Here is a 72,089-nt window from a genome sequence, read left to right as displayed (position 1 = left end):
CAATTAAAATGACCTCACTGCTTAAGGAGGACATTGATGAATACTCTGAGCACCGTGGCCAAAAGATGTTGATCAGAAACCATGACGATACATATTATCTTCAGAAAGCAAAAACTGCCATAGTGTCTTGAACCTTTTAATATAAGAACATTGTTTCAGTTCAGTAAACTGCTTGAAGGTATTAGAAGACTAGTATAATGTTTAAATACACTCTTCCATTGTATTCTTTTTTTTTTTTAAAATAAGTGTTGGTTTGCAAGTCCACCTATTTAACTGTATTTTAGGCCCAGATTGCTAATATTGTAGTGGATTAAAATAAGCATATTTTTTTTAACTTTATAAATTCTTATCTACTGCTGTTAACAGCAACTAGACAAATTTTGTGGGTTTGGCTGGATTGCTTCCAAGGCAAATTCACCAGATCCTTCTGTTGAATATGGCTGTGTAAATCAGGAATAGCTCCAGTGAAGTCCATTAAAAACACATCAATGAAATTTTGGTTTGAAAAGATATTGAAGCACATTGATTTAAAGAAAGAATAAAGAAATTAACCACTTTTTTGCCTTGGATTTTCTGTCAGAAAACTTAATTCCAAAGAAACGTGGCTGAAGTAATTTCCAATGAATAATTAAGCAGGTTATTGGACTGATTCAAAGGAAAATGAAAAGAGCTAGAGAAGTAGTATGGGGGAAAACAGGCAGATTTTGAATTGGGACTTTGCAATAAAAATTTAAGTCTTTGCTGAAAATTTGAGCCAGCATATAAGACCATACTTTTCACTGGTACAAACAGTGCATTACCACAGACTGCAGGTAGTGATGGGCTCTGACAGTTTGGTCCATGCCACCTAACTGATGTAGGGACCTAATGGTCAGAGAGAAGTATTAGAAGAAGACAGAGTAGAGTAGAGTAGAGTGGAGTGGAGTGGAGTGGAGTGGAATGGAATGGAATGGAATGGAATGGAACGGAACGGAACGGAACGGAACGGAATGGAACGGAAAGAAGAAAATAGAATGAAATCAAAAAGATGATGAGGCAGAAGAGGAAGAACTGTTAGACCCTACTCATAATAGCATGGAAAAGTATAATTTGGAGTAACAAACTCAAAAGAAAATGAATGCAGGATGAAGACTTGAAAGCAGACCTGGAACAGTCTTGTGTCAGAGGCAGAGAATCTCCATGACATCTGTCCCAACGTTCATCTCCTTCGTAATGTTCTGCTTCTCCTTGCCTTAGCTGGAAGGGGTGGTGGCTGGCAAATGGGTTGAAAACAATGCCAGTTAGTGAATCAGACCTAGAATGATGAAGGTATTTCTGTGTCTAATTCTTACTGAAATCAGTGGAAGTTAAATTTCAAATGGAAACTTTAAATTTTGGGCCTCAGTCCCTATCCAGCTTTATTTAGGTCAATGTGGATCTGTTAGCTTCCAACTTGTGCCCATTTTGAACAATTGCTATTGTTGTATATTTTTTCCTTACTGTGCCAATATTTATTCTAGCTTATGGCCCTTTGAAACACTGCTCTGAACGATGTGGGCTTCTTTTTAATGTCTTCTCTAGTCTTAACATGCTTTTCTTTCCAGTCTTTGAACCGGAACTGCGAGGGTGGGTTCACCAGGTATTACCTTCCACGGAGAAAAATACAACCTAGTTTGTTTGCCATGTAAAGACTGAACAGAAATGTTGTACATTAGTCCCTTTAATAATATCATTATTTTCTTGGCTATCTGTGCTCTGTGAATTTTTCAGCTGTTCATTTGTTTGGTGTTAAATTACACTCTCCCATTTTTGATTATTATTGTATTCTGTTGTTTCATCTTTGCAAAAAACCCAACATTAACAACCCTCATACATGCAGTAGGTTCTTACTTAGAAGCATTTGTAAGTAACTGCCTGTTTATTGATCACTGAAGAAGAAAAAAATGACGCTGGAAGAAAAATTTATTAAGAGGGTGAATAAATCATTTCTCTCATTGTCATGACATTTTCTTTACCATTTGGCATTCACTGCACTTGGAAATTCCTCCAAGCCTTTGTGTTCCTGAGCTTTGAGATTTCAGAAAACAGTCCCTTGGCCCCCGCTCCCTGCCAAGGTTGCTACTTTCATACTCCTTTTCCTGTGGATTACAAAACAGGATATTATTGTAAAAACAAACAGAAATTGCTGTTCACTGCTGCTAATCTTGAAGAGAACCATAGGGGAATGAAAGCTCTGCAATTCTTCCTTTTTTAAGTGGCTCAGACTGGGAATGGCTCCTGTTCTGCTACTGTCAGGTGAAGATCAAACACTTTTCATTGCTAATCACCAAAGGTCACAGTAGATAACTCTGCAATTTTCTGTGCCTCCTTTGAAATTTTAGTGATTGAGAGGTGAATTTAAGTTTTAAACTTTCTCAGTATGTTTCATGGTAAAGAAGGGATCATTTATAAACCAAAGGCAGTTTATAACAGAAACCTAAGTAAAGATATTTTTCTGTTCTGTACATTGCCGGAGGCTGTTTCAGCACTGGGCAGAAGGGTTGCTGTATGTTGTTTTCTTGCCTTTTTCCTGTGGGTGATGTAGAAGGTGTTAAAAGACATGTATTTGCCCCTTCTGCAACTGTGAACCAGGAATATCCTATATGCCTGCTTTAAAATAAGAAAAATATGATGTCACCATCCAGAAGTCATGTGTTGATCATGTAACTTGGGAATGGGAGTCCAGGGCAACGTCTCTGGAAGAGGCACAGATCTGAGAACAAGTCATCGTTTTTTTTCCAAGTTATTTAGCCTCTTCCCTACAGTATCTGATCCCACTCCATCATGAAAGGATTTTTTTCTGCACAGCTTTCTCGCAGGATTGGGAAGTGTGAGCTATACTTTTGACAGATGGAAACTGTAACAAATGCAGTTACTTTTGCTGTGGCTCTTGCAGAAAGAGTCTGCCTGAGCTGGGAATAGTGGTTGGGATGTTTGCTTTGCAGCTGTAACACGTGGCTCCGAATTTAACATTTCTTTCAACTCTCCTATCTTTGGGCATGAGGATGATGTGCTAAACTCTTAATTGCATGTGAAGCCCCCAGTCATGCTTATTAGGCTTCCACCATGTGCCAAAGCAGGTCCTTTCACTTTGGTGAGGCCACACTTGCAGGTTGCCGTGACGTGGAGTCAGAGCAGGTGCTTCTGGGGACAACATCAGATCAGTTCCCAAACAGCATCATGGACTGTGTTTGAGGCCTGTTGACTATTGGCTGCCCATTTCCAAAGCTGAATTAGCCCCGGGTTCCATTTCTACCCAGTGGTCGCAGACAGCTCACACTGTTTTCACTTGGAAGATGCACTCCAGAGGGTTCCATTCAGCTCCTCTAGGCAGTCCCCTGGAGCCATGTGAGATGCCCTGGGGTGTCTCAGGAGGGCACAGGTCTCCTACCAGTCCTGTTCTAGGCACGTGGCCATCTCAAGTAGCTCAAGGTGTCTCAGATTGTGTTTAGGCTGAATGGAGCTAAACATACATCTGCATTCCTCCATGAGGGCACTCCCTTCATTGAACGACTAGAAAGCAAACTGGGCTTGGAAAAAGCAAACAAACCAAGACCCAAGTGTAGTCATCTCTGGGGTTCCTGGGAGTGTTTCTGGGAGAGGCACTCAGGGTGTGGGTAATAAGCAAGTGGGTGCTTGAGGGCTTTCAGGAACAGGATTGTCTTTCTGATAAGACAGCAGTGGTTCCCAGGCTTAGATGCACTCCAGTGGATGTTTAAATAGCAGATATGCATAAACGTTGGATCATTCAGTGGGTTTGCTAATGGTCAGGACTGTTTTGCTCAGAAACTATGTGATATATGGTGTCTTGTGTGGTGGCTCTCCAGATCAGTTTGCCAGCCTCTGAAGAGGTACATCCTTTATTTATTAAAGTCCGTGCTCCTTTAGACACTGAGCTAAAACAGTAACAGAAAATGAGGAAACTTTCCTGATGTTCTGTTGCCACCTCCAATAGAGTCAATAAAGCCTTAATGAAAATAAAATTCAAAGATAGGTTTCTAAATACTGCAGAATATGTTGGAAAAATCAACATTTCAACTTCTAACATAATTTCTTCTCTGTGGGCAAACAGGGGAGTTTAGGACTATCTGTTCATCATCTTTGACATGTATTGAAATTGCTACACTCTGACAAAAACAGAAAAACTATGGAAATAAGGGCTCTGAAACCAGATGTAAATCAAGTGTTCCTTGGCAGCAAAACTTACCTGGGAAAAGTAGGGAGCTCACAAGAGACAAATAGATGTAAGTCTAAGACCACGTCAAATTAAGACTTACTTTAGATGTGTCATGTCACTAAATCCATGTGTGAGAACTGAAGTTGCTGGGGAAAAAATATGTAAGATTTTACATTATTGACAAACAGCTAGACACTTGGTATGATACTTATATTTTCTTATGCTTTAAGATCACAGTAATATTTTAGCCAAAAATGCTTGAAACTGCTGTTAGAATTTTTCATCGGCTTAACATACCATCGACATTGTTAAAATGTCATTCTAAGCCCATTTTCCGACTTTTCCCTATAAAAGGATTAACTTGTCGTTAGAATGTTAAAAATGCTTAAATTACTTGATATTAGATAAGAAGGTTTAGCTCAGGCTCAAGAAAAGTTGGAGAATTTATTAAGAAAATATGTATACTTTGTCTTTTGCTTGGTTGGCATAAGTCAACCTCTATATGGAAAGGATTATGCTGATGCAGAGTAATTGGAGTGCAGGTCATTTGCAGTCCACTTGCCAGGTACCTGATATTACAAGCAGATGAAGACCGATTCAAATCCCAGAGTGGAGAGCTCTAATACAAGTGCAAGTCCCAGTGCCTGGTTTGGTTGAAGTCCATTTGAGTGTGACCTGTGTGACAATTATGCATGAGAACAATGTGAAATTACCATTTAATCTCTGTGTGTCCAAGACTGATTCTGCCTGGTAGTTGATATATGACCCAAATTGATGTTCAGGGCAATCTACATTACAGTTTTGGGATCTCCAGGACCGATGGTAAACCCCAAGGATCTGTGTGTGATACTCAGAGCACCCTGTACACACAATATCTTGGTTACTTCACGCCAACTCATGTTGTTTTGTGGTTCTCCTTCACCCTCAAATGCCAATGCCTTCCTAAATGTAATTTGGTTTTTTTTCTTTTTTCCTTTGAGTCAGAACTGAAGAAGTCTTTCATCATCCACTACTTGCATCCTGGCAGAAAGTTGCCCCTTGAAGTAGATTGGTGAACAATGACAACCTGATTTTGCCTTTCTTGTCCATCATTTTACAGTTGGGAAATGTATCACACCAGGACAACTACTGGCCACAGGAGATCAGCTGTGGTCATCATGTGCCTTTCATCCCAGAAGAGATGGTCCAACCAATTGTCCAGGTGATATGCACATCCAGTCTGTTCCTTTCTACGCAAAGGAGAGAGGAGGTGACCATTTGGGTTGCATTGTCTGCTCACACAGCTGAAAGACTCCTTCTGGCCCCATGCACTTAGAATCATCATTCACATAAAAGACAAAGTAGTGCTGGAGACACAATTCATCCTGCGTGTGCAAGTGATCCAACCCAAATGGCTCACCTTGAGAAGCATCACATTGAAGGAGCAGAATTGTAAGGTAGGATGGAGGTATAACAAGATAAGCATTATGCACGGAGAGCAGGGATCATCAGATCAAGGAGAGCAAAATAAACAAAGAAAATAGCTTACTGTGTTCTGGAGGGTGATACTCATAAACTGACCCAGCAGCATCCACTTCTAGACTGCATGTCTGTCTTAATGTCTATAGACAATGAGGATGCAGGGAAAAGAAAGAGAGAAGAGTCACAGCTGGGCAGTCTGTATTATGGGTGGTTTGAGACAGAGATTGCTTTTGGTAGAAAGATTTAGTAGAAATCATTGTTCTGTCCAGGAAACTCACAAAATTAATCAGAAAACTTCCCAATGGAAACTGCACTTGAGAATTTTAGACTACCAATTTGCTTAACAAAGCACAGAAAATCCACAGGGAAGGAATAACCAGAGTGCAGCTTTCCTGGCTCCCTTCTGAAGCTCCCTCTCTCAAGCCATGCTGTTATTCCAAGCACATTAATCTCCCAACCATGTTCAGGTTTAGCAGGGATCCAAGAAAGAAAGCAAGCATGCAATTATTGCATCTAATTTCAGACCTCCTTTTGCTCTTGTCCTAACAGGGGGGACATGTCTATGTCTGTCTGCTACAGAAGAGGCTCTGTCCTATTATCTATCTGTAACAGACAGACTGAGTGAAACTCAACCTACATTTGCCCAGAAATGTCCAAGGGAGATGAGCCACAGGCTTCTCACCATAGATACAATGGGCAGATACAGTTTGTCTGGATCTCACTGAACTTTTGACCATTTTTTTCTCTTAGTGGGGGTAGTCTTGAACAAGTTCACAAATGTAGCATTTGACTCACCTCCTATAGGGCTGTTGGGAAGCACGTCCTGCCAGGGTCGGATAGCATGCTCACCACCAATAAATGTAAGGGACATTTTATACCCTTGCTCTAGCCAGCCCTCAGGTTGACACAAATTATATATGGGGCTCACTCCTGCATCCTGACTTTGTGACAAAGCAGAAATGTCACCTCTCCAGATACTTTTCCCTTGCCCTCCCCACCTCTTTTCAAGCAGGTGGGCTCTGTGCTAGGGCAAAGAGACTAAAGCCTACGAGTGGACTAAGCACGGGGTCTTGCACACTTTCCAGGTCCTTCATGAAAAAAGGCACAAACTGTCTCTTAACAAGGAAATCGTTGCTGGCAAAGGCAAGAGCAGTCTCTTTGCTGATGTCTGCAGGCTTTGCCCATGTAGTTTGCACATCACACACAAGCTAGAGGTTAGGTGTGACCAGGTAATTACTCTTTAAACCCAGGGCCCTGTGCCCAGAAGCAATCAGTCCTGTGTGTTATTTACCACTTCCTCCTTGACTGCCCTTTCATTTCAAGCTTGCTTTGCAACAGCCTGATTGATTTACCCAGCTCATGCCGTTCTCTCAACACAGGTACTGGTTTAAAAATAAACCCTGTAAGTTGCCGCTACGTATTTATTGACCATTGTGCTACACGGCACCTCCTGCTTGCTCAGAAAAAAATGCTTCCTCCTTCTCTCAGTGCTGTTTAGCTGGAAAATACAGATAACTTCCTGCATTGTAATACAAATGGTAGGGTTGCCTATTAAGCTGGACCTTGGTTAACAAAACCAACCTGGCAAGAACGAATCCGTAGGTGAATGCAACCCTGCAAAACCCTGAGGATTCTCCCACCCTGAAAGAGTCATTAAAAACATTACAGAGGAAGGAAGGGTATGCCAAGTTTAAGATTAACTGCAGTTATGACTGTGAAAATCATACTGGGAACACTCCTACAAGCAGGCTTCCGTCTGAAAAGACGGCATTATCTCCACTTGGCACCAATGTGCATGTCCAAGCGATAATTCTCTGCAGGGCTCATGCCAACAGAGAGAGCACAGTGCCTTGCTGCAAAAGGGCAAATAAACCTTAAAGAGCAGAAAGAATTTCTCAGAAGTGAGCAGCATGAATCAAAAGAGTCAATGGTATGTACGGAAAGGACGTGACAAAAGATCTTCTTAGGGCCAATGAAGGGAACAAGCTGTAAGGAAGGGAATGAGCTTTAAGAAATGGAAAAGTAAGGGTTAAAGTGGCAGTTCCACCCGGGTTTGTACTGAGAAAACTAGGATCCTGTGTGTGACTCATCTTGCCCATCCTATGGCATTTCTCACACACCCATATAGATAACCAGATCCTCAACCAGGCTTGGAGCCCGTTTTCAAGCGTTAAATGCACAAAGTTCTCAAAAGACCTCAGTCTCTGGCTTTCTTTAGAGGTCAGATACCTGCTGCAAGGCTGGGACAGGGCTGAAACTTTTTGTCTTTGGCAAGATTTAAACTATTGGTTCATGCCAGGAGGAGAGAGAGCAGGGGTGTCAGAAGCCCCAGCTCTAAAGCAAGATAGCAATCAGTTGGAAATACATTTAAAAAGAGAACATGAATCTTTTTCTTAGAAACATCTTTGGCTTATTTTTACTCAGCAGAATACATAGTCAAGGAAACAAAGTCTTCTGGTTTCAGTTGTTTAAATAATCAGGGCCTATGAATGAAATAGCAGAACCAGGATGGCGATAGCAAAATGCACTCTTGCAAGAGCTTGGGGAGGTGAGCTGAGGGCAGCAGCCACCCTCCGTCAGCCTGGTTGGCTTCTCTGGGAAAAGCCCTGCAGCTTTCTTCTCTTGCACCTTTCTTCTCTTCCAGCTTTCTTCTTTTCAGATTTTTCCCCGATAGACAGGTGTGACCCCACTCTGGGGGCGGGCAAAAGGAAGGAGCTCAGCACGCAAAACTTCCCCCTTTTTAACTCAGAAAGAGCCTGCTGAGTCTATTTGGTGCCTAAATCCAAGTCCTTGTTCTGGTGGCTTCACCTTACAGTAACACCCGGCTCAGCCACAAATAGGAGAGATTCAGCTAGCGTCAGGCAATTTTCAGATGGTATAATACGGATCTTCTCTTTTATCAACACTTACCCACATTCCTGGTCTCAAACACAGCCCAGCCTGGGAAAAGGGGTTCTGCACATGTCCCAGGGATTTTTGGCGGCTGTAGAAGCTCCTTAGAGACCAGAAGTACCATTTAGCCCAGAAATAGTTTTGCTGGACTCTCAGTATTGCTGGACGAAATGTCCCTCAGCAAATCTACACCATAACTTTTAAAAGACAACAAAGCATATCCTAAACTTGGAAGAAAGATGTTTTATGCATTCTCAGAACAAGACAGTTTGATAAAGCTCAAGGGAAGTTTTCCACAGATAATGCAAAACATAAGTAAATCTACGCCTGCTAACAAAGGACAAAAAAGCTACACAAAGAGACACATCTATTTATATTCAGTAAAATTCTAGACATGATTTGTATCTGTGTTGATATCTGATTTTTGTTTTTCTGTTTAAAGGGGTCACATATCAAAGCTAAGTCAATGACAAATGGCAACAGAATAACTGCTCTGTTAATGTGAAAGCAAAATGGTTAACTATGTTACTGGATATTTTTAAGCACCCAGATTTCATTAAAGAAACATTCAAAGGCAAAATAAAGCATCAGTCATCAAATGTTTGTGGATAAATGTACCAGCTTACTGCACTGAGCAGTGAAATGGGTTTGGGGCGGGGGGGGAGAAATTTGCAAGTGAGTAATGGCTTCTTTAACACTAATGTGGCTTAATTCTGAATTAAATCCTTGTCCTACAAACAGAGGCTGTCATAGAGATCAGTATTACTTCATCTCCTTTTTTTTTCTTCATTTAATGTCATTACAGAAAGCCCAGTACTCCAGAAACATTTGCTGTTACCCAGCATGTATGTATTAACAATAACTACTTTATGCTCCTTTGAAAGAATGACCAGTATGCCTAGAAAGTACATTAAAATATAAATTAGGGAAATGTTAAAGTATCCCATTGGAACTAACAAAAGCGCAGTACAGTTAAAACAGGTCAGAACTGAAGGTTTGTCTTTGGAAACGGCTAAAATCCTCTCAGAGAGAAAATGTGCTAAATTCTAATGATCCCTTTGAGATATTTAAAAATTGTATTTTATTCTGGAGACTCAAAAAGAAAAAAAAAACCAACTGTTCTAGATTAAAATGTAGGCTACATTAATTGCACAACAATTGTACAATTGTTGGCCATGACAACCAAAGTAATTTAAATACAAACAGGTTAGCTAAAGTTGTGACAGCTCAGTTTCCTTCACGGTATGACTCAATCTTATGACTTTATCTACATTGTGGTAATTCCAGGGAAAAAAAAAAATGGCACTTGCTAAGCTAGGCACTGAACATACCTGCACTGATAGGCAGCCCCCACTTCAGACATCTTGGAGACTAAACAAAGTAGCTGGCTGAGATTTCACCAAAAATCTGTGATACGGTCCAGTGGTTGGGCTGCAAACCCCTGGTTCATTCTTTGGGCTCCTGGTGTCTAGCAAGACTGACACTGACGGCAGCTTTGGGACAGCACAAATGATGATGTTGTGCACCAGTTTCTAAAGTATTCTGGGCACTGGGTGCCAAAAGGCCTGTCCTAGACCAAACTGCCTTCTAAAATTACTTAATGGACTTTTATAAACAGCTGAAAGTGTCTCCTGGCTATTTTGACTGTGAATTTCCTGGCTTTGTTGTTGGAAAATCGTTCGCGGTAGCTAACTTTCTACTCATCAGACAGTGAGTATTTTTGATTTTCCCTCTTTCACCTGATTTAAAGTTTGCTTGTCAACAAGTGACCTTGCTTTCTGGAGAGTATTAGAGAGCATTCTCTGTGCAGTGCTAGAAGGGAAAGAACATGAATTGTGAAACAAGATGAAGAAGGCTGCTGCGCATACCCCTCCCTGGCAGGAATCAGCAGTTGCTTGTGGCTGAGAGATCTGCGGGATCCACTAAAGGAAGGATAAACACCCAGAGAGCTTGGATTTGCAGAAGGAGCTGAAGGGCCACTTTGAAATAGGCTGGAATAACCTGCTCTAGCTGAGTCTACTCTGAACAGGGGGCGGAGGACAAGGCAACCTCCAGAGGTCCTTTCCAACCTCAGCCATGCCTGTCTGTATATATATCAATGCAACCAGCTTTCATTAACCCATAGCTTCTTCCTGAGATTTGCAGGGGTCACACAGGGAAGGAGAAATATTTTTAAAACAAGTCAGCTGGCCCATTGTCATCTTTTTAGCTGAAAATTCTAAATATGAGTTTTTTCAGTCCTATCCCAGGTTTTTCTCCTCTCTTCTCATTTTGCTACTGAAAAAAAAGAATAGCGAAAAAGAAAAAGGAGGAGGGGAAAAGTAAACTATAAGAATATCAGAGTTTCAGGTTTTGTTGAAAAACCCTGGTGGTTTAAATCTCTCCCAATTTTATGAAATAGTGTTTCTCAAATAAAAGTTAGACTTTTTTCTCCCATGAAAATTTGGCTCAGATTATCATAACTGTCTCTATGAAACAGGTGATATTTAGCTATATTATCAGCATCAAGAGCACACACCATGTTCCCACACCCAACGATTTCTTTGAATACTCTGTCTTCTAATCAAGGGTTTCATGCACAGACCCTGTGTGGGCTTCGCCCCTAAGGGAAGTGCTGACAGTCTCCATGCACTCAAAGACCAACTCTTCCTCACTCTCTTTCCCCAGGTCAAATGCTCACAAGCCCACATTATTGACGGTAACCCAGCATACCCTCAACACAACATTTTGGCCTTTCAGTAGAAAACTCAAGCAGATTGTTCCCTGCCTGCTGTTGCGAATGCCAAAAGTGTGGCTGGAATCCACCTTACTTTCTCTGGGAGGAATTAGAAATTACCTTATGAGGGAGGTTACAATCCACTGCCAAGTGAGAGAGTTGGGATTAACCAGAGTAACCTGATTGATCTCCGTGTGAGGTTTTTTTTGAATGAAGCTCTGGTTGTTTTCCACTTCAACAAGCTGCAAAGCAAGGGAACTTGTGGGGTGCTGTCAGGGAAAAGTTTGTCTAAGGGCCGCTCTGCTCATGGCTGCGTCCTCCCAAATCAGAGGAAAGCTGACATGCTGAAGGAAAATTCCCTGGGAGAATGCATGAGTCAAGCAAATAGCAAAGATATACAATTTCCCGGCTTTGATCCCAGCCAAAACACAAGATCAAGAGCAACGTATGCCTGCTTGTGCGAGAGCGCACAAGTCAATCACAGCCTGCCTATTTGATCTACCTGAAAAGGATCGTTTATTGCCCCCCAAAATCCTATTACAACAGACACAGCAGGTGTGGGGACCTGGTGAGCATCTGGACATGTTTTCATGTTCTGGACATATGAAAACTTCCCTTCTTCCCCAGAATGAGAACTCTGCCTTCAGTTCTGGTTGTAAACTATTGTATAGCGTGTCTGTGTTTTGATTATCATGAAAATTATATCCTGGGGGGATCTGCACTGTGGTTCTCTGTATGTTTCACTAAAGAGGTGAATGAAATCATCTCTGGCAGTCCAGTTTGTACGGCGGCTGTTTAGGCAGTACATAAACAGGATCCTTTTTATTTACGTCAGTTGCATAAACCCAAAATTCATTCAAAGGATTTGCATGTTCACAGGCCTAATCATGTTAGCCCAGTGCACATTTGCAAATTTGCTCTCTGTCAATTGCTGGAATCTGGAAATCTGTCTGATTGCTCTTAGAGGCATCACTGAGTGCCAGAGGTAGTGGAGGGAGCAGGTAGGGGTGCAGCAGCTGAGGGTGTGAGCAGACGGATGCACCCATCCGTGCCAGCAATGGAAATGCCAGCCAAATAGAAACCCGCTGCCACTGAGCTATTGTTCCTGGTTAAGTAAATAACACCAGCTTCCTCTCCCTCTGGAAGCCGTACATGTAAACTGATGCTTCATGCACCCCAGCTCTTACTGCTTAATTCTTGAATGTCCATGTTCCGACTTGCACAAAATCTTTAAATCAAGGAACAATAAAGAGGGACATGGTTTCAGAAAGGCTGAGCTCTCACTGAAGTATAGCCTAGGACTCAAGATTCTCCAAGGACTCAGATGTCTACTGTTTTGAAATTACGGGCAGAGTTTCAAACCAAAACTGTATTTACTGAAGTCTACTGAAACTTTAGTCTGCCTTCACTGCACACGAGCTGAGTTTCATACCTGGTGTTATTCTTAATGGCCTCCCAGACACATTCTTCTCACCTGAATCTAGCAGAGCTTTTCTTCTGTGTTAACTGATTTACATGGAGGTTTGGGTTAGAGTCCCAGCTCCACTTCCTTGGCTGCTAACCTTACACAACCTGCACAAGTAATTTAATATTTGAATGCTGATGACCCACCTAAAATTCTTTCCACACCCCAGGGGAAACCATACACATTCCCCCACAATTCATTAAAAAGCAATCACAGAGCTGCTCGCTTTATTGAAGCGCAGCAGTCCGTTGGGCTGGGTACGTGGGCAGGGGAGGAGGGAGGAATGGCACCAAGCGCGCGATCTCACGCTGTGGCTGATCACACCTGAGGCAAGCCAGGGTCTCAAGCCAGGGAGCAATCACAGAGCCGGCTCCGCAGTGAAGATACACTCCCGTACGCGTTTCTGAAGGAAAGGTTTAGCTCGATGGGATTTCATTCCTTAAGTGCCAAATAGAGACTAATATAAAACAATACATTCAAAAAATAATGTTTCAAGAAGCCCCTTTGCTGGAGGCTTTTACATTCACCCTCTTTTCTTTGTTTTTGTATGGTTTTTAGGTTGCACTGCGGGCAGTGTCTTGAATATATTTTTTTCTTCTTTTAAGGAGCGATTGTGTTGGTTAAGAGGGGGATAAACGACCCAGTTTTATGTAGCTGTGGTTATTACACCCTATATCACAGCTAATTCGTTGTTTGACATGAGGCTTTAATTCAGTTGTCTTCATCAACGAGCTACTTTGTGTCCATATGGCTAATAAGTGTTATTCTGCATTCAAACTAATGGGAAAATAGAAAGTATTTTAACAGTGCAGCTGATCTAACAAAAAACACATCTGAGGAGGATTAACATTTCAAAGGAACTATTTGCTCAAGTGAGCTGTCTTTATTATGATCTAAAAGGGGGGAGTTGAAGAAGAAACCTGGAGTAACATTTTCATTATGGTAGCTTAGATACTGGAAATTAAATAGACCCCACTGAATTATAAAAACTCCTTGTACTTGAGCCTGGAGATAATTAAAACTATTTCACCATGTGTCAATGATAACAAATGAAAACTGGTAGAGATGAAGGATAATAAAGTACTGTAAATACTTTCTGGCAAACAAAAATATTGCTCGCTTTAACCGTGGCCTGTAAAAAAATATGAGTTACCAGAAAGCATAAAGAACAGGCTGAACTGTATCAGTATGTTTTTATGGAAGACATATGGCTCATTCTCACTTCTCAAAAATGTGTGGCTCTAGTAGTAGGCAATTGTTTTACTACAGAATACTAGCACAACTTTAGTTTAGATTAAAAACATGACAGGTTTCCAATGCGAGGCAGGCAATTTTGGTGTTTGATTTGTTTGGTTTTTTGTTTTTTGTTTTTTTAAAATCTCTATTTCTACAATTTTTTAAACCTTATTCCATTTACAGCTGTTCTTTCATTCTCCCCATCTGATGGGGAGGGGAAGCAAGCACCTGCTTGCACAGTCAAAGCCAGCATTGCTTCTCCCAAGCCAGCTGGCCAGGGTGCCATGCAGGGTATGTACTCCTTCCTCTCCAGAGATCAAATGCATCAAGCACAGTGTGAGAATGGTCTCTGCCAGCCCAGGATCCAGGGCCCGGCTTTCTGCAATTCTACAGCTGTGGAATCTGGCTGCAAAATAGCCTCTCTGCTGAAGAATTCATCAACTTTTCTCAAAGGAGTGGAAAGAGTAATTCCCAGTGTTGAGAACCAGGGTATCCAGCATGAAGGTGGCTTTACAGACTGAACATTGTATGCTGTAGCCTTAGAATGAAGAAGGATCTCAGGGGTTACAGCATAAACTGATTATTTCAATTGCTGAAGCTGTTATACCTTTCTGTAGTGTACATGACAAGTCTACGTAGCTGTAGGATGCTTCCAATGACCATGTCCCTTCCAGCAAGCTACATTTTAAGGGCAACACTCCATTGTCAGATCCTGCACGTTCACCTTAGGATTTCTCTGGTCTATGGAGCTCCTGTTGCAAGTATGTGGATGGTCTTTGAGGGATACCACACAGTAAAGTCAACAACAGCCCATGGTCATATGGCGAATACAATCCCATAAGTAGCACCAGTTGGTCTTGAGCTACTCAATGGGCCATTTGACAAACATCTGTCAGGAACTGAACACATTGCTGAATTCCCCATGTGTGGCACTATTGATTGGAAAAGCCCATTTGCACTACAGGAGCAGAGGAAAGAAACAGAGACACTGCTGATGTGGGTGGATACGTTCATACCATGGACTCAGATGTCACAGCATAAGAACTGGCTCTCACCTTGGCTGAAGGGCGCACAGTAGTTTTCTAAGTCTTGTGGCTGTTGTACTGATGCAGAAGACCAGACAGGTCCTGAAGTATGAAAGAAGGTAACACTCCTTGCAATTATATTAACTGTGGGTCTCTGCTAATAGCCTCTATGGAAATAGACATCTTGTCTCTGTCCCTGGCACTTTTAGAGGGAGATGTCTGAGATATCTGTGACGGCCACCAACACCAGCATATGGACTAGGGCCTTTCCAACCCCAAATGACAAATATTTCCAAGGCACACTTCCTTGTTTAGGAGTGACAGATATAAGAGGGTAATGTCCATCTTCTAGATCTGTGTGTGGGTCCCCCTGCAAACTACTGTCCCATCGATGACTACCTAGCATGTTTTCAGATGGTAATAATGATGCATGCCCAGACTTGTTATAATATGGAGACTTTGTTTTAAAGGGCAGCCCTCCAGTTTATTGGAGAGGGGCTGAGACATATGTGTACCGGGACATGCAGTTGCAGCCTCAGAAACATGGAAGATCCAGGGTCCAGCACCATGGAAACGTGTCTGACTGTGAGGAGGGAGGATCTCTGCCAACACATCAAGACCACTGTAGTTACTGACAGATATTGCCTTATATTCACAAGAACTTTGGGAATTGAGATGTTTTGGCTGATCAGGTTAACACTTAAGAATGAAGATGAGTTTGTCGAAAGAGCACGATTTCTCTAAGTTCTGAGAAATGTGAAATCTGGTTGCTGGAGTGAACTAAATCTGCAGGTATTGAAACGCACCTCCTCCTGATCCCACGTACAACATGTAACCGTTGAGGTGCAGACCCAATTTTAAGTCCTCTGGTTTTCTGTATATGTGGTTGTGTCTTGAATATGAACAGTCATTCTCAAGCAACATAAATGTACAAATATATTTAAATGTATTTTAAACTTAAAAAATGCATTGAATATTTGACAATTATTCCTGGAACAGCTCTATACTCAGGTCACCTTCTGTCTGTCAGAACACTGTCTCCCTGTAGTCTGCTGGCTTGGCCTCCCTCTTCTATGACTCTCTCCTCAGACTAGAAGCTCTTATGACCAGGCGCTGCTATTGTGTTCCATGGGCAAAGTCTGATCCTTGTCTGTGAGCATGTTCCCATTGCCTGTGACAATAACTGGAGAGATAATGTGAACAGCAACAGCAAATACAAATTGCAGCATTTATTAATTTCCTTTTCTCCGTGGGTTTTAACTGCTTTCAAAATGTTATTTATTTACCACTATTATTTATTATGTGAGCTCCCTCTTGTGTCTTATTTTGCACCTGTGTAATCCTATTGTTTGGCTGCAGGCCTTTTGTGTCAGGTGAAAAATCTCATTTTCTTCCTTTTAATAAGTAAGTAATTAATTCTTTTAATTTGTTTTTCCCTCTTCAAGGCAACTTTGTTGTGTTTCATTCAACTGATGAAAAACCAGAAAGAAAAAAATACCAAAAAACTGAAAAACTCCACAATTAACAAGAACAATATTTTTTTGGCAAGTAGTGCTATTCTCGAGTTTTCATACAGGCCCTGTTGCAACCGAGGGCAATGACAGGTATTGAATTCCGCTCAGAGAAGGCTCAATACAGAAAGGAGTTTCACCTATGATCCAGAAAACCCACACAGGGTATTTACGTAGCTGACTTATTCAGAGCAAAGTTACACCATTAACCTTGCAACTGTCGGCATGTGAGCGCAAGTGCCTATCCACATGGAAACACTGGCAGGGCTGAGACCTTTCAGATCATATTGCTCACCCATACTCCCAAGGGTGAAGTTTTAAATGCTGGGAAAAAGGAGAAACTTTGGCAATGGCTAAAGTTTACATATACCTATTGCTCTTTGGAATGACTAACTTTACCCCAAAAATGACTCATACAGTCAGTGTCTTTGATCTGATTGCGTTCGTGATTATTATTATTAACGATAATAACAGTACTGCAGTCGTGCCTCAAGGCCCCAGCTGAGATCAAGGCTCTGTTTTGATAGGCATTGAGCACACTGAGAAGAGAAGACAAACCTTGCCCTTAGGACTTTACACCTGAGCTGAAGAAGACAGACAAAATGCAGGGAGAAGGAAGTAGTGTTATCTTTATTCTGCCTCAAGACAGAGACGTTTAAGTGACTTGCCTGAGGTCAGGCAGGTATTTGGAGGCAGAGGTGGCACAGGGGCTGTGCTCAAAGCCCCCAGGAGATGGGGGGGGGGGGGGGGCACTTGGGGACACACCTGTCCTCACCTTCGTAAGTGCCTTGGCTGATGCACAGCAAGGGGGACTGCAAGTTGTCAGCAGGGCAGTGCAGGATCCCAACAAGGCTGGAAGGACTACAGGAGGGAAGTGGCCATCACTGGACAAAGGTGGGGGTGAGCACCTGGCCGTGCGCCCACTCGCATGGCAGCTCCACCATACTCAGTGCCACAACACAACAAATCAAACATCCCCCCCGACCAGGGATTTGAGCCGTACCCTGCTTCTCGCCTGGGGAAAGTAGCCTACATTGAGCCCTGCATTTCTTTGGCTGTTTGCCCCCAGATCAGTTTCTGGGGTATCTCTGTGTTAGCTCAAAGCCTGCAGCCCAGAATGGAAGCAGGCAGTAACTGCTAACACCTCGTGCATCACCTTCCCAAACATCTTCCCTTTTGCAAGACCGTAGCAGTCTTGTGACTCAAGCTGGAGACTGGCAGCAGAGGTGAAACTGTTCTCAATTATCATTAGTGTTTTAGTGTTCTTGGCCAGATCTTCTAAAAAAAAAAAAAAAAAAAAGCTTGAAATTAGACCCCTCTTGCTACATTTTGGCACCTAAATACATGACCTGCTTTTGCAAGAGTGCTGACAGCCGTTGGTATGGCAACTGTGATTACTGGAAATTTCCAGGGGCTTGGCTTTTGGAAAGCTGGCCAGTTATTTGGGTGCCAACATTCAGGTTTAGAAGCCTAAATTTAGACACCTTTTTTTTTTTTTTCCCTTCCAATCACAGCTGTTTATTTATGAAACATTGATCATGCTTTTAGACACAAGTAGGACACAAGACATAAGTATGGGACGTTCCAGCATCCAACAGCTATAAGGGGCCAAGGGTAAAATATGATACAAAGAACTATTTGATTTAGAAGTGAGACAAAAAAGGGGCAAATGTAAAAGCTATCTGGAGTACACTAAAAAAGGACTGCATATCTAAAAGTACTTTAACTCTGAATGTCCACTAACACCCCTTTAAGACCGTAATTTTTTGTCAGTGAGAGTTCAGGGCATCTCTACTGGGGACTATCCAGTCCATTGAGTTTAAGACCACTTCTCTATATGACTCTATAATCCTTTTTTGGAGATCATTTAGTTCCCGCTACACCCTGTGGCAATGAGTCCCACAGTTCAACATATACTGTGTGCACAGCAGGTAGTCTGAATATTGAGCATGGACACTAAGTTTCAGAATCTGCAGGAGCATCTGGAATATGGGTATCCATTAGGTGATACACTATGGGACTAGTTTCTAATATACTTACTTATCGATTTCCTTTTAAAGTGAAATGCTGACAAACTTCTATAAATTCTGCTAATTTAAACATATTTTTTTTCCTGATGCTGAAATTAAATTAATTTGATTAGCTCTCCTTCTTCTGTTCAGAAATACAGGGACTAATTTAGCACTCACTTACACTAATATAACTACAGTCTGGATTTACACTCTGGTCAGTATTTGTCTTGTTTGGTTTTATTCTTCAAATTAGTTCACTTGCATCAATTTAATTTTGTTTATATATGGCCCATCTCTTTTAATGGGTCTTGCCATCTTTTTAATGGATAATATTTAAGAAGAAAGCCGTACTGAAGATGTTCACGTGCACTTGGGTACAATGTATATAAACTAATGTAATGTACGTGTATGCATAAACGTCTAAGTACACACGTATGAAATAAATATATATAATTTAATCTATACAAATGGAAATACATGGAAAAAAGCCACTTTGATAAAGCACTGAGAAAAGTGCTTTTACTCACACCAATAAATCCACATCCAAACTTTGGTAGGTATCTTTGGAAAGAGGGGTATGTCAATAGACTGTAATGACTTGAGCCCTTTATCCTTCCCCAAGGACATCTCTCTGCTGCTGGAAATGCTGCAGTCTCTCTCTCCTGAGGAACCTTGAGGTAAAAGGTATTGGTATTTTTTAATGACTTTATGACTGTTGCTCACTGGCAGCAAATTTGAGGCTGACACTGAAGGTGTATTTGTCAGTTCCTCTTCCCTGCTCTGATTTGTCATTCTTGGTCTGTCACAGACAAGTCTGGGGCCATGGGCAGTGGGGATTTGCTTTCATGTCCTAGACATTTCAGTAGCATAAACAAAACCTGAACCATCTTCAGTAGAATGTTAAGTATCCCAACTGGTACCACATAAGCTCACCTAGTTGCTTGGCTGTCCTGTTGGACATCAAATCAAAGGCCTGGTTTTCTCCGACTCCAAAATTCCAGCACTTCCTAAAATTAAAGAGAAAGTTAAATGGCAATTCCAGCCTGGAACTGGCTGACAGAAGTCTACCAGGCTCCAGGAATTAATCCAGAGGAAATAGATACTTCTAAGATTGCCTTTATTTTCTTCCAAGATACCCAGGAACTAATATATACTCGGCTCAGCTCCATTCCAAAAAGCTGGAGAATACTGCCCAAAAATGAAGAAACTGAGAGCAGGGATTAGCCCACATCTGCTTATTGTTGTGCACAAAGTGTCCTTTCATCTTGGTTGAGAATTTTTTTTCCAAATGATTTCTCTTATGCCAGTCATGTGGCTCTTGTGGCTCTATTAGTTAAACTGCTATTATAAAGGGGTAATTAAGTTACTGTGTGGTGGAATGTGCATTCCCTTATCCTTATCATGGGTAGAGGTTTATGCTCTGCGAGCTAGCAAACACTACAGTCAATGCATATTCTCAAAAATTTATACCACCGATTACCTCAGTAAAAAGTACTCCTGAAGTTCAGCATCTTAGGTAACACTAAACAAACAAAGGCAAGTCACTATAGTTCAGTGAAGAAGATTCATGACATGGGCAGAGAGGTGAATGCCCCAGCCCTGGCTCTGCTGCCAGAGCCTTTGGAGACCTTTTGCCTCTCTGTAATTGAGTTCTTATTTGGAAAATGCTTCAAAATCACAATGTGAATATTTCTTTGTTCTTGCACTTGTAATGACTAAAACCATTACAATCAGCACATGAAACTATGCATTGAAAAATCTGTTCTCCTTTTGTGTTTCTTTTTAGAAAGATGGTTTAAATTCTGTCTTCACTAAAATAGTGTTTTTCATGTCTGTCCACATGCCACCTGACCAAATACACTACATGGCCTTCTATCAAAGTAAATTAAATCAAAGTAAAATATATTAAAAATAATTTAGAAGGTAGTAAAGCTAAAGAGAGGGTACCTATGAGTGTAGTAAACATCAAGCCAGTGTTCATTTCCTTGCAAAAATTCAGTACGAAACAAATCCTGAAATGTTTATATATATGGAAATGAACAATGGAGAAATACAGAATGTTGCCTTTACTCTGTAACTTTTCTCTGTTTACTGTCTCTTCCATTGCCTTCTACTGCTTTTTCACACCTGCTTTTATTCTAAAAGATGAAAAACATCAGACCCGATTTCTTATTTAAACAGTCTATTTGCAGCCAAAGGTCTCTGGAGCCATTGAAGAATGACCATGTGAAGGGGCCAGCTTGTATTCATACTGCTCAGGAACTGCTCTGGCTCTTGGACCTCAGAGAATTCCAGTATCGTATTTGCTTCACACACTCTCCAAAGAGAGAGAAAGTCACGCCAGTCCTTCACTTGATATGGCTCTTGTCCTGCTCCTAGCTTGCTGTGGGAATGGAGCTGGGGAGCTGCGGCTGTTTTCTGGCGTCTCGGTGGCTCATAAACTGAACAGCCCATGTGAGGGCACGTGTTTGAGGGCATGCAGAGGGCTGTCTGTTCACTAGGGACGTGCTGTGAGCTGCCTTCTTGTGAGATGCCACCTTGCTAAACATCCTTGCATAAAAGTTCATCAATGCAGGTAAAGGTTGAGCAATCAGCATGCCTATTTTCTCACACGGATACTGTACCTTGAAAACAACATCTGCCCCCATATGTAAGACACTTTTAATCTTTACTATCTTCTACTAAAGTTCTTAGAATTCTTTCTTCAGGTCTACAAATGCCTGTTGCAGTTGTATGTTTTAAGTGATCCTCTGAACTGCAATGTTTAACATTAACAAAGTTAAAGGCTCTAGATACGTAAAGTAAAAATATCTCTTGGTTGACAGCTGTTTTATTTCAGTAGTGGATAGGTATCGTAGATTGAAAGTTGAGGTTAGAACAACTCAAACCAGAAGTGAATTTCATGTCTTTTTTTTTTTTTTTAATAAGATCATAGTTGAGAGTGTGAAGGTTTGCTCATGTCAAATGAGAACTAACTTTTGTAAAAGGCATGGGATACAACATCAGCCGAAAGTTGTTTGGCTTCCATCATATAGTCAGGGTTTTGACTTTCCGTGCGCAAGGCCAGACCAGCCAGCCTGGGTCATAGTCCAGACTATGAAAAGCATCTGATACACAACGGAGGTGTGTGCTGTTAACTGCTCTCATTATGAAAAAAACAGCTGTATGCTTTATAGCTGTATCCAATGTCCACCTATCGTAAATACAATCCAACTGCTACATACCTGGGGAAAAGACCTACAGTTGTCTGTTCTTCCTGTTCCTTGGGCAGCAAGGTAAGACAGCTAAAGGTAAACCAGTAAATTATTGCTTTGCTCTACTCACCTTTTGTATTAACAAGAAACATAATTGTGTGACTAAATGTTTTGATGTTTTGCCACTTAAAAGCTAGCATTTAATTTTGTTCTTCTTCGACTTAGAAATTTCTTCCTTTTTTTGTCCCCTTGTCTCCCCTCTGGCTGCCAACAATGCATATTTATAACACTATGCCATGCTACAAGTGCCATGAAACACAAATACAATGGAAGAACATGAGCACAGTGCAACTTCTCATTTCAAACATCCCCACTAATTCTTTGTGGCTTAAAACCAGCAATGAAAGCAGACTCACATGCAAAGGAAGGTCTGCCTATTACTTATAGGACAGAGATCCAAAAAGCTAAATCCCTCCAGGCATGTAAAAACACTCTTATCAAAGGAGCTGTTCATAGGCACTCACACAGTGCAAGGACAACTTGGGTTTTTCCATGATTAATGATAAGTTTGGAGGAATGCAAGCCACACTACACTCAGGGATTAGCTGTTTATCAAGCAAAATATATTGGGAACTGGGCCAGCTGGGGCTGCTGAGCTATACACATTCATTTATTAGGTGCTCCTTTCCTCTCCCATTTCATAAGCGAATGCAAAGGGTGCGTGTATGTGAACCCTAGCAAAGTCCCTTAAAGAATAACTGTGCACAGAAAGTCTGTTTTGCCTTGAATGTAGTCTCTTCTGTCTTCCGAAGCACTTGAGGTCAAGCTTTTATGAAGACATAACGTCTCCCCTTATTTTTTCCACCAGCATAAACTGGGCTTCATAGACTGAACTGGTACATTGTAACTGATATGCTTTCACTTAAGGCCATTTACACTGCTATTATTGCTTATTTCCTCTGCTATCCAGCTTCCTAGAGGTTATGCAAATCAGAGATGTGGGATTATTTGTGTCAACAGTGGCTGTTTTATTAGAAAGCCTGTCTTTGAAAAGGTGGTTTATATATAAATTGCGCATGAAGTCCCAGGCAGCTCAAACAGCGGTGCCAGAGTCCTACCAGGTATTAAAACTCTGGGGTCACACTTACGGCTGCACTAGGGCCGCTGACTTCAGTGGGACTGCGCTGACTTGGACAGCCATTGAATCTGGACCACGTATAAGAAGAGAAATATGTGATGATAAACAGCTTTCCATTAACCAAAGTTTTGAGATGGGACATGAGTAAATGTCAGTGATTCCCAATACCCAGACAAAGATACAGATCTTGCCATGGAACCAAAGATTCAGTGAATATCTTTTATCAAATGACGATGCAACTAGACAGGTTTAATGCCAGGAAAAACATGTAAATTGCCAGACTTGGCTATAGCAAATCATAGGTAAAACTGCCCAAGAAGAGTTCTTGGTAGAAGAGCTCAGCCCCATCAACTTTTGGTTGCTATCCAATCAGTTAGTGGTCCCTCTGCTGAACTTACTGACAACAGTAACACCTGTGACAGTGGTTTTTGTGGTCGGGGCACCTGTCTGCTAGAAACTGGGTCAAGGCCTGATGACTCAGTTCTCAAAAGCTTCCAAGCAGCTGTCAGATGGTGGGAGTTTTAACTGTCTCTCAGCTTTGTTGTGTGTGCTATTTGCTGACTTGGAGATACGCAGTTGTGAGTATCTACCATCTTCTCCAGCCTTTCCCTGTCCCCTGAGTCCTCCTTTATTTTGACCACTAGAAAGGCAAATGTGGTTGCTATTTATATAGTCAGTGTCCATTTTTAAGATGGTTTCTGTGTGTGTGTGTGAGAGGGCATGTGAATGATTCAATTGACTTGAATTTCATGGTGAAAGAAACTTGCTCCTGTGCAGAAACCTAAGTACACTCTCTGCATTGCCACAAATCTGTGGGAGCCCTCAATGATCTTTTGGGAGGAGAAGTTAATGTTATCTTATCACAACAAAGAAGACAGGGACCCCTGATCATAGGCTAGCATCTTTAACAAAGTAGCATATTCTGCTCAGTACTTGAAAACTTCAAGAAAACTCCCAAATAGATTCTCAGAATGGGAACTTATCTTTGGCCATCTAAAAACCAAGTGTTTGTTCTACCTCCCCTATAACCAACGGAAAGATACAGACGTCTTCAGAAGGCAGTTCACCGAGAGGTGTTTAAAACAGGCAGTGCTTCTGCTGTAGTCTCTCTCTTTCCTTTGACTAAAGAGAGCCTGGGAGACCTGTGTAAGACGGAGCATTCATTTTTAGTTGGCTAAAGTTAAGTGAAGTGAATCCAGCCTCAGTGTGACCAGCTTATGATCTTATATGGAAAATAAATAACACTGAGAAGAAGGGGTGACAGAAGAGCTTCCCACACAAGAAAGGCAATTGACACTAGAAGAGTAATCTTTCTCACTATTTCCCAGACCATTATTTCCCTTTTTCCAAGACACTGCAACCTGTTGTCTTCTAGCAGGCAAGAAAATGCGGGTCCATCATTGCAATACTGAATATGCAGTATTCATAATACAGAGGAGGAAAATAAGGTGTAGAAGGTAAATCTTTTGTCTGCAGCTACAAAATACATCAGTATTAGAACCAAGATTATTATTTAGGGGTTGCTGGTTCTCATGGCTCTTCCAGATCAAGCTAATACCTTATTAATGCTTATCCCTGCTGTATTTAATACGATAAATCTTCATTTAAGAAGCTGCAACTCCTATAACATTTAATTACTTCACTGTGCAGCTTTAAGATGTGAGTGGGCTTGAAGGAAAAAAGAGGGGGTGACTTAATTTAGATTTAATTAATTTTCTCTGTGGTTTGCTTGGTAAAAGGCTTCTCTTCTAAGGCAGAGCAGCTGTGACATAAGAGAAACCATGAGATGGAGACCAAGACTTTGAAACCAGGTTGCCACCTATGCCGGGGCCAAACTTCCACTTGCGTTGACTGCCCACAAACCCTGTTGAAATCAGAAGGATCTGAACATGTTCCGGTCATGAACATGACTGGAAATACACAACCTGGGGAGAGGGGACACTAGGTATACATGTTTTATTTATTTAAAAAATTCAGCATTCTTATTTAGGTCAACATTTTACTGGCAGAGGTTTCTGGGAGACCCTGCTGTGTGAGCCACACAAACTGCTCGGGCCCCGTGAGCCCCCAGGGCCATGGTCCCCTCGGTGTGAGCGCTGACCTAGCTCCCATGTGCCACTGCCATGACCAGCTTCACCAGCCCTCCCTCACCTCAAATTCCTCCTTTAGAGAAAAAAAAAATGACCAGCAACAACATGAGCACTGTGAGCCAGATTGCTCCTTTGGCTAGAGTGGTTTCCCTCTTTCGTCTTTGAGGGACAAAGTATGTAGACCTGTTTACAAAAATACCGATATTTAAAAACAGGGAGAAGAATGTATAAATGCACAGGCAAGTGTCCAGACGTGGAGCTGCACAAAGGTTTAGGGATGTGGTGCACAGCAACTGCACATGCACACTAACACACATGCACACTAAAACACACACGCACACTAACACACACACACACACACACACACTAAAACACGTGCATTTTACACAAGCAGGGCTGGAGAGCTGCATTTGTCATCCATACAACCAAGTAAAGGGGAATAAAGTGCCCATCTACACACTGTCCCCAGTTTTGATATACAGGTAGACAGAGGAGGATAAATACACGGGTGTCCTTCCCTGAGCAGAAACAATGGAAAAACAAAGTCTTTTTAGTCCGGTGAAGTGTCTTAATTGCTCCCCTCAGCTATGGCTGTGCTCAGAAAGATTTAAACTCTGGTTTCCTTTCAGTTTCACGTTTCAACAATAACCATTTCATGGCCAAAAGCTGCTCAGCACATCAGGGTGCGTATTCCCCTGTTTCAGCTAGCTGTTACTTTTGGAGAGGAAGAGACAGTTGCTTACATGACTGAGAGGGTCAGGATCTACTTCTCCTCTGACCTGCGCATTGAGTACCTATTGTAAGCAGATCTGAATGAGTGACAAGGCTTGGTGTCTCATAGGTTTTGAAACCCTCAGGTCCTTGAGTCACCTGATTGTAAGATATTCAGCTATTACTTTAAACAAAGAATGTTTCTAGATGTCTTCATCGAAGAGAAGAATTTGAAAGTGTGGTCACAAATGGCCCAGAAACAGAAAGTAATCAAAGAAACCCAAAATTTATTTATTTACTTATTTAGCACAACACAACTTAAGGATAATTTCAAGGTTTTGGAGGCTGATTTGACACTTCTGAATGCTTGGTATTTAACACTAAGTTATATGAACACTGGATGGGGCAGTCCTGTTTCAAGATGACTTTATATATCTGTGGGTTCTGTTTCAAGTCAGAATCGTAGGTTTCCAGGCTTACATTTATTTTTGCAGGGGAAGCCAACAGAGTTTAGTGCTTGTAGGTTTTATAAACTCTACAGGCTCACATGGAGCCAATTCTCCAGCCTCCCAATATACAAAGAAAACTTTGTGTAACAAAATCCGTGAGCTGATAGAAAAGCCTCTATGTCCCAAAGAGCTGTAAAACCACTGATTAAAATCTGCCTCTGCATCGAAAGATGAACATGAAAGTAAAGAAGCTACATTTATAGTGAAAATGTCCAATTTGATTATTTTCACAAATGTTAAGACTCCTAGGAACTTGCTTTTGATTAAGGATTGATCAGGAATACTTCTGGGTTGCAGTCACCTTGTGCCATGGAAATCTATAGGATTTACTCATATCTACTCGTACCTATATCATCAGCCCTAAATAAATGCTGCAGATTTCATCTTCTCTTTCATGGTTGTAAACCCCAACGTACGCTTTTTCTCTTTTTCTCAAAGAAAAAGCCTTTTCATTCACGCCGCTACACAATGATGTTGTTCTTCAGATGGGCTATAACTCATTCATATGAGCCACGGCTTGGTTGCTGGCTTTATAAATGTTGGCTGTCCCATGATGTAAATTTGTTCTTCTTCTCCCTAAGCTGCACACAGACAAACACATTGGCTTCTCATTCCTAGTCCATGTCACTACCTCTGTGGCCAACCTTGAACTCCTATTTTCTATGAAACTTTGGGACCCAGCCACAAAAATCTTCAAATATACCAGCGTGGTTCTCACTCTACAGCTCCTGCTTTTGGGTAGTACTGATTGTGGTTGATGCTAACAGTGCGTCTTCCCAGTTGAGATGGGACGTTTGAATCCAAAAAGAGCTGAGCACTCTCTGTGTGATCTCAACGCAGTTGGATGTCCTCAGTCGAGTTCATTGCTTCTCATTTCTACCAGTGTAACACTCAGGATCTGCCAGCGAGAACTGAGAGCAATTCAAAAGCAGAAACAAGGGCCAAGCACATCACAGAACTCAGTTAATAAATGCAAAAGCCTGGTAAATACATTCAGCAGAGCACATATAGCAAGCAAATAGTAACTGAAACCCAGTGCAAACATTTTCCCTCAGCGATGTAGTCAATCACTTTAGTCCATTAATAGTAACTACTGCTACAGGTATGGAAGCAAGTTTTGGATTATATGAGCATCACAGTAGGCAGCAAGGAATAAAAGTTGGTCCCTGTCTTGATGACATCCAAACAAGCAAGTGACCTTTGAAAGGAATATTCACTAGAAAGAGGTAAAAAGGAGTTGGCAATAAAGTTATTTTTTGTGTCTCGACACCTAATAGGTGCAGAAGCTGACAGGCTGAAATGACGTTCTCGATAAAGATCATCTCCCACTTGTGGCTGGTTCGAGGATTGCATGAAAGAATATTCATAAAATAAATGCACCCAGTGTAGCCTTGTAGACACAAGAACCTCAGATTAATCCAAAGTAAGTTTAGAGAATTTTCCCATCTACTGGCCTCTCAAACACCAAAAATTCATCCCCTCTCTACCTGCCAGCTGAGCTCATCCTTACCCGCCTCTTGGCTTTTATAAACACTGCTTGCATGGAGGCATTCATTTGATATTTAAACTGACAGCTCAATTATCTTTTCAAATTTAGTGATATGACAAGCCAGGGGTTTTATCCCCTTACAATATTTCTGAGTGACAAAAATATTTTACCTCCCCTTGACAGTATTATTGATCTGTAATCAGCAGACGAATGGGAGAAACAGAGGTCATCTCAAAAAGAAAAAGCCAGTTAGAAAACTGTTTGGCCAATTATGTCAGTCATCTTGACTTAATCTTGCAGCAGAACAAGGAAAGATTTGTTGCTATGAACCTTGGCCCAACAAGCCCTACATGGAAAGCCTTCCACTCATTTGAAGGGGGGTGTCTCATACGTGTGACTTCTTGCGGTGAGGTCAGTGGGCCCCAGGGGTTGATGGAGGATGAAAAATAGTGAGAGGTCAAGGTTTGTAAAGCAAATCAATTTTCTTAAAGAGAAGATTCTTCTTGGAATCAAGAACCCTGTGGCTATGTTATAGGTCAATTTTCACAAGGTTACAGCTGCTACCGAGCATCTGGGCTAGGCAGCTTTTTTGGCTGTTAAATCTCTTAATCAAGTTGGTCAATGTTTTTCTTTGAAAGCATGTTTGCTTAAAAAAATACTCTGAATTTTTTTTAATGAAACATAAATGGTTATCACACATGCTTCGTTTATAAAGCTGTCTCTGACACAGGAACATATAAGCCATCTGTGTGCTGCTTAATCGTTTTAGCAACATTTGTTTTTCAGTTGGGCTTTTAAGCTTCATGAGGAATAAAATATGCTGCAAATCGGAAAACAAAAATATGTTTAATATCAATAATGCAAAGTTTTCTGCCAACAATTTGAAGTGGCTTTAAATTAAGATCTTCCAGATATTAGGTCTTTGAATGTGGTATCAAAACCTTAGCAGAATAGACTGTTACCTATTATTTGGCATTAAATATAAGCTTTCACTGAACTAGACAGGCCCATGCTACAGATAAGATAAGCAATTGCTTTGATTTCCCTTAGCTTGGCCAAGGCTTTTGGGTCAAGTCTGCACACAAAGCTGGACAATTCCTCTATTTGGTAGCTGGATGAGGTCAGTCATGGACTGCTCTTCTTTAGGGCATTGAACATCACTCATACAACAGCCACCACAAAGTCAGTGTGACAGGTATATCTCCTTTGATATCCATGCAAGGCCACCAGTGGGGGTAAACCTACCTGAGTCCTTAAGGCTGCTGCTGCTGCTGCTGCAGTGTCCAAACAAAGGAGCTGCAGGTCCTCACCAGATGGGGTGAGCCAGGCACAGGCATATTAGCAGTTCAGAGGAGCCTGAAGGCAGAAAGACACATAAGGTGGCAAAGCTAAAACTCTGGCTTCTGCCAATATTATTCCTTTGTTTATTGATTTTGATTGGTGTATGGTGGCTACAAGAGGAGACTTGGGCCCCCTTGTAGGAGGAAATGAAAAAGAGTGGGCACCTTTTTTCAATTGCAAACAGGGAAACAGGCAGTTGTATGTAGCAGTCACATCAGTCCTCGAGATTTGCCTGACCCAGAAATACGCAGGCTTATAAGGAACAGCAAAAAGAAATTATCTGTTTAGAAGAAATGCTGGAAGATGAAGATCCATGCTGTTACCTAAGCTAAACTATTTGCTTCTAAATGTAAGTCTGGGTCAGGTTTTTTCTGTGGGAACTGGTGGTGCATTGTGAAAAAGGATCACTTAACACTAATTATTGTCATTTTGCATACTACCAAGTATTTGTATAAAAAGACACTGAAAAAACAATGTGTCCCAAAAAGACAGTCATATAAAATAACGGGAATGGAAATAGGAGCAGGAGCAAAACCACTAGAATTTTGGGACATCTAGACTCTTATTTTATAATTTTGCAATTAGCTTTGACCCAGAAAATATTCATTTCTTAGGAAAAAAAGCATGATTCTTAACAGGGTTTTGGAAGCATGTCTACATTTTTGAAGGCGATGTTTTTCTTTATCTTGATTATGATGACAAGGGCTTCATATTACCAGATAGCCTGTCAAAACCAGGAAAGAAATCCACACAGCTTCTATGGAAGTGCCTGAGAGTTAAATGTTTGTTGAACAAGCACAGAAAACTGTAATGGACAATATAAACCTGATGTCATAACAAGAAACATATTTTCAAAGTAATTCATCCAGAAAGAAGAACAGTATCAGGCATGTATTTGGTAATTTTTTACCCTATTTTCTCTTTATAGAAATGTTTTGGGAACAGCAATACCGGACACACAGAAATATAAACACTTCATTTAGTCATACTGCTAACATGTGTTTAAACACGTCTGCTTGCTATAGCTTATTAAACTTTATTATGTAGCTTATTAAAAATTCTTTGGACAGCAACACTTGTTCAAACAAAATGCACCAAAGTTATGGATATTCACTGGGGCTGAGAGACATTGCAATAAACTGAGCTGAAATCCTTTGGTTATCTCTGTCCTGAGTAAAGCTTCAACTTGATGGACAGCCAAAGCCTGGGCCGTATCCAAAAGGCATCTGGGTCACTCGTATCATGACATTTTGCCACGTATGTGTCTGAGTGACTCCTGTTTGGTAGCATTAAATAATGAATTGTTTGAATGCGGGGTAAGAGATTGCAGTTAAATTTAAGGTGGATTTGACCCTCAAGTTCCACCTCAGATGAAACCGCTCAGTGTCATCTAGGATGACACAAAACCTCAGATTTCCCGTTTCACTGACCCTAGGTTACTCAAAACTGGTTAGCCTCAACAAAAAAAGTTGTTTTCTCTGCCAATACTTCAGAAAGAGTAATCTGAGTTTCATTTTCATAGCGTTACCTGCAACAAAGCAAGTTTGGCCATTCAGTGTATTCCCCCACTCTAACTGCGAGACAGGCAACGCTTAGCTTCGAACAAGGCTTCTTGTCAATCAGTCTGGCCAGGCTGAAGAAATTAGTCTTGCAAAAGTCATAAAGCAAATGTACAGGATTTCCCTCACCAGAAGGGACTTCAAAGGAATTATTCAGAAGAAATTAAGTCTTTACCAAAAAAAAAAGCTTTTTAGCTTTTTAGCTAAAGCTTAAAAAAAGCTTTTTAGACAGAAGGTTGTTTGCTTTCTCTCAAGGTTACTCTGTTATTGCCAAGAAGCCATGGATATAGAATTATGCCTTATATATAGCTAAATTAGGAAAAGAATAACTAGGGGAACAGGTGACCAGCTCCACTCTAATTCATGCCCTCTAGAAACTTGAGTTCAGATCAAAGCTAGCAAGGAGAAATGTTTTGCTTTTCTATTACGTAATGCTCAACCACCACATGATCTGTCATAATTAGCAGATTAGGATCAACTAAGAACTGATCCTCAGCTAGACATAAAGACAGAGAGTGTAAGAAAATTACATAGTCTGGGAAAACATGAAAATTTCAGTTGCTACTGGATATTAAGATAATGGGGCTATCAAACATTAGATAGGGAGCTACAGTTTACTAATTTGTGATGACACAGAGCAATTCTTCCGTGGCCTCAGAGAGCTTTGTTTGTGTTTTTTTAAAATTATTTTTACCACATTGACAAACTCTGATTTTTTCCTCACAAAAATGTAGGTCACTCCTCCAGTAAAAAAATTAGCAACAGCTGAAAATGGAATAGCCAAGCTCAAATACATATTAAAAAACAGCAGCCAATGAATAAATTGCCGTGAGGTATTTCCTGCTATGTGACATTAGGTAATAGGGATCAAGACTTCTAGAATTAGAAGGGGGGGAAAAAAAGTTAACTTGTGCAGAAAGAAACACGACATTGTCTTTTTATCACACAGTGGAAAAACTGGGAAAACTGAGCGGCACGAACAAGTTTACGAACAGCTGTCAGAGGTGTTCCCATCTCATTGCGCTCTTCTGTGAGAAAAGAATTGCTACGCTCAGTACAATGCCAACAAGTATGATGCATTTAGCTCTGGATTTGGTTCTGCACATTTTTTTTTAGGAAGGGTTCCAACTCTACCATTCTGTGATTCTGTGATGCAGTTGCCTGCAAGCTGTGGGCTTCTCACTGTGAAAGTCCCTGCAGACCTGCCCTGGCACCAGGGCTGCGATAACATGCGTGGGCGCCTGTAGCTCCCTGGGGGAATGCAGGTGAGAACTCGAAGAACGCAAGGGCTTTCTCCATCGTTCTTGTACCTTGGCCACCAGCCATGCAGAAGACACCAAGTTGGATGGATACCTGCCATGGGGACAACATGGGTACCAGGTGGCGTGGTGGAAGGCACCACCACCTCAAGCAGGCAGAGAGCTGCCTCTAACCCTCTTAGTTGACCAATTATGCACAGATTTTACCCCTTATACTGCCAGTGAGGCTGGGGAATGGAAGCATCTGGGCTATGTGTTTTCCCTCTCCTTTTGTGGTAACACTCCAGGACACATATTATTTCCTCCAGTGAGTAGGAAACAGTTCATGTCCTCATCAAGTTATAACATCAAACAGCTAATCACAAATGCCGTTCTAATCTGAACAAGGCACTCTCTTCTGAAAATGGACCAAGAACAACAGAAACACTCATGAAATGTAGCAGCTCTTTCGTAAGAGCCATAATCACCTCCTGGATCCTGGATCAAAATCTGTTTATCAAGGATGGGTCTGTAGAATGCCTTTTATAAGAGCAATTCCCATGTTTGCTCCACCAGAACCCAGCAAGCTCCCTCCTGCTAAGTTAAAGGCCCTAAAAACGAACTATGGACAGCAAACTTACCGCAGCTGAGGTGAGATGATGTGGGAATGGCAGTAGCATGAGTTTGCTTGGTGCGCACTCAGCCCTGGGCAAGAGAAAAGATGGGGGTGGAGGAGATACACCATCTCCTCCCACAACAACTTCTGTCACTCATTTATAGGCATTTATGGGATGAGCACTTGGATATGTTTCATCTTGGAGCCTCAGCCCTCAGTGAGATGAGTCCTGCACCGTAGTGGTCTACTTTACATTGATCAGGATTTCAGGCAGACCTAAACATCTATGAGCCCAAATCTGACATTGCTCTCATACAATTATTTTCCCATGCAGGTGCTGCAGCATTTTGACGATGTACATTGATTCTGATGGCAAATCATGCAACATGTTGTGTTGGATTGCACTGGACACCTAGCTAATCTCTGGTTTTGTGTGTGTGTAGGGGAGGGGAGCCTCTGTAATTGTTGTGCTCAGAAAGTAAGGTTAGCAGTAGGCCAAAAAAATACAAAGTCGTATCTGAAAGATTTGATCCTTGAAATGTAGAACAACCAACTTTAAAGTGCCACAGAGAGTGATCAGGCATCGAGAATTTTGCACTGATTTACTGGAGTTTGGCTTGCTTTTATAGGCTGTTTCAGAGGGAGCTGAAGAGCCAAAGGTCACTGTTTTTAAGACAGTCTATGTTTCCATGACTGCAAGAATATGACAATCACACCGTGTATCCTTTGGCTTTAGAAAATATCCCCAGACACTGAACAGGCAATCAGCTTGCCTTTTCATACTTTGGAGAAGGCTTGTTTTTCCTTCTTGAAGAGAGTCGTGACCTGTCATTAGTTCCTTCCCCTGAAACACATCACATTGCTGACAGTAAAATGATGTTTTCATTCTCAGAATTCTACAGGGAAAAAAGGGAGCAGCCGTTTTCTCAAGGAAATAACCTAACAAGACCATAGTGATTACAACAATTGGCTGGAACATATCAGAAAAATAACTGCTATGGTTACTCCAAAGCAAAAAATTCCAAGAAAGGAAATTTCAATTGCCTGTTTTATAAACAGTTTATGTGGAGAGATATTTTGAAGTATTTTTCTTCAGTCACCAAATGAAATCTCTGTGTATGGTTAATGAAGAAAATTATTTTTACGTTTGTGGTATATTTTTACATTTGTGGTACATATGTGGTATATTCATGTCAAAGACCCATATGTCGTTTGTAAAGGTGATAAAAATCAACAATCCAGAGAGTTTCATTGCAAAAATAATATCACATCACATAGAACGTACATAACATAACATAACATTACATTACACCCCAACCACTCAAAGCCCCAAACTTAGCTCCTGAAGCATGAAAATCCAATTGATATCAGTTAATTCCCATTGATACTAGCATATAGAAAGAGGAAAATGCTTCCTTTGAGTACAGTTAGGAAAACCTGAAAGAGGAACTTTGTTTTATTTGGAGAAGTTGCAAATTAGCTATGCAATGCTGGTTCTGAATACATAAACCAAACCTTTATAGCCCACTTCTGAAATATTTAAGGGACATATTCAGAAAGTTACTTGGACCAAGAACTAAGAATGAGCCAGAAAGTTTCCAAAGGGGGAAAACTGAAGTAGCTCAATGAATATCCTCTGTGCTACAGTGATTTGTGTTAGATGAAGTTCTCTAGTGTGTTATAAGACAGGTTATGTGTCAGCAAAGTATTTAGGAAAAAGTATTCTAATTGTTCAAGTAAATTATCTGTGCAAGCTTTGAATTTTTCACTTCATGTATAAATAGAGGTTTGTGGGGTGGGTTTTTTTTCAAAAATGGGAAAAATCTGTTCACCTTCTATATTCATCTCTTATTTGTCTCAAGCCATGAGAACAAAAATTCAAAGGGCCTAGAAAAGATCTCTGATTTTGCCATGAAGAGCCTGAAAATATTGAGGGTTTTGAAGGCTAGACAGCAATAACAAAGGTGAGTGAATAGGCAATTTCTTACTGAACTTAAACGTTGGGAAAATGACAGCTAAGGAAAAAGATAATATGAAATTAAGCATTTCATCTTGTTTGGAAAACATTTTTAACCTTAAAAAAATAAATACAGGTAGATTTCAATATGAAAGGTTATTTTAAAAGGACATTTAAGTTTCACTTGCAACATGTCAGAAGCAAATGTTTGAGAAGTTTTTGATTGCTTTCAGGTTTTCCTTGTATGTTGCAAGTCGGGAAAGTTCAACATAAATTTCTAGATTGTTTCAGTTGCCTCAGCTGTTTTGCTTGAAGATTTTCACATGGTCTCTGTGCTGTCAGATTACACGGTTCACAGGTTTTGCTCAGAAAACCGTGTATATGTATAAACTGCAAGTAGTGTCCAAATAGTCCATAAGATTAAATGCTAGCCTTTGTGGGTAAAAAAGCAAGCAAAAGCTACAGAATTTTCTTTTGTATGAAGTCAGTGTTTCTGTGACAACTGAAAAACAAAATTAAGCAAACAACACTCCCACCTTCATTCTGTAAGATCCACCTGCAATGCCCTAATGACTTTCAAGAAGCGGTGGGTACTTACACATCAAAACAACATCACGTCTAGAGATTTAGCTTTGCAAATGTGGGTCTCAACAGTAAATGTGGCCACTCAGCAGCATCATTCTTTACAACCCATTTTCCAAGTTGAAATAATTCAGCATTTTTCCCAAACAATCCAGGGAAATAGTAGCCCAGGAAGCCAGTGCTCAAACTGTGTAGCACCAAAGTGAGACCTCAGGCTTTGATAGTACACTAGTCTCTTGTGCTTCTTTTTTTAACTTTTTCCTAACTTCTGGGTTTTAAGCCCAAATATTAGAGTTAGTAAATGGTCACATAAACATAAGGAACTTCGAGCCATTTAAGAAGTCCTAAGGATCCCATTTGATCTCCAGGTGCCCCTCTACATGCATGCTTCTACCAGAGGTCCCGGGTGAACATTAAATGGTGGTCTTGGATGTACTTGGCGATTTCAGATGACACAAGACGTATATGTTTAGGCAACTGGATAGAGCCCGCAGTGCCTGTGTCATGGATAAAATCAAAGTAGATTTTTACATGGCTTCCCTGCCCTGAAGTACCAAGAGGATTATGACACTGGAGTTACGTTTTGTATGTCTAGTTTTGACCAGGCATATACGAGGCTCTCGCACACTGTAGGACAGTTACTTGCTTAAGTATTTCTCATGATGTCATGTTTTGATAAGGGCTCAAAAATTAGGAAAAGGGTTATGTTCATCTTCCAGTCTCAAGTCTAAGAGAAAGAATGAAGGTGGCAAAGGCTCAACACTAAATCCCTCACTGGGATGGCAAAGGTGTTTCTCCAGAAACCCTCTGGAGGGAACAGAGCAAGAGCTGGGGCTTTGTCCCTGCAAGACGCACACAGAAGTACTCAGCCACAAAAGCATGTGAGGTTTTAGTGGCAGCCCCTACAATAAATAGAGTTGTTCTGATAAACATAGGTGGAACACAAATCCCTGAAAGAGTATGGCCTTCGGAGGAATCAATCTACTCCTTCAGCGAAGATTACCCCTATAATGCGGTCAGTGTTATGCCCACAGTAACAACATCAGAGCTTCTAATTTCCTATAGAGCAGTTTTATTACCCTCTTTCCAACCCAAAGCCAGTCATTATTTTTATATAATTACAAACAAGGACTTGTCCATGAAGCCAGCTCCTGATAGACACACCTGTTGCAACTGCTGAAGGGTCCTCTTTGCTCACGCACAGCATTGCTCTCTTTTCGTCTTATTTTGATGGAAAGGACATTTCAGCTCTTCCTCTGTGCAAGAGCAGAATGTAGGTCAGCAGAGCCCTCATTCAGTGTTGCTGTTCTTCCAACTGCTCTTCCTCCACTGCAGGTCAGTGTTTGCACAGAACCTGACCTGTCACGGCCAAGGACCAGGCTGCTATCTTTTTATTCCACTTATTTACATCTCCCGGGCTGTAACTCCCAGGCAAGCTGAACCAGTACATCAGAATTACACAGGTGAGATACTATTATAATGTTAAGTATTAAAAACTATCTCTGCACTGATTAGGAAGGAAAAAGCTGCTGCCTTATAATGGCAACTGTTGATTCAATAGCTGTAGAAGTGCAGGCTTTAGAGGGCAAAAGCTTCTTTATTCAAAGGGAAATTATGCTTTAAAACTGGCTTTATTCCAGCACTGTCGATAGATCAGTTCTCTCTCCTTCCCCCTCTTTCTATACAATCTCAGTTACTTACAACATTAAAGGTCTTTAGAAGCTTCTTTCTGTTACAGAGCTCCATTTCTGCCCCTCATCACCCCAGTGAATGACAATTTGAAAGAAAACCAGAAGCCTGGCTATGGATTTAGAAGTTTCTCAAAGCAAATCACTGGATGCCAAAGAAGCTGCCAGGCTACTGCAACTCACAAGCAGTTACAATCAGCGAACAAAGGCGTCGAAGGCAGCATCGAGGGGGAACCTTTTGTGAAAAATATTGACCAGCAAATTACACTGTAGACAGTGCTTTGGCGCTTGGCTGTCTAAAGGTGACTCAGACGATCCGTTTAGCTCAGCAAGCTGGTTTCTAATTACGCCAAATGCCTGACTGTTGTCAGTGGGCCCAGTATTTTCTAAGCGGGTGCTCTTCACATGTGTCATTCATTACCTCACCCTGCACTGAGAGCCATCTCTATAGGGAGAATGGTTGGCAGCATCTTTGGCTTGGATAATTTCCTCAGATATTGGTTTAAAACAGAAGCTCTCAAACAATCCCCTTCTCCTCTTAAAAAAAAAGAAAAGGGGGAGGGGTGGGGGGGAGAAAGGAAAAAAGAAAAGAAGCCAACACAAAAACCAGCAAAGCTCCCCCACCACCACATGGTAATTTCAATAAATGCCCTGGAATGAAATGATGGCAAGCCGCTGCCTGGGGTTTACAAGCTGAACATAGTATACCCTTCCTGGGTTTTAACTGGACCCTTACTTTGCTGCCAGAGTAACAGCTGTAGCAGCTGCAGTTGCATTTTACCACCCAGTACAGGCACCTGCTGTGGCCAAGGAAGTCAAAACCCACAGAGATGCAATTTTCTTTTAATTACATTAGCTTGGTTTTGGCAGCCAGCCATGCAACACAGTGTTGGTGGGGATGTGGACTCTATTCACAATTAGAGCCTGTCTGTGGGTTACTTTTGACACGTGGCAGGTTACTCCAAAGAGACCTGTGAAGGATCCGTGTTAGTGCTGATTCCTGTTCAAGAGAAATAATTGATTGGCATGTTTTTCATTACACCGCGTACTGTGTTAGACTCTGAAATCGGCTTTGTGTACTTTTCAGACTAGCTGGGCCACAGCAGCTATACACGTACCACTGAACTATACAGGATCAAGTCATGGGCCTGAGGATTGCCTTAAAATCACCCATGCTGCTAATTGCTGTTTGACCCAAACGATGCTGTCTCAGACATGGCTCAGTGCAGTGTGGGGGACAGCATGGGTGAGGCTTCTCCCAAAGAGCCTGTTCCCAATGAGGTCTACAGATGAGGACATCGTATTTTGGAGTCTCGGCATGCAGATGTGGGCTGTGTGGTGCCAGTTCTCCTCAGGGCCAGAGCAGGCTCTAGCCTGTTTTATTTATTCCTACAGAGACAGGCAGCTCCACCTGACTGTTCCTGGGTGCCACAGAGAAGGAGGTGAGCTCTGAGTATTTTCCTCAAGAGGAAGAAGTTGTTCTTTGCTCCCAGTATGCTCTGTGGTTAAAATTACCTTTTTCTGTAGCAGGTGCTTTCAAGTAAGTCCAGGTCTCTGTGCTACGATGGTCACAGTGAGGAATAACATCCTGCTTCTTACAGCTTACATTAGCTTCCGTTTGCCAACTTGCAGAATATATTGATGAAACTATCATGATCCTACAACACTACTCAAGCAATGCTTGTTCACTCTCCATTTAGGCTCAGATGCTGTCATTACCTGAATTGAGGTCTGTTTTCATGTTAGGCAAGGAACTTACTGCTTTTATCCTTCTGGGAGCCATTTCAGGAGATGAACTATGATGCAAAGTAGGGCTTTGTATCTCTGTCTCATATTTGGCCCATCTACGTCAGGAAAGCTGCCTGAGAAACTGGCAAATAGCTCACGCTTCTAAGACTCTCACTCTGCTCACCCTGGCACAGGGGGTGTAAGTGAGGAAGACCCTTGGCACCTTCTTCTGCCCTAGAAAAGACCCTGCAAGAGCCAAACAACGTGTCCCTTGTTGCATCACCCAGGCCTGGTCCCTGGGACACCAACAAGTGTAACAAGTAACGCTTCTTGTATGCAGGAGCTGTCACAAAGAACCTTCACAGGCACCTGTCTGATTTGATTTCCAGGGTGACAGGGCATAAGACAGATGAGTCTCAGCACACTCTCACTGTTCAGAAACCTGACAAGTCCCTGCATCCTGTAGGAGACAAGACAAGGAGCACACTGTGGACTCACGATTGCCAAAACAAGAGCCATCAGTCTCTCTGCCCCTGCGCTATCAGAAAGGAGCTGGCCCTGAAAACAGAGTAAATGACATACTGTGAGTCGTTCCCTCCGTAGCAAGGCTGTATTGCAGACTGGAGGCCATACAGTGTGTTGACATGCACATTTGCAGGACACCAAAATGCTGTCATCAGAGGAGGTTGAAATCCGGGCTACAGTGTGAACAGCAACTGCGCTTCGTCATGGGGAACAAAGACGGTAACAGAAGACACAGAAACGGCTTCTCTGTCCTGTCTGATCAACTGGGTGAATTATTTGCTGAAAAACAGGCCTTATGGCTTCTTTAGTAAGGCGGTAATAATGATTCAGTTTCTGAGAGCTTTATTCCCAAGTAGTGACAGGACTGCACAGTGCGGCAAAGAGCACTCGGGATTGTCTGGAACATGAAGAGTGGGGCTTCAAGGGGGAGTTTGTTTTGAATAAAATTTTCCATTTAAAAATGTGCTGCAGATTGTTTATCGCTAATGTTTATATAAAGGACACCACAGTGGTATTTAGGAGTCAGACATTAAAAGGACAGACTTCAAGTCTCTCAAAACCAATGGAGCAAAACTGGGGTAAAGGAAAGAAAACAGCTGGTAGATGACATCAAAGTAATTGTTCCTGTTTTGAACCACTGCTGGTGAGAGGAGAACAAGGCCTGAAGTGAAATGATCAGATCGAATAAAAGAAAAGAGTAAAAACTGTGAACAGTAAAGGAATTAATAGTATTTTTTTGAGCGTCCCTCCATCTTCGTCAAGCCCTGCTGAGATGTGGGAGAGAAGACCTAAAATCACACAAACCAGCTGAAACAGAAAGTCAAATTTAGATGTTATGCAGCTTTCCACGCATTTCAGATGTTGACCAGATCAGTGGTGGCATTGGAATAAAGAGAACGGTTATCACTGGGAAGATCATCACTCCAAGATGAAGATCTTGGACACCTTCAGCACCACAGGGAGGCAAGTATAAAACCCAGGCTAGGAAGGCAGGTATGCATAGGCTTATAACCTTAATTTCAAAGCATTATCCACTCTACCGATAGTTCACAGCAACAGCAGCCAGTCTCTGAGTTACTCCTTTACAGTGTTGTGTGTTGAGTCAGACACAGGTGAAGGTGGAGTTTGCTCAGTATTTTCCAGTCATTCTCTAAGAACTAAATCTTAATTACGACTCATTCCTGAGACTATCAGGACATGCATCTATGGATGTATGGGAAAACAGAAAGGAGGTACTCTTACCTACTCCCACCTTTGCAAAACTGTAACTTTCAAGAAGCGTTAGCCCGGTGGTCTTTTAAATTACGTATTGCAGGAAGCAAGATCAGCTGATGGGAAGAAATCATCATTAGACATATACAAAGCCTGAGGTAACATGCTGAGAAGCCTTCGGTTTTTTCCTGCAATTGTGGCATAGCTTTGATTTCATCTCCCATGCTAATCTTGCTCTCTTCTGTTCATCCTCTTACAGTGCCTATGGATTCATTGCACCAAAACTGAAACATTGCTATATTCCTATAGACATCAGTCCACCACTCTCGCTCCCTATCCTTCCCACCACACCCTCACCCGAGCCCCCCAGTGAGGCAGACAAGTTAGTCAAATTGTGCGAATATTGAAAACCCACCTCCACCCTGCAGAACATCCTCCTTCCCCCATGAGCCAGATTCTCTGCACTTCACAAAGGGGAAGGAGAGTTGGAAATGTCTTACTTGATAAAGAGACTCATTGCTAACACTTTATCTTCATGTAATCAGAGTTAGAGAATCTGAAAATAAGAATATTCTTTAGGAGAAGCTTAGTTGCGGGCTAGGTTACATATCTGGGGGCTAGTGTAGTTCTCAGGGAAAAAAATCTTCCAAAAATCCTCATAAGAAAAAAATAGCGCAATATACAGTTACATATACAATTCATTTGCATCTGAATGTCCAGTATTATCCTGACATTGTCTTATCTACATACAGCTGCACATGAAAGACCATTACAGTTATGTCAAAACAAAGCAACCCATTACAGTTCCCTACGAACCCAGACCACGTGCCGCTCGGTTCTCATTGCCACCCCTTGCTTGTCTAAAAGTAACAAGCCGCTTTCCCAGACAGCTCCTATTGATCAGCTCCTGTTGGCAATGCAAATTCCTTCCATGTGCAGTCAGGCATAGCCATGAGCCTGGAGCACAAAGAGGTGGAGCTGCTTTGTGGTGCCTTGCACAACTGGAGAATTTCCTGCTGTTTTCCCAGTCATCCACAGACCAGGTCTATCTGCTCCACATCAATCCGGGACATCCCATTCATTTCAGGACTAGTTGCCACAGGACTCTCTGCAGGCAGCTTCCCGGGCAGGGCTTGGCTAACTTCTAGCTTTGTTTTTCTTCATGTCAGGAGACATTTTGAGATAAAAGCAGCTCTCAATGTATATAGAAGATAATAGGACGACTCTCAAATTGTGGGCAATATCCCTGACCATGGCCGTTTTTTATTGTTCTTGTTATTGGTTTTGTTGCTGTAGTCTCTCCTAAGCATGAACCAGTGTCAAAACTCACCGCACTTGCTACGACATAAACATACAAAGGGACAGAAAAGACGCTGAGGACTGACCACAGAAAAAGACAAAATAAATAAGCAGTGGAGGAAGGAAAGACCCTCCAGAAATGAACAAAGGATGGACAATTTCACACTGTTTTCAAAGATCTCACTTTTTTTTCTAAATTCTGCTCTCTTTGATGCAAATGGAAAAAATTCCTGCGGGCTTCAAAGGGAATAGTGTTAGGTCACTACTAAGCACTTCAGAAATACTATTACAAATATTTGATCACGGATAGTAAGCAACCTATTGCAAGGGGCAGGATTTGGACTCAGATCTACTTAGTTTCAAACAAGATCTTCATTATAGGGCAATGAACACCTTTAAAATCCTTATCAGTTTGATAGTGAAAGTCATTTCTCATCCTAGAAGTCTGATACGCACCTGGATTAGGTTTCTTTCCTTTTGTTTCTTTTCCTTTTTAGATACCTAGATAGGAAAAAAACCCAGGGTATGAGACACTATAGCACTATAACGCTATAGCATATGCTGTTTTCTGAAGGTATTTCTAAAGGCAAGAGACATTGTCCAGGCAGCTTTGGGCTGAGGGAAAATTTTTTTCTTCTTTATACAAATTGAATAATTTCTGAGGATGGCCTGGTTTTGCAGTCCTGTTAAACACCAGTGTTTTCCTGAGCGAGGTTAAAAGTACTGCTCCAGAGGATTCGTGGTACAGAGACAGTGCTGGAGTGGTTGAAACACTTATCAACGCTGGGTAAACATAAAGTTCAGATTTATGTTTAACAGACGTGTGGCCATTAAGCTCACTCCACATTTTGTTGGCAGCTGCCAGAAGAGCTCTTTGCGTCCAAGTGCAGCGTGAGGAGCTGAAAATCCCCCTGCTTCAGTGGTAGAGAGCACTCTTCTTTCTCTCAGCTACAGCCACGGCCCAGAGTTGCATTGGCTGCAGCTCCTTCTTTCTGGGATTTGCACCCAGAATCCCACACACTGGTAATAACTCGGGATTTGCACGGAAGTTCCCCTACAAGGATAATACGCCAATTTTGGCTTCTTACTCACTAGCCGTGACGGCAAAAATCTGCCTTTTGCTCCTCCTTGACTGTAGCAAGAGCAGTGGACCTTCCCTGACGTTTTGGTACAAAACATGCCAGCCAGCATGTGTGTTTTCTGTAGCAAGTCCAAATTACAGAACAAAGTTGCTGCTCGTAAGGCATAAAAAAGGCAATGCAGAAAACACAAGACTTTCACAGTGCCGAAAAGCAGAGGCAAAGCCGATCCTTTCGAGGTCTCTCTAACTGTGAACTCCACAAGGAACTGTCACCTAGGCAGAAATATAACAGACTTAGGTGGCGTTTTTATGTTTGCTTTAGAAGGGAAATGAGTGCAGCCAACTCTTCAGAACGATGTTAAACTGTTCCTGCAGAGAGTCAGGTCTCCAACGAACTGGACAGATGCTATATGGGTAGTAAAAAGACACTATCTTTTGTCATGTTGAAAGACTCCAGCTGAAGGGCCTTTTGTACCTCATGAAAGAAAGGCATGCTGATGCAGAGGATACGCTGCAAATGGGAAAAATAGGCAAGAAATAAAATAAAATAAAATAAAATAAAATAAAATAAAATAAAATAAAATAAAATAAAATAAAATAAAATAAAATAAAATAAAATAAAATAAAATAAAATAAAATACTGCATTGCATTTTGCAGCTCAGTAATGGAGACCCAGATCTACAGAAGACACTGAGATCTAATGTATCATTAAGGATACAAGGCAGAGACATGCAAGTTAAGAAAAATTTGGACCATAGTTGACTTGCAGTCCAGAGCCAGAACCAGACTGTTGCCCACTTCTGTCTTTGTTATGCCTGTGTTTCTCTCTTGTGAGCCCTCCAACAAGCAAGCAGAGGGGGAATTTTAGCTGCATTCAATCTTGGGACCCACAATTTAATTTCTAATGAATACAAAAAAATATTGTTGTTTTGGGCCTGCCTGGGGAAGAGCCACACTAGCTGTATGGAGAGGACAAATTATGGAAAGCCCATAAATCCTCTGAAAAGCATTAAGGGAATTTTAATATTCTTCATCATTAGACAAGGCTTACATGGTTCCTCTCGAATAATCCACAGAGATGCAATGATTTTGAGAGAGAACCAAGCATCTGCTCTGACCTCTTGTGCACTTTCACACTGCTGCCCCTTGCCTTGAGCCCAATAATGACTTTGACACTGACATATCTCCCCAGAGGGCCCCCAGCCAGAGGGGGACAGCCAGAGACAAGCAATCCTTTACTTCCCCTGCAGACTTTGGCCAATGATCATTGCTGAAAGCCTGTGGCAGTGTGAAAAGAGCAGAAAATAATAAGGATGGCAGGTCCATGACACAGACACCTGCTAAGGAAGCTTAGCTTCATCGAGGCAGATCTTCCCATGCAACCTGGAGGGCGACCCCTGCATTGTGACAACAGCTGTGCAACCTTCTTCCTCCTTTCGTCTTGGAGCTGCTGTTACTTTTGCAATAGTGTTTCCGTGATTTTTGGTTGTTGCGGGACTCCAGTCTGGCTTTGTGTTTGTCATTGTCATTGCCGTTACTCATTGATGTGTTTGCAATTCTGAGTGCATATATAAAAGATGCTCTTAATGGTCTACACACACAGAAGATTGGAACTCTATTTTTTTTTTTCTTTTTACACACACATCTATATATAAGCTTAGAGATAAGTCTAACCCACTGCGGATGCAGTCATCCGACCTAACCTGAGGCATCTATCTAAAGGACCCAATTTAGATGTCTCTTTGCCATTGGTGCATACTATATACAGAAATAAATACACACTTCTAGAAGAGCCTGAAGGTCTCCAGCAGGCTGAATTGCCCGTTAACTAGCCCACATGCCTTCATTGGCAGACAGAGATTGGGGTACTGCGTTCCCTGAATTAGGGATCTTTATCTCTCAAAGTTCAAAGACCCCAACTATCTTGTCCTAGAAATGTAGTTCAAGATTCTTTGTTCTTCCATAAATAACTTTCAGGTGATTATTTAACAGTGTCCTTCACAGTAAGGATCCTGGAGAGAAGGGGAAGCAGGTGGGGGAAGAGTCACCGTGTTCAGCCGTGCGTGCTGGCTCCCCTGCTTTGGTTTGTCCTCTCGGTGCGGCGAGACGAGACTCACCGCGCGAAGAGCCAGGGGCGGGTGGAGGCACCTCGCAGGGAGGTGCAGTTCCCCCTCACGCCACCAAGTGTCAGCGATGCTCTTAGGAATGGTCTCGGCTGCCGGCACTTGAACACGCCGCTCGGGTAAACGCGCCTTTAAGTTTTCGCGTTTCTGCTTTTCACGGTGCGTTTGGGAAGGAGCTGTGATGCGTGATGGAGAGATTCAGAGAGCCATCGGCCTGGCTGTTGCCCGCCTGCTGGCCCCAAAGCCACCTCTGGGAAAGCTGCAGCCTTCCTTGTGTTTCTGGTGATTCTCCAAATTACAGCAACGCAAACGTTCGACTTGTAGGGAGGGGAGGGAAATGCTGAGGGACGTCTTAAACAGATTCGCCTTGGAGGAGAAAATCACGAAGGTCTAAACAGTTGATAAGTGGAGTAGTCAGCTTGCCAGCTCAATTTCACAAAAGCTGTCTTCTGAGAAAAATTCCCTGCTAACTTTTAACAACTTTAGTGGTAGAATATTATGGACAAAATAATCTTTTAACAAGCAAAAATATGGAGAGGCAGGATTTGAAAGTCAGCATGCTAGCACACAAGCCAGAAAGCCTAGAGGCAACAGGGGAGAGTATGACAGCAGCACTTTTAGCCCTGGAAAGTCATTGAATATACCTTCCTCTGCATCACCAAGGTATGACTGTAACACGCAAGAGCATAATAAAGCAGCACTGACAGTGAAAGCAAGGAGCAGGCATTAGCACACATGGAGAGCCAAAACAGTGAGCCTCCAGGACCTCAGTTAGTCTCTTTTTTACAGCTTGGGCTCTACTGTACACGGAATCACAGAATTTTCAGAGTTGGAAGGGACCTCGAGAGATCATCTAGTGGTGCTTCTAGACAGGTGAAGGCAGGACGGGATGCCATCATTTCAGGGAGGTGGCAACCCTACAGAGCTACAGCCTGATGGCAAAAGTGTAATGCAATACCAGCACATGGGGGTGTTTGTTCATACACACAATCCTTGACAGACATGCCTTGAACTCAGGGAGAAAATATCCAAAAGCTGCAAAATATCTGGCCGTATACATCCCATGAAATCATTGTTAACATAACCCCACTCAGGACAGGGATCTTGCCTTTCACTTACAGTCAAAATCTAGTTATTTGCACTCTGGTTACAACAATTTGGCTGTCTTTCTTCAGCTCTGGTAAACATAAACTGCTAAGACATGCTTGGAAAGAGTGGACAACCAATGGTAGGGCAAAATTATACCTACCAATACTACCTGTGACTCTGGGAGGAGGATGCTGTAGCCAGAATGGGAGCAGGGACTGAAGCTGAGAGCTGCCCCAGGAGAAAGGCTGGGCATCAGCTTGGGATGCAGATGTGCAGCAATCACTACTGTGCTGCAGAAGGTGTCTAGAATAAGTGAGACTACTTTCCCTGGAATGCCAGGGGGTTAATTTTATGTGTTATTTAGCTCACAAATCTGTCCAAGTTAGAGCTGATTCTCCACTGCCACGTGGCCAATAGAAAAAAAAAAATCACAGAAACGCAAAAAAAGGTGTCTAACGTATCCGTATCTACGTGAGCTTGGGAGACTTACGGGTACACAGAGGAACTTGCTGTGTGAGGCCAGAATGCGTCAACTGTTCCTCCTGCAGCTTCTGCTGCTTAACCCCAAATAAATCCAGGCCAAAACATTCAATATAATATGTATTGTAGACTCCCTTATCTGGAGACCCTTGCATCTGCAAGAGCAGGATAATAACCTTGTTTCATTCCCTTTATTTTGTGCAGTAGCGATTTACACAAGCTGAAGGTTTTGCTGTTAGCTTTGAAATCATGGGAGTGCAGGGTAATGCTAACATGCTGGAGGTTTTTACGAGAACTTGGCCTAAGTGTTGTTAGAATTTTTATTTTTTTTTTTTCATTGCTAGGTTAAAATCAGGAGGTTTCAAAAGCAGCTGAGATGTCGTCTACCTCAGTCTCAATGACAAGTGCTGAGGATTCAAATTATGTGTGCTTTTTAACAGCCCTACTACATTCTGTACTAAAAAAAAAATAAATCCAAAATAGGAGTTGTATTTCTTTAAAAAAAGCCATGCATACCAACCATTAGTGTTATTCCAGGCTGTTTTCCTAACTAGCTACTTTCATTGGGAGAGAGGAAGAAAAGATCATTGCATTTCCATCTTTTTATAGATGCAAAAAGAGAATCCGTGAGATTGATGTAAGTTCTTATTTTTAGTCTCCCTCAGCTACAACAGAAAGCAAACAGATATTATGGTGAGTAGGAGAAGAGATAACAGCAGGGAGCAAAAGAACCAGAGGTCTGTGGAGAAAGTTGTAACAAGATTCATTGTTTGGGGTATTAGATAGGCAAGCAAATTAGGAAGACGTCCCCCATCTCTAACAGTTCAAAAGACTGACCGTGGAAACAATCCAATGAAGAAAAGCTCCTCATTTCCTTAAAATTTCAGCTGGATGCATGCTGGGAGACGTGTTTCAGCTAAGGCCACGCTAATCTTGAGTCAAGCAGGCTCTTGGTCTCACTACAGAGAATTTGATGTGGTTGACGTGGACAACATGAACTCTGGGAATCCCTTTTGCTGTTAATTCTGTGGAGCTATGTTGAAGTACATAAAAAATAAGATTTAAAATTCATCAAACACTAAGCCATACATATTTCAGATTAGGCTAAAATTTTTAGGACCAGCTTCATTTCTAGTAGAATCAGTCTGGCTCCACTGACCTTGTCTCTCAGTAGTTTACCCAAGCTGAAGACCCAGCTATTGTATTTGGCTCGAGTCCGAGAATACTTGAAAGTCTGGAGAATATTGATGCGATTTTTCAGCCACACTCTTGATGCCAGCTGCATAAATCATTTCTCAAAACCAAGTTTATTCGTCTTTTTAAAAAAGGTGACTTTTCTACGTGGTTCAAACATCAGTAAAAGTTTCTCTTTGGCCACTGCACTTGCACTGCCTCACACTCTCAGACTTTGGGAAAAACTTTAATCTTGCTTGCGGGCTCCTCACGTGTGCCCAGGGACCGCCCAAGAACCAAGGACTTTTCAGGGTGTCTCTCCTTTCAGCATTGCTGCCACTTGATGGCACCAAAGCCCACGGAAAGTTCTTGGGCTGTAAGGTGGGGCTGGGACTGGGGAGGAAGAGCATCACTTCAGGGTGCTGGGATCCTGCCCGCATGGCCAGGCACCTCCAGCATCATTCCAGCACCTGAGGACACCAGGGAGCCATCTGAGTATCTCAGCATCAGGTTCATGGCAGAGCAATCCAAGTGGCATCTGTCAGCTCTTCTCCAGGACTCAACTTGTGCTGAATCAGTGTTGAATTCACAAAGCATCTGCCTCTGAAGTAGGCAACACTGACCTGTCAAAAAGCTTCCAGTTTTCCTTGTAGTCCTCTGTGTGAAGGACTAGGTTTGTGCTTTGCAGGTATCACTTACCTATGCAGGAGTGGAACACAGGCACAGTTTAGTCCTGAAACACGATTACGGATTAGACTTGCAGGATCTACCACTCTCACCTCTTAACTGTCAGTGTGGACCAGGTAGCTGGAGATGCTATCAGCTGTTTTGTGCCTATGATGTGTCTTTTTGGGCAGGGAGAAATGGAGCAGCTCTGCTTTTGAGCAGCGTGTGATACAGATCTAGCCATCCAGGGTCTAAAGCCAGACAACAGTTTAGTTATTTGGGGAGCATGGGTACTCAAATGACCTGGAAATAAGAAAAGCAGCTCAGTTTTCTTCCTTGAAAGGACCTAGGTCATTGTGTTACCCCAGTGATAGCACCAGACTTCTGAAAAGCCAGATTAATCAGCATTTCTGTCCCTTGACATTGTACTTCAGCTCCTTATGCCAGCAAGCACCCTCCCATGGGGCATGGGTGGTTCCATGCATCTCCTGGAGTTGCGGTGTCCTGTTTGCCTGTGGTGACATGGTGACACACCTACAGCTCTTCCCATAAGCAAGAGGGAAGGGACCACAAAGTCTGCAGTGTAGAGGTGTTTCCTTCTTGCCTTCTCCCTGGGCAGTGCAGATACCCACTGTCCCTTACAAAGGTCTTGTGATAGGAGCCACACATCATAGCCTTGGACAAATAAATTTTAAAGAATAACTAACCCAAGGAATTTGTTCTTCTTCTACAGCTTGAGTGATTGGGATAGGCTCTCAGTTATCCCACTGTATCTGATGGGATTCCCTTGCCTTGCCTTGCCTTGCCTTGCCTTGCCTTGCCTTGCCTTGCCTTGCCTTCCCTTCCCTTCCCTTCCCTTCCCTTCCCTTCCCTGTTTTATGCAATATATTGAGCAGGGGAAATTCATTGCAAATACCAGTTCTTATAGTCCCAGACAAAAAAGGCAGATTTCTTGGCACTGCCAGACAAAACAAGTTGGCACCAGTGCTAATGTAGATCCAGGGCCAAGAAAAAAGGCATACAGGTGGGGGTTAATGCTATTTCCAGGAGCTCTCTGTCTTCTGCTGTTATGTCTTTATCACCCCAACAGGATGTTGTGTATTTTTGTTTCCTATAACAAAGGCACATGCATTTAATAATGCTCTTTCTACGCAGTTCTGTGTGCAAAGTGAAGTCTCTGCTTCCTTACGAAGGCATTGCCAAGTATTGCAGAAACACCCACACTGAGCGATTCATGTGCGCATGCTTATGCACACCTGTACATGGCTACTCATTCATGAGCATGCACACGTGCCTATACACACAGACATGCATATGCATGTACAGAAATGTACATTCCAATATATATATAATACACACCTGTACATGAATACATATACATACATATATGTAAAATACAGCACTGGCTTTGTCTCTGACAACAGAAGTGCCCTGCCCATCCAGCCAGGCAGCTTGCCGAGGAGGTGTGAAGTTTTTTTACATTTCCTGGGAAGGGAACTTGAGCGGCAGCTGCAGCCACCGAGTCTAAGCTCCGACGTGCTCATGACTGCCACAGGTTTGGGTCTCAGCCACTGCATCTCTCGCTGCTGCTGCTGCTGTCATTTCCATTATTTGAAGACTTTACCAGAGTTCCTGAGCAAAGATAAGGGAGTGCTATTTCTGAAGTACAAAGTTTAAAGAAGGTATCAACTTGTCTCAGTTTTCACTCAGGAAAGAGAATGAATTAACAAAAATAACATACAAATAATTTTTAAAATAGTATCTAGTTAAGCGTACGGAACTAAAGCTGATTTCAGTTGTACCACAGTGACTTCGGGTTAAAGGCACTTCAGATTTAGAGGTCTGAGGTCAACACAGCTCACAGTGTCACCTTTAGGAAAGGAGTCTCAGAGATGCAGCCATGCAAAGAGGGCAGGGAAGCACCTACAGCATATAACGTATGGTTTTGTCTTGTCTTTGCCAGCCCCCATCTCCTACCTCTCCCAAGGAAAGTTTTCTGGCATTTGTTTTCAGGAAAGCAGGACATGCTGACTCTAATTCGGGGAGTAGCAAGTTCACCACCCCATTGACACTGCATCAGTGATGAAAGCTGGCTGCCTTCCAGACACCAGATTTCACAGGATCAGGGTTTTATTCTCTACCACTTGCAAGTGCATCTAACGCAGACACCAGCCAGCTAAGCTGCTGCTCCCAGAGCTTAGCTCAGGCTTTTACGAAACTGGTAGTGCTCAAGCTATGAGACTTGGTGGCCTCAGCTTAAACCTTCAAATCCCAGGACTTGTCCTTCCCCATGGTCAGAGCCTCCCAGGTGGGCAAGGGGGAGGGGGGATCTGATTGAAACTGCAGCCCTTGAAATCACCCGGCTTATCAATTCCAGTCTCCTGTAAAATCAAAGGATCAAAAATTCCTTCAAACCAGAGTGCTAGAGCTTTTGGCCAGTAACTAATAATAGCAAACCAATCCTCCTTAGACCTCCATGTGGATGAGGGTATTTTAACAGGGAATTCATGCCACAGCTAGATGTCCCAGAAGTGATAACTGTGACTGTGATTCTGTGGACCTAGGCTCTAAGCACAGAAGCAGAGCCTCCCTGCCTCTTTTTAAGGTCCCAACATGAACTCGCTCAGTTCCTGCTTGCTGTGGCACAAAGGCATGGAAAATCAGGGTTTCTGAAACTACTCAACAGCCCTGATCCTTGGGATTTTTCTCTTGCATTCCTGCAGTCTTTCCTCCCTGCCTTAGGGAGTAAGTTGTATAGTGTAGCAATTGGTCCACAAAGCTTTTGTCCCCTGAGCATCCCTTGGTGCCGATGTTGTGAGCCATTTGTTGGAAAGGCCCCTGCTGGGCTTTGCGCTGTGCAGCCCATGAAAATTGTTTGTGTCTAATGGTCTCTGCTCCTTCAGAATCAATCATGCACTTCCAAGTAATCACAACTGGTAACTCTTCATGGGGTAAAAACCCAGCCTCACTTCCTACCTGTAGGAAACTGTAGGCCACCAGGTAGTCAATACAGTCTTGTTCTCTCTGAGAAGTGGACATGTGATAGACACAGAGAATCTGCCTGGGTCGGGACCTTAGAAAATAAAACATCCACTATTTAAACCCAGGCAAACAATGGCCTCTCCCATCCACACCAAGGAGTGCAACCTTGACAGCCACTCCTTGAATGTTTGTAATGCCTGTATTAGGAGGCAAACATAATACGGTGACGGATGGCAGGATATTTGGGGCTTGGGGGACACTGTGGTATTAATGTCAGTCACTAGAAACAGAGGTCCAGTATCCAATACCAAGGTTATTTCCTTGGCTTCCCAGATGAGTTGTGGTGCCAATTCTGGTTGTTTCAGGGGCATCTGAGCACAGGATGTGCCCCGCTGGAGACCTGGCATTGCCATCCTGCACAAGATCTAGGAGTGCTTCAATCCAAGAGCAAGCAACAGGAGCCCTACAGGACTTGAGACAAGAAAGGTTTTCTGATTCAGTTTGGATTTTTAGCTGAGTATAAGTGAGCAATGCTATGCCTTGTGATAATGTAATGACATCAGCCAGGGAAAGCTATAAGAGAAATAGGCTTCTTCTCGTTCAGTTATCAGTAGATAACTGTAACCACTGTAGAGATGATAGTCTTAGTGCTGAAAAAGTACCTTGTCTTGGGAGGCGTGTGTGATCAGTGGTAACTTCGCTGACAGTGCCTCAAGACACTCTCTGCACAGTATTTCTAATTTTTTATACTGTCATTTGTGATTAAAAATACCTAAGCAATCATCTTAAACAAGCCAGGTTCAGTCTTTACCTGAGAGCTGTCAGAGGTTGATCTATAAGATCGTCTTGTAGGAACAATACTAGTGAAATGTAATACAGAACTAACACAAATTAAACATCTTAGACACAGATGGAAACTGTGAAATCTTTAAATCTCAAAGAAGTCCTTCAACTTGATTTTTTTTTCAAATCGATTATATGATTATTGGATAAATAAACTATGTGATTGTTCAGCACATAAACACCCTTTGTTAAATGTGTCCGTCAATAGACAATTCATATAAATGATACTAACTATCATCAAAGGAGTAATAACGCCTTTATTGATGAATAAATCTCTAAAAGACAGATCAAATGGAGGTTAACTAGCCATGCATGACATTAGCAGGAATTAGTCTGAAAAGAGCCTTGCAGGCATGCTAGCTACTGTACGTGGGGTGGGAAACGATGTGGGCCGCACTCATGGAAGGACCTGCAAGGTCAAAACCCTAACCCCTGAAAAGGCCATGCTGGTTACTTTACATTATATATTCTGACAGTATTAATTCTGGTTTTTTATCTCTCCACTCCTTTCTGTGGAGGTTCAAAGAGGTTTTTTACATGGAGTCTCTTTTAGCATTTCTGAAGAGCGGTAAGATGTTGATGCTGACACACTGAGGTTGTACACACACATGGACTGACCTCTCCACCCAACAAGTGCACCTGTGAAGGTTCCCTGGTCTTTACACACCCTGGCTGAGCAACGGGGTGGTGGATGGAGCTGACCTGCCCACCGTCGCACCTACTGTCTTTGAATGTGGCTGAAAAGTTCACAGGACCCGCAGTCCTTACTTTTTTCCACACCCCCACTGAAATTCAGTGAGCTCCTGAAGTCCACATAAGCTGTCAGATAGGAATTTCAATTACCTCTTAAAAACTTGGGTGTCTGTTTAGACAGGGTTGAGCTCCACGGAGAAGGGCATAGAAAAAATGCATAGAAAAATCAGCAACAGCTGATATGAAGTAAAAATTGCTATGAAGTAAAGAAAAAGATTTTCACAAGAAAGCCAATGATGGGACTGTAACTGGGTGGAAAGGACAATAATCATGAGCCACAAAATGGTGTTGTACTGTTGTCTTTGCATCCATGACTCTCTTGGTCCGTATCCCAGAGGCGTTTTGCAGCTGCAGTACGATTTTGTTTCGCAGCTGTGGCAAAGTAGTGGGAGGGTTTCTGCCACTGGTGACACCCCAACAAAGCCTTCCCAGCACTGGCAGCCATCACTGGACAGTGAAAAAGTATTGGCAGCAGGTTGAGGGAGGTGATACTTCCCCTCTATTCAGCACTGGTGAAGCTACACCTGGACTACTATGTCAGTTCCGGGCTCCTCAGTACAAAAGAGACATGGACATACTGGAGAGAGCCCAACAAAGGTCTGTGAAGGTGATTAAGGGACTGGAGCATCTTTCCCCACAGCAGAGGAGTTTTTGGCATCCTGGTGCTCTGCTGGAAGGTGTTCAGTTGCAGTGCTCTGTTCCCAGTAAGCACTGCTAACTCCTCTAAGAGTCGTTTGTGTGAGGCCAGTCAGCTAGGTTTTACCTTTTCCATGGAGATATATTACAACCAATAATAAGCAATGAGCTCTTTTTCCCACATAAGATGAAATCAATGCACATTAGAATAGTTAGGTCGGAATTACATAGCATATTAATGATGTGCGTGGTAACTGCCAGTGATGAAAACTAGCTGGGTAACTATGTCTCTATTCACAGAGCATTCCCAAATAGGACACTGAGGTGCCTTTTGGGAGGGAATCAGCTACACCATCTGAGGTGTCTGCAGCTGAGACTCTCTGCCTTCGATGGTCCGCCAGGGTGCTCCAAGGTTCCCAAGTTTCTAGTCAGTGGAGAGAAAAGTCCATTTTAGGTTGTGAAAATGCCAGCTGTCATCATATCTCTTTTTCCACTGACTACGAAGGGACTCTAGAGCGACTAGTTCAGATCTAGCTATCCATACTGTAAATCAGGTCAGCTGAGTCTCACCCCAGATGGCAAGGAAGGTTTGCCATGTTTTTGCCTTTGGAGTTTAGGTGCTGTCCAGTATCTTGCAGGGACTTTTGGGTTAGATTTCTGCTGCCTAGAGCTTGCATTCATTGCTCTTCCCTTATGCACAGCACCAGATATGTATTAACTGAATCCAGTGGTTTCACAGCAAGCAATACAGTATGGGTACAGCAGCACCCTGACCACTCTTCCAGTAGATACTGCAGAGCAATAGATAATCAGAGAAATGATGACACAGGACATAACATTGAAGACAGGCAAGGCGGAGCAAGCCGTATTGGGAAGAAATGTAGGTAATGACTGACTCAGGGAAAAAAGAAGAAAGGTCAGCTCTTCCTCTTCTGACAGTGATAACTTATACAAAAAAAAGCTAATTTGGAAAAATTTTACTAGAGAATTGCTATCTGCTTCAGTGGTCTTTGAGCATATAATGCCACAGTGTGCTACACACCGGCTTTGCCTGCTCTGTTCCAGAATATGCAAAGTGACCCACAAATGGCCGGTCGTCTACAATACCAATGTATAATATGAAAAGCTAAAACACAACATTTTGCTTGTACTTTGGCTTGTCTCTGCAGTTTTAGTGTGAATACAGGCAGGCAGTTTCAAAGGAGTGTCACAAAATGACATTCCCAAATCACAGTGAAATTCAAGTATTCAGGTCCTTTAAAATACCTTCCCTGAAGGGCCTGAATGATCAGGAGAGGTGGCAGTTTAGTAGCCCTGGAGACTCGTATCCTGAAATTATCTACAAACTAAGCACAGCAGGCAAAGTTATCCATACCTTTCCTTAGTCTTGTCAGCTCAGGAGCAGGATCATGCAGTTGTGTGTGGTGTTATTATAATTTATAATAATCTAATTAATATTACTGATAATAGTAGTAGATACTCCTGGCCTCTATAGAGAAGAGAAGAATAGAATAGAATAGAATAGAATAGAATAGAAGTCTCTGAAAAACGTATATCAGTGTAATATCTCACATGAACAACTACATTGGGGTTTAGTCTGGAAAGCAGATCCCTCACACTTCAGGATCTCACCCAGAGCAAACTCCAAAGTTTGATTTCTGAGATCTGAATATCAAACTGCATTTCTCCAGAAATTCAACAGTAGTTACATATTGCGATTTTGGACTCAGTTCAGATACCAGCTTTTATGATGGTACTTACCCTAAAGCAAGTGATAATGATTTTATGTAAATTATCCTCCTGCCAGCTGGTAAACAATACAATACTAAAGCACATGATACCATGCTTTTGCTGATCCTGACTGATCCCTGTTTGAGGCACTATTAACATAGACAACATTTTGTTTTCCCATAGGAGCTGCTTGGAGGACAATTAGTTAAATCCACTACCCTAATCATGTGGATTTGTTTTGGAGCAAGGCAGTCTCATAATACAAAATGCCTATTTCAGTTTGAACAAGCAGATTTATTAAAGCTTTTACGTGCACACTGTGTAGCTACCATACGCAAAATTAAAATCCATCTGGAGTCAAGAGAAAATACAAGCAAACTAAATACTACAAGAGCAATAATATTACTAGCACTCACATCAAGCTTGCAGTCAGTGTAATATTTTATTGTTATTCATAAGAAAATAAAACAGTAATAATAATTTCTGCTCATGGCCAGGTCCTGATACACATACATAGCAAAGGCCATCTTCTTTTAATAACTTTTGCATCTACTTTGCTTTCTGTGCAGGGTAATGTTAAGATTGTGTAAGGCTCTGCAAAACTGGGGCTGAAGATTTTATTGAGCCTGAGGAGAGGTTCCCAACACAGTGAACTCAGGCACGGGCTAGAACTGGCCTGGCTGTGGCTGATCTTAGAGTTACACGGCTGAGTCCCTGCCAGGCTGAGACCCTCAGCATCTCCAGTAGTGCCAAAGAGCATTTCTTGACTCACTCCAACCACGGCACCATTTTGCCCTTCACAAGTGCTCCTCACAGAATCTGTTACCCTGAGTCAGAATAATAATAAAAAGGTCCATGTAATTATACTCCAGGATGACTTCATTCAGCCTGATTAATTACACAGGCGTAGTATCTAATCCCCAAATTTAGAACGGTGGCTGTGTTCTAGTTATATCCTCTGATAGCTTAATTCTGCCTTTATAGTCCAACTAAAAATAGTTCATACCCATTTTTGCATTACCCTCACACCAAAGGGGAAATCAGCACCTGTTACTAGATCCCACAGATAATCCTAATTTCTCCAACCTTAAGGCTCCTGTGACCTGTTGGGGAATCCATTCCTCCAAGCAAGACACTACTTGGGCAACTCAGGGGCAGATTTGTCTGGTCCTCGTACTGCACATAGGAAAGCCCGTGCTGGGCAGAGGTCTGGACATCCATGAACAATGGGTGTATTGGACGTTGCTATTTCCCTTCTGAAGACAGTGAAATGATGTGATCAGTCTAAGTAGCTTGTCCAAAACCACAGAAAGAACCAGTGTTGGGATTAGAAGTGAAAGCTTTCTGGTGTCTGGTTATTATCTTTACCTCCTAAATGAGAAAACTGAGGCAGAGCTGGGATGAAGGCACCAGTAGCCATATTTTTGCACATATTTTCTGCCCTGCTCTTCATTAATGTTCTTCAGCATGGGTTTCATCCCTACATAAATGTGCTTCTCCAAACCTACCTGTATAACAGAATACTAAATGCAGGGATAGACGTAGCTACTACCATATAAAGGCCTCTGATATACCTCTAGATAAAGATCTTCTATATCTGTTACATAACTCCATAGGGATATAACCACAGTTGTATGGAGGGGTTGTATAGATTGAATGTTAGGGTGGAAGAACTATGCCCTGAGGGCTTCAACTGCTGTCACGGTGGTGAGTAGTCAAAGGCACGCTGAATGGCTTTGGTGGGAGATTAGACCTGAAAGCAAAGCTAGGGCGTTTGCAAACAGCAAACACCATTTATTGAAATTACATTTTAGCTGTACAGCCATTATGTTAACACAGTCCAGCAAGAAAGAAGACTATTCAACCAGGCACATCTTTAAACTGCAGAATCATCAGGTCTGGGCTGTGCTGAGTTGCTCCGCTGAAAAAGCCGTGGCACCGTGGGCTTTGCTTGGTGCACTGCCTGCCCTTCCAGTGTCAGAGCGGTTTTCACCTACCATTTACTCTTGGGACCTGGGGGAAATACTCTCAGAGATAGCTTTGAAATGGCGAGTGCTAGCTACCGTATAGAACTAAAAATGTGCCGCAGTGTTTCTGAAGAAGAACAAGATTTACATGGGGGCAGAGGGGAGATTTTGGGGGAAGTAGTTTGTTTGGGCTTTTTGAGCTGTAGTAAATTTTCTTTGCAGGATATTCAGTAGCAGTGCAGCCCTAGTCCATTGTGTATCCATCATGCGAAGCGTTTTCTTGAAGACAGGTATGAAATCTGGTTGGAGAGCTGCCCCTGAAGTCTGCTGAGGACCAAGATACATTCAGCTGAGAAAGCATTTATTTGAGTCCCTAATTATCATTTTAATACTGCTTTGGGGAAAGGATACGTGGAGAAGTAGAAGAAGGAAGAGAAAGTCAGTCCAGTGTTTTTATTTCCTTTATAATGTGTCATGTACTACTCCACTTGTTGTCATTTACTTAAATATATAATTATCATGTTGTGTTTAGTGGCTAATTGTTTTATTTTGCTTCCTTTCTGTCTCATTAGGCCAATTTACTGTTCCCATCCTTTTTGTAACAATAAAAAGAATTATAATAATAAAAACATCAGAACCATCCCCAGTGCTGCCTGTCAGACTCTTTCCACAGTAAAGCTGCTGCATCTGCAGGTCATTTTGTACATCTCACATTTATTTCCTGCTGCATTATACTTGGGGTTGATGTCTATATTCTGCCCTGATACAAATGACAATATGTGAAACAGCAGAATTAGGAAACAAATTAAAACCAAAACAAAATAGATGGCTGAAGACAAGACAGAGTCTTTGGCTAAAAATGCTTTGGAGTAACAGTTTTGGATTTCCCAGGATCTCCAAAAATATTTTGGATCCTGAGATCTTAGATTGCACCCACGCCACAACCGAGTGCAGGTAGTAGGAAGTTTGGATTGTGCTTTAGACAGCTAAAATTGCATGAACTTGCCAAATCTTGCTGTATTTCCTCAGCACTGAGCTCAAAACCAATGCTGAGCTTTGTTTACAAATCACAGGACTCTGATACAAGCTCTTGTTATGTTATCAAGCCTTAGCATGTTCCCACACCAAATTGCTATAACCTTTGCTTATGGAATAAACAAAATGTATTTTAAAATAGCTTGGGCTTTTTTTTCTTGTAAAATTTTACTGATGTTTAATTACATATACAGGTATAAATATAGACATAGGTATAGGAAGTATCTTCTTTTAAAGTATTTATTTTCAAAATAGACAGTAAAAATATAGTTTTAATACTTTATTCATCCCAAAGACATTACATCAGTTTCACAAAACATCACACCCTTTTTCTTCCACATTAATAAGAAAAATTCTTATAAATGCTTTCAGGCATTAAACATTTTCTTGAAACACAGGTTTACTTGTGAGGAGCCCCGTTGCAGATGCAGGCTGAAATTCTGGCTCCCCTAAATCAATACGAGTCCTCCACTGACCGCCAGACAGTCAGCCTTTTAGGTACAACTAACAAACATGTTCTGAGCTAGAAATCACAAGCTATGAGCATTAAAAAAAACAATCCATGAATTAAAGGATTCCTATATGTCACAGCAAAGTGAGGGTCGAATCCTTAGCTGGTGCATACTGACCCATTTCTACCTCTCCTGTAGCTTTTCTTCCCAAGGCTGATATTATACCATTACATTCAGCACCCCATTCCCAAACCCAGTGAACCATGATTCAGAGTATCAAAGTGTTCAAATTACAGCATCCTACTGCTTTTCCCCGTCTTTTCAGAATCAAGATTTTACACGCGGCATCAGCTGACGTAGGAAACATTGTCTTATTTGGGCAACCTCGTTCTCCTAGCCTGCCAACTGCTTTGAGCTAAACAATCAATGCTGTCCTTCTCAACTTTTTCCTTTCCAATTAATTAATTTAAATTGACCATTAAGTCAGCAGAGTTTTTGATTGATATTTTCATTAACAACCCTCTCATGCAGACCTGTCCAACACCTAAGAAATGTATGATAATGTCCAATCTGCATGAAGGGGTCTGAACATCTCCCTTCACCTCTCAGTGCTAGTGAGTTATTACTCGAATTGTGCTTGCTGTTTCATTGAGTGTAATTTGAATACAGATTAGCTGCCCCAGTGTTCCAGAGCTTTGGCATTATCATTACTGGGGACAGTAATTTGACTGATGAACACACGGGTTATCACAAGGTCATCACCTTCACAGTATTGGAATGGTCCATCGTCCCAATTTTGGAGGGAAGGAGGCTAAACCTTTCAATAGCAAAATTAAGTCCTGTAAATTAACTTGTCCGATAACTTATTGAATAAATCCTTTACTAATTAAAGAACCAATAGGCCCCTTTGTTCTCAGATCTTCAAAGGCTTTATTAAAATCAATGAAGTAATATCAATTTAACAGTATTTTTTTTGTAACAAGAATTAAGATCCTTCATCCAATTAGACACAAATGTTCTGTATATGTAAAATTATTTGAAATGTTAAATGGTAAAAGGAAATATACCAGGTTTATCCTGTGAAAGCAATTATCTCTCAGCCACACCTTCTCAAAGGACGTGTTCTTTCCTCATTAGCACTCAGAAAGTGAAAACGTAACCAAAAATTTTCTTCATAGTTACAAAAAAACATGTGTGTTTTATTTGACTGGGGACAGTGTCATACTGAGAGAATGCTCTGGCATTTTTTTCAGTGTAAAAGAACAGTGAAAAATGCAAGCGAAAAGAAAAAGAAAATGCGTAGAAAGAAAAAAAAAAGCAAAAAGAAAATGCGTAGTCTGAACTAAAACACGCAAGCTGATGTACAAGCAACTATTTTACAAACATCAGTGGGACAAGTATGTTGATTTGCTAAGCTTTCTCCTAAGAAACCTGCAGCCGAAGTAGCTTTTTGGTTACAAATGAAACGAGTGTGGTGGCCTCAAGCCAATCTCAACTGATCTCCATCCAAACCATCTGCTGGTACACTTCGCTAAGACATTATGTATGTAATAAGTTATAGTTTAGGGGAAAAGGTATAGCTACATGAAGAAGACATCATAATGTCCAATTACATTAAGTTTGGCTCCAGATAAAAGCATCATTTTTATTTTTCCAAACATAACAATTCTCATTATAATGCTTTTTTAAAGGGTGCAGTTGCATTTAAGGTTTTATAAATTTTTAATAAAAATTTGAAAACAAACTTTCATGCTACACAAATCAAACCAGCACCAAGCAGCTGAGCCCAGCTGAGATGACAAGGATGGCATACCGGTCTAAGATAACAGCGCCTGCTAGGAAAGGTATGCTGACTGTCAACATTTATGTTTGAGGTACCTGGCTCTGGTATCCTGTCTGAGAACAGCTAGGCTCCTCATAACCCAGGATGAATCTCTGCAAATATCCTGGCTGAGTTGTCTTTCCCTTGCCAAAAAGGAAAGATTGAAGAGAAGGTGAACCTGAAATCTGCCTTTCCCAAAGACTGAACCATGGACTGTAGTGACATGTCTTTATTGCTCCAAGGCATTTAAGTCTCTTTTTCCATCATCCCACAGAAACATTTCTGGTACCATGTATAGAGAGGGCCACTCCAAATCCTTCTCTCTGAACCTGTGCCGCTGGCCAGAAGACAGGTTGCAGTGATCAACCTGGATGAACCTGTTGTCTAGCAGATTGGGAACTCTCTTGGGAAGTGGGGCCCTGGATCCAAATTTACCCCTGCTAGTGCCAATGATGCTCTCAACACAGTCTTTCTGGAGAAGTGTATCATCAATCAGTCCTCAGGAATTAAAAGACAAGGATGATAGAAATGGAGAGAGAAGAAATGTCTCTGACCCTGATGAGGCCCCTGAAAAGTGGCCTGGTGTTACCAGCAGAGGGATTTGAAAATGAATTCCTGTTAAAAAGACTTTGCTGAAACTGCTTTGAAAATGCTCTCACTACAACCAGAACAACTTGTTGAGGTGGTTTGCAAAATAGCTTCACTACAGCAGGATTCACTCATGTTTTTGTCACATCTCACTTTTAAAGCTATTCTGAATGTATCCCAGTTAATCTTCCACACCACTTCATCCTGCATTCTCACTGCATGTTATTTTTGACCTTCACAGCATTTTTCTAGCATTAACTAATTAATTCTCATAATATCCCTCTGAGGAAAGCAAATAAACAGCATTATCCCACTTTAAACTGAGCCAAAGAGGTCTTGCTTTGCCTGAGGCCACCATGTTTTCTTCCTTTTCTTGGTCTCTCAGTACCAAGGCAGAGCAATTAGATCCTGACCTTTTCTGGCTCCTAGTCTTGGGCTTGGATCCCTACATCACACCTCTACTGACATTAGTGACCTACTATGATCTATGTCCAGAAGATAAAGAGATAAAATCAGTAATATCTTCCATGCTGATCCTAGTCTATCAAATTGGTTTTTTTAAGAAAATGAACAGCAATTCCTATTTGCTGCCACAGAAGAAGACAGGGAGAAAGATCTAAAAAATATTTGCTCTGTGAATGAATTTGGTCTATGTAAATCAATTAGTCATCAAAACAATTTGACACTTGGAAAATTGAATCTTCAATTAGATGTTATCTTCCCAATATCCTTTATATCCTCCCTGGATAGAGATAACACCTTTGTTATCTTGCTGAGAATCCACCTCCCCTACTTTAGCAGAAATGATCAACTGATAGTTATAAAACCCTTGATGTTTGTCCTTGGATGAGAGAGTCCCACAGAGACATGAAAACATTGGAAGCCACAGGATGAAACATTAGTTACTACAGCCTCAATAGTGAGACTTTACAACCTGGTTAAAGTGAGCGATTCCAGCCCTTCTGCAACGACTGTGATTTAAAGATATCTTTACTTTGGAAGCCGCTTCTGAACCCTGTTACTGGCAAGAATGGGACAAAAATAGGTAAGTTTTTCTTTTTCAAAGAATAGTCACAGTATCTTGTACCCACCCCTTGTCCATGCTTGGCTAGGGAAAGTGCCATGCTCATAGGAAACGAGTCAAATCCAAACTGAGGAGAAGTGGCTGAAGCATAACTTGAAGTTTGACTTTGGCTTGTCATCAGGGACATGGTGTCTGTGTGATCCCACAGGGCACATCTAGTGTGTGCTCAGCTGTGGACAGAGGAAGGAGAGGACAAACATTGGAGGAGGGTTAGTCTGGAGGCCCCACTCTGTCTGTTCATCAGAGCCCGAAACTGCCTTGTAGGTGTGCTTGAGGCAAGACCAATGAAGAAATACACTGTCCTGAAGTGATGGATGGTGAAAGTATGCATTTCTCATTTGACTTCCAGATTTTATTGAATTTTCTATATTCGCTATGGTCCCTCCTCTGGGGCTAGCATTTTTTTTCGTATTTTATGCTGGAAGCACTTCTAAATGCCACATTATCTAGGACAGGAAAAGAGCAATTTCAAATTAACCTCCAGACCTGTCTATCTGCTAATCCACAATGTAGCTGCTACTCCTTGCTTGTAGCTCATTGAAGCTCCCCATGTTATTTCTTGGCAATTTTTGTCTATTCAAAAGTTGCCAAATACATAGAGCAGACATTGGCGCCATTCCTAGCTATCAAATAAAATGCATTGATTTACTCCAGCTGCTGATTTGACCCTCATAGTCTCAGTTTAAGTTCCCTTCAATCTGCTCCCTGAGGAAGAGGACAGTGATTTGGACCCTACTGCTCCTCTGAGTTCCACCTGAAGCACAGGTGGACATCCCATGAGATAAGGAGATCAAGTCTGACTCCAGCAGTGACCTTCTCATGGAGACTGAGTAGGAAACAACCATCTCTCATGCTGAACATGGTCTACGTAAAAGCTGTTATTTGTAGAAAAAGGGGAGAACCTCTTCCCTGACACCAGTTACTCCAGCAAACTGTCAGTGGAAGTCCTGTATCTGGGATAACTTCAAAACTGGACCAGTGCATGGACTAATTTTGATACCAGCTTGAGTCATTTACCTGAGCTAGTAAATACAGAGGTCACCTAAGGTGCAGAGAGTCCTAGTGGAAAGCAAAGAAATTCAACTATTCACTCCAATATTAAAAACTAGATAGCAGAAAAAATGTTCCTCTCTGTCACACTAAAAGTCAGATTTGCCCTAATCATAATCTTACTCAAGATGGTTTGCTTTTTTATAGTGCAAGGGACAATTATTTATTTTAGATTAAATTTAGATCTCAGCTGTGAACAGTGATGTAGAGTTTAATCCCTGAAAACTCAGTTGCATTTAAAAACAAAGATTATGGCTTCTTTAACCTTCAGAAACTATATTCTATTATAAACCCATGTTAGTTACCTGGTGTAAATATACTAAAATCAACATCAGATAAATACAAGATGCATCAAAAGATTTAAGGCACCTGTTGTGTATTTAAAAGAATTATATCTTGTTTATGGTACAGTATAAAATGCACAACTGATTTATATAACAGCTAGTCTATTGCAGGGGAAATCTCATTTCAATCATAAATGGCAGAAGTTGATTTAAGAATTCATTCTTTAATGGGTCTGCAATGTTCAAATTTAAACTCATTCAATTCATCAGCAAAATATTCAATATGGGGCACAGGGAACTCATTTAGGCAAACAGCGACTTTTAATATAAATTTTCCAGGAGATTTCTTCATCGATTCAGCAGTTTAGTGCAAAATGATTTGTGCGATACATTCTCAAGGATCAATGCAGGCCAAGTCAATGGCTAATATAAAACAATCATCCCACCGACTACAGAGAACGTGTCAATGAACTTTGACTTCACATTGAACTGCTCTGCAGAAAGTGGAAGGAAGTCTGATAAAAATTAATCATAACTTCCCCCTCCTCCCCTTAGCCTTACCCATTCTCCATTATTATTGTTTGTTTGTATTACAACATAACTTGGAAATCTCATTCGCGACTAGAGCCCTGTAGTGCTAGATTCTGCGTAAACACATGCGAAGATACCACCTTTGCCCTTAAAAATTAATGTCCTCAATCCCCTCACTTCTCTTGGTGTGAGCCATCATCTCACATAAGTGTGGGGATTACAACGGGGAGCTGTCTGAAATGCTATGGCTTGAACCAGAGAACTTCTGAGAGACTTGTGAGCTACAAATCTCCTCTCGACAAGGCAAAAAAAAAAACCCAAGACCCTAACATAACATAGCAGTGACCTTAGCAAGGCTGATGTTTGTGCTTTGTGCAGTTAGAGTTACCATCTTGGAGGGTGTCAGAGGTCATTTTTCAGGGTCAGAGCTGAAGAAAAAGAAGGGGGACACATATACTTTCATTTGCTATTCTCCCTAAATTTTACGGCCATACCTAGAACTCTTTGGATATTACAATTGGTAGTAACAAAGTTCATTTACTCATCAACCTACACTTGACTGAGTGATTTCATACATGGCCAGAGACTTGAAGAGTGCACCAGGTTCCTGTAGAGATGAGTAAAGGGCATTGTGGAGATAACCCTGTAGTTTTTAATGTAGATAGTGTCAGGCATGTGGCACTGATGTCACTGGTAAAGCAAAAGAGGCAATGGGATAAAAGAAAAAGGCAGCTCGCAATGGATGGGCAACCTGGCCAAGAGGGAGATATTTGAACATAGGCAGATACTTGGGACTAATTTTAGGGACCTAGTGGAGTATTCTGGAACAAAGTTATTAAACAAGACCTTGCCTAAGCTACATCTCAGTATGTTGTGATGGAGCAACATCCGAAATGCTGCTCATTCTGTATGGAGCTCCGGCCACTGAAGTGCCTAAAAATAGACTACTATCCATTTAAGCAGATTGTGATTTCACAAAAGCAAGTACAATTGTACATCTTATGTTGCTGAATTACCTCAGTCCAAACCTGATTTAAATTAAAGCCTTAGTTTAAATTCGATCTCATAAAAGGCTTTGTCAGTTGACTGCAGAATTTGAGTGAGAGATACTGATTCATATGATGATGTTGTTGCTCATGGCTGGGTTCAGAGGCCCTCTGGAGATGAATTTACTTGATTGTTTTGGAATCTCTCAGGTTTTTTAAAGCATCATCTGAACTACAGGGTCAATTTACATACTTTTACATAAAATGACATTACATAAACAGCAGGGACAGAGGCCGGGTCTTGCAACTCAATGAGTTCTGGAGGGATCACAGTGTGGCCTCATTTCATCCCCTAGGTTTTGTTCCAGCATGTATCTGGAGTACAGCTGGCACATGTTCTTGGGCCAAAAGGTGGGAAAGCTGACAGATCCCAGTGCTTAAAGGCAGTTTTGCAGGAGTGGGTGGGACATGGAAAGTCATAGCATCGTGGTGTAAGAGGCAGCTCCAGTTTTTTTCTCTCCAAATAGACCTTCATTTGCTGTGCTGGAAGTTTCATTCCCGAACTTCATGACCTACTTCAGAAAACCGATGAGAGATAAAGTGGGACATTCATTTGTGTTCAGATTAAAAGATGAAGAGACTGTCTACTGTTTTTAATAGATTTCTAGTAACCCGCTACATTTAAAGCCTGAATATAGCCTTAAATTACACTGAATGCCATATAAGCAGAAGATCAGAGTTGGTTGTAAGTATTGTCAATCCTTTCAGAGAGTGGCTGTACATCTTGCATCCTAATCCTGCCTCCTTCAGGGACTATGAGATTTAAAGACTGCAGTAAACTGCAGTAAGGTACATTGCAAAGCTTGCCTAATGTTTTTGCGATGTACACAGATGCAACACATTTCTGAAAACACAAAATGGCAACAGGGAAAAATATCCAACTCTTGCAGCAGCAGAAATGTTCAGTTTTGACTGTCCCAGCTTTGACTGGTGTTGGGGAACTATTGTCAGATTCAAAGTCTGAAGGATCCCTCTAAGAGCACACAATATGTTTATAAGGTTGTAAAGCCTTTCTCATTGCAGAAAGTTTACTGTGTAAATCACACCAGCAATAATTTCAAGGCAAAGCTTTCAGTCATATTTAACTAGAATTACGTACATAGGACTTTACCACAAGTTTCGTGAAATTTTCAGTCCTCCCACTTATTTCAGTGTGCTTTGGTTCTGACTTCTTAAGACACTTTCTTACCCAGGTAAAGTTATTTTGGACATATTTTTCATATGACTATCTAATGGATCCAAACCGTCTGATAAAAAAGGATCAGTAATTTTGTAATATGTAAATTACTTCATACTTGGCATCGCAAACTGGAAGCATTCAAAACCTTTTCTGCCTTGAAAATCAAGAATAATCAAAGAAGTTAAACAGAAATATTATCATCAAACTGCTAATCCTTAGAGTTTCATTTCACTTCTGCTATGTCACAGGAAAGATGACACCAAAACCATGAGGTTAGTTTTCCCATGTTTCCCTATTCAGGCTGGGAATGCCAGTACAAAAGGTTTACATGCAAACCCCAAGGTAATGAAAATCAAAGAATACATTGATTTAATTTCCAAATTATTAATCAACTTCACAGCTCAACAAAAATATTGTATTGCTCAGCTCAAGCAAATCCTAACATCTTTGCCTCCAGCTATGAGTCCAAGAACTGATGAAGGACAAAATGGTAATGTATGTACTGTACACGTCTGGGGAAGCTCAGCGTTCTTAAAGAATAAACATACTAGCTGTAGTTTTCTCATACTCAAGCAAATGAAAAATCATAGAGGAATAACCTATGTAAAGGTTCATCTGGTTTCAAGACAATAATTTCCCATGCAAACTCACTGTTCTAAGAGGGTGAAACAGAAAGAGCAAATGATACAGCAATACAACAAATAATGGCCCCATTAGAGATAGCACCTCAAGAAATTTGACTTTTTCGAGTATTTTTCCAGTGTATCAGTCTCCTCACAGAAGCAGACATTGATAACCAAGAGGAATGGATGGCCGGAGTCCAGAGGAAGATATCAGTTAGGGGATTGTGCAAATGACACCGAAGGCTGGGTCATATAGCAGAACTAGAAATGTGAGATAGCGAGCAGGCTGCCAGAATAGCTCGCTGGTTATTGCAAGACTCAAAAATGTTGTACTGATATAAACTGCAATGTGCACAACCCAAGGGAGAATACATCAGCTGCGACTGCCCAGATCCTACAGAATCGCTAAGAGTTACCTGATACTCAGGGAACAAGAAAATCTGGATAAAGTGAAAAATACATGGCATGAAAGAAAATACACACATAAGTGATACAAACCGTGTCTAAAGCACATCTCATACCTCTTAGATTACTTTTTATTCCAATTAAAGGTCAATTTCAAAAGCCTCACAAACTTATTCAAAGTTACAAAGTTTGGCTTCTACCAGATGAATTTTGACATGTCTTCTGAAATTTTTTTTTAGCCTGGCACTCAGATCCAAATTTTGGTGCTGGATCTTCATAGGAGATATGGGAACAATGCCGAGCATAATTTGGGTACCATGGTAATTATTCTCTAGAACAACAAAGCCATTGAACTCCTTCAACCTGAAATGGAGTAAATATTAACATGTTTCAATAAGGTGCAGACAGACACTTAAGAGTATTTGCCACAAGCTGAAGCATGCCCCTATGAGGCAGATGAGATATCACACTGGCCTCAAGTGTTTTGCAATGTCACATCCCTAGTTCGTTCGTAGTTACCCACGTTTGCTGTCTATCAAAGATCAGTTGTGTAATCGTAGCTCCTGCTTTCTTAATAAATCCGCTGTTGTACAAAGCCAGGGATGAGACAGCTGGTGGGAAAGAATTACAAACTGATGGACGTATTTGCAAACTGATTAACCCTTCTGGTGGTGAAGGGGCAACAGCGCACGTCTGCACTCTTGGGCAGCTCTGTGAGTCCATCAGGACTTGTCACTCTGCCCTGCCTGGGGAACTTTGTGCTTTTTATTTCCCCAGGAGAGAAGATGACCTTTTCTGTGCTCCCTTCAGGCATAGAGACAACTCAGGCCTCCATCACTACTCCAACATATCAATGGACTGAAAGGGCTATATTTTTATTGTCTAAGCAGTTAAAAATTAACCAGACTAATAGCTTTTGAAATCAATATGGTAGCCAAAAATCTCCTGGCAAGTGCTTTGATTGGCCTCCATGTGGTTCAACAGAGAAAAATGAAAAATACAACTAAACAAGTCGGTGCAGTAGGCAGGCTCTGAAAGAGCATCTCAATTCTATTTTAATTTCCATTCCTTGAAAACTTATCCCCAAACTGTGTCTGACCCATCTTCTGTATTGTGCCCTTTGACAAAAATAAACAGTGAATTTCTAATGAAAACAAACTTAAATATTTAAGTTTCTTCCACATTTATATTTCTATTTTTGTCTCATTCTGAAATTTCGTTTTTATGATCCTTGGGGAAAAGGATGTCAACAGCATTTTTTTCAGGTCCATTAACAAGTTAGTATTTTAGCAAACTGGTTTTTCACCAGCAAAAACAGTTCATCGAAATTTTTCACAGGAAAGGTTCAGTTTTAGGCCCAGGTCAAGTTTTTGGTCTGAAGTAAAAAGCTGGCCACCCTGTAATTGCAACCCTTTAATGAAAAGGACCAGGAATTTAGGGTGAGGGCTTGGGAATTGAAAGGTGGAATAATAATTAACTGTGTTCTTACAGGACATTTCCATGATTATCAAAGGGGGAACTGTAAAATCAAGGCCAGGGCTGGGAGGGGGAGCGGACTGAAAGGGCAGGAGAGGGAACAGCCCAGACTGAATCGTGAATCTTTACTTTTTCTCTTTAAATGGATGAAACCAATAAACTTTAATAGTGCTGGTGAACATGTCTTATCATTGACTGAAACTCAGATTTGGTATCGATTTGATTTTCAGAATATTACTCAATCAAGCACACTTAACTGCAGAAATTTAGTATTTTTTATATCTTAAAAAAATCAGTGCAAGCAAATCTGCCAAGCCTCCCCTCTGGCTACAAGTCTAACAACTGTTGAAGGACAAAAGATAATATATGTGAATACCATTGCCATGGTTCACTGGGTTAAAACAAACGGCCCCCATTTGACCTTTAAATTGAAGGGTTTCCCTTTATATCACTAGAGGCAAAATGCATGGACATGAGTACAACAACAACAAAAAGGGGACTCGGGTAGCTGAGCTGTATTTGATTTGTGAGATTTTTATTCATTTTTAAGGGGATATTTTTTCTTTTCCTTTGGAGGGGGGTAAACCCAAAAGTCAAATTGATGAAGAGAAATGGAATCTGAATCTGGCCTGGGTTACGTTCACTGCTGGTTGGCTGGTCACCCTGAGGGAAATGATATGTGTGCAGCTGGGATGATGAATTGGGTTTGTTTAAGTCATCATTACATTGTACTTTTTTATGGACCTCAGTATTTATAACACTTAAAGTTGATTGAGTAATGTGGGTTGCCTTGCCGTCCCTGCTGGTCAGCCGGGGTGACGGGCCTTGACAGCAAACATGAAGATATTACTGCTCCAAGACTGGTCCAGGATGTCGGGGTAATCTTAAGCAATCTGCTGCTTGCTCTTGTGTGTAATACACTGTTGAAAACTTTCCCTGTGAGCGCATATGTAGGTATATATGCAGGCTTCTGGATATTTGGTGAAGAGCTCAAGCAACTCAGAACTAAAACAAGAAAGTGGTTGCTTTAACTGAATTAATTTTTCACTTTGAAGCAAAATCTTAGCTTAAGAATAGCATCTTTATAAATTTGGAGCATCGTGACTTTTTAATATATTTAATATATTCATCCTTTGGGGTTAGTTTTCCCTCTCTGTTTCTGCTGAACTCCTTTCAGCCTTGCATAATCATCAGGAGAAAATATACAGCTCAGGAGCAAAACCTGTTCATGCACCTTTCCTTGATGGGAACGACAATGATGATAGACTAACTATCTTTACGCCATCAGCCCCAAAATAACAAACTCCAGGCAAGTGGAGCTGTGCAAGCATCCAAGACGTTAGGACCAGAAACTTAGCTAAGAGAGGTGGGCATTATTCCAATGAAAATATGTGTTTATTTGTACCTTGTTTGACAGCACCGAGGTAAACGTGTTACAACAATGCACATTTCTGCTGGTGATTATTACCAATTATTACCAATGTCAGGATTTTACTGTATGTAAAACAACATCTTGTATGTTTAAACCAAAAGGCAAACTGTGAAATTATTTATAGAACTGGCTTTTACTGGATGGTACTGGCAGCATGAACAGTGTCTCATTTTATCTGTATGTGTACAATTAGAATTAACCTTCCAATATATGTGCTTCTGCGGGTGGACACATATGACTACTTACGTATGTCTACCTGTGTATGCCGCGACATGAAACAGTCTGAAAAATTGCACTTGAAGACTGGGAAATGCCAGAGATAGCCTGCCATGGTCACTAGCACATCATGACACAGTCTTTAGAAATAATCTAATTTTTCCCCAGCCGCCCTGCCTCATTCAGCACAAAGGGAGCATCTGGTCAATATTGTGTTTTATTGTTGTTGTTCTGTGGGTGAGCCTGCGATTAGTTTACTACACATTATCCTCATCCCATCCTTAGGAAAGAATTATCACCCTGCTTGCCCATATTTAGGGTTATCTGAATATATAAGACCTGTGATTCTTCTGCCTATTGCGGAGGAATTTAATGGGGAATGTCACCTGGAAAAGAGAGTGTCTTCTCTGTCCTGTTTCCCATCTCCACTTGCCCAAACCAAGACCCAGTTTGAGGGCTTACATTACCCTCCCACCTATTTTCCCAGTCATATCTCTGCTCCTACCTGGCCTCAAAACCTGTTCTCAGCTGTACGACGCAGGTCCTGGCACTATTGAAGGTCCTCCAGGTGCTATGAAACATACATGGTTGCTGCCATACTTTGTACAATTATTTTGCTGTGTGAGATAGATGCCACTGAGCAGCTGACAGTGGTAACTTGTTCATGTAATAGATGGTTTTTACTGCTCACTTAGGAACCCAACAGGAGCTGCTGTCTTCTGCAGGAGTGGTCTGTTGTGGTGGGAATAGCAGTCTCTGCTGGCTCCGTTGAGGAAGATTTGGAATCACTGCCTCACTCAGCCTCAAGATACCAGTCTTTCACTTGCATGTTGGGGATACGATTGGTTGGTGTCGTGAACAGTATCACATAGACATGCAATCCCAGGGCAGAGAGAAGAGTCCTCCAGCTTGTCATGCCACTACGTTTCTCTTCTTGCAGCCCTGACCCCACTCAGCGTGTATGTGCCTTCCAGCTTCCATAGGAATAAATAATCAATATGGCTCCTAGAAATAAGAGTTCACCCTAGGAGATTGCCTCCTAGGGAGGGATTGGATTAATACTGGTATTTTCTTCTTTGTTGGTATTTGGCTTTTCAATCTTAATAGCTTTTTAATACACAACTTAGGCATGAAATTCGATTTCCAATGCTTTTTATTCAAAGCAAGAATTGCATGACAAGGAATCACTGTGCTATACAAATGCCATAACTGAGATGAGGATTTCAGGCCTCAAGGACAACCTTCATTGCTTGTAGTAGATTTAGCATTTGATGGGACTGGGGGGTGCTTTTTGCCCCATAGCTTCATGGATACTTGCTGAAAGCCCAAGTGTTGGTAGACCCAGAAACACAGGCTTCAGTTTCATTTGCTTTTATACAGGGGACGGTAAAGGTAGTGTGCCCAGACATGTCCAGGAGCACATTGCAGCACTGGGAGCTCCAGTGTCTTAGAAGAGGCATCTGTGAGACCTTGGTCCAGCTCAAGCACGAGCCAGGAGCTTTCCCCTCATAAGAACCTAAAATACCCTCAGTGATATAACAGCAGACATTTCCCTTTTTGAGAAACAGTCTCCTTTCCTGACTCCAGGGGATCTGCTGCTGACACGCCAGCCCTCTAACTTGGGTAAGAAAGATCATGCCTGCTGCTGTGCACCACTGTCCTATTCTAGTGTCCTTGTCTGGCTAGTCTTCTTTTTCCACCTCCCATCTCCTTACACAATCCATCATCTCCCTTCTTCTTCTTCTATCCCAGTTTTTGCCCAGCCAAACACACTTTCCTTCAACAGCTTTCATCTGTACAGGCTGTAGAGGCTACCCTCTTCACTTCCCTCACCATGCTCAAGTTAAATGACTTGAGTCCGTGGCTCACGCTGGAGAGAAAATCCATCACATCTTGTTCCAGCAGTGCTGGAAGAAATTGCTAGGAAAGTTCTACTCATATCCCACAGTTT

This window comes from Larus michahellis, chromosome 5 (assembly GCF_964199755.1).
Source record: "Larus michahellis chromosome 5, bLarMic1.1, whole genome shotgun sequence".
Classification (NCBI taxonomy): Eukaryota; Metazoa; Chordata; class Aves; order Charadriiformes; family Laridae; genus Larus; species Larus michahellis.
The sequence above is the reverse complement of the archived record's forward strand: the minus strand, read 5'-3'. Positions refer to the sequence as shown.